Here is a 72,089-nt window from a genome sequence, read left to right as displayed (position 1 = left end):
TCATGTACTCACACAACCACAGAAAGTCAGTAATCCTGAGAGTCCATTGGTGCTGTGCACTCAGGTGACCTTTGGCTCTTTGAAATGGCTAATTTGATAAAAATGCAAATTCTGTGTAATCAGTTCAATTCAGATTTATTGTTATGTGTACAAAGTACACTGAAACTCCACAAACACACAGCACGCTGTCACTGGGTGTAAATCTCACTCTGCATGCCTTGTAAGAAATAACAACACAAGGTCGGAGGTGAAAAGGACCCCCTGGCACAAGCACCCCGGACCACGTGTTCTGCAGCTGAGGACTTCCGTTTGGCAAAGCCACATATAAAACCACCGGGAATGGCATCACAATGGAGAACATGGCAGAGAGCTGATGACGCAAGCTCTGGAGGAAGAGTAACATGTTGGAAGGTTGTATGCTTATGGCAGACCCAGCAATTTATGAAAATGAAACATAAAACAGACAGCTTGATTTGTCAGGTGATTTGAGTCTGTAGCTGCCATTAATCCACTGCATATGTAAGTTCAACCATAGACACTTGGAATAAGCGACCAAGTAGTGTGGTAGACAGTAAGATTTTGGGGACTTTCAAAACTCAACTTGATTTTATTTGGAATAAACAAGTGGATAGGACTGGCGAGCTTTGATGGGCCGAATTGCTTGTTCTTGTCTAGAGTGTTCTAATGTTCTAATTCAATTCAATTTAATTCTGTTTATTTTTGCACAGTGCTGTTCACTGAGCTCTGGCACAGACTGCTGAAGTGCCTTAATGGATCAGAGTGAATTGTGGTGATGTTATAGAAAGAAGAATATTAGCCGACATGTTTTGTTCATACACGGATTATGCTAACTTACATTCTCTGCACTGCACTGCATTTACACTTTATGCAAATGAAGGACACAGCAGCAGTGATTGACAGCACTACTAACCAATAAGGTGGACAGACGACTGAAGATGAGGCACTGTCCTTGACAGACAAAAAGAGATAGGATGACGTTGTGAAATGGAAAGAGAAAGTGCAGCAACCCTCAAGGATGACATAAAGCTCAATGGATAGCAAGTGCTGTTTTTTGCTGCTGGCTACCAGCACTCTTAGCTGGGCTCTCATCTGCTCTGTCGACCCCCAGTCCCAGTCCCAGTGCTGAAAATCAGTGAAAAAATCAACAAAGTCCAAGGAAGAAACACCAGTCTTAGATAGTGGCGCTCCTGGCTATTCACATTAATACATCACATAACGGCACTTATAGAAATCCTCTTCAATAATTGTTTTGTGTATACATTCACATCTGTGGTTTGGGAGGTTCACATCTCTCTATTATAATAAAAAATTCCTGCGACGAGATGTGACTTTTTCAGAGAGACACTTTCACGTCTTGCGAGACGACACTTTGTGCCAAGAGATTTAACCTGACCCGGGGACGGAAATAAAAGACAAAGAGTAGATGACAAAGTAGAACGTCATAAAGAATTCAAAAACGTTGGTGCGATACATATGCAGAGCAGGTTAGACATAATGGAAGTACGAAAATTCGAAAGTCTCAAAAAAATGAAGGTAAAGATCGCAGAAAATATTACTCGGTGAAATAATGGAACAGTGAAAAGAGATGGAATATATTGTTCGGATTTAAACTTTGAGTTGGAGACTTGTAGATCGTCTAATTCGTGTTGCCATCAGGAGAAAGTAGTGTTTCTTTCCAATGAAGAGGTGTATCCATGAAAATTAAAAGCGCTGTTGTTTGGTGAAAGTGAAATCCACATATGTGAAGTAGCTGGCCGGGGGGGTTGGTGATCAAAGCAAGCAGGGGGAGAAGCCCCCCAGTACAACTGATGAAAAACACAAAAAAAACAACACTGCACTTGAATGAAGAGCAAACACAAATGAAAATCATAAACATCTAACGGTGATAACAATCTATACTGAACTTTCACATTATTCCTACTGATTACCCTTTTCAATTCAAACGTATGCACTTTCTTATACAATTGTGTTTTGCAAAGACTGTCGACAAAAGCCAAGTCACTAGGAAAAGCAGAAAAAAGTGGGAATCTAATGCAGGAATGTTTTCCCCCATGAACACTTGTGTAAAGAGTGTTCAAGAGTAAGCAGCTCTGGTGACCTTATAATATTATGATTATCTAACTGATAACAAGGCGACTTCCTTGGATCAAACAAGAAAGAAAGAATATACAGGTAATTAAGCTGTAAACTGCCTTCTGGAACCCCCCCTTCCAACATGGGATTTCTTCCAGGCGCTCATAAGCCCACACAAACTGACAGAATGCCTCCGTGATGTCCCACTCCGGTCTGCTCTCTGCCTCCCCATTACAGATGGTGGCATCCTTCCCTTTAAAATTAAACATTAACTTTCCTGCCTGTTTAAAAAAATGTTAAAATATAAAAGCATCATTATCCTAAGTGCTATGCATCACTCTCCTTTGCAATAGTGTAGTGGTGATGCGGTGTAGAAAAGGTGGGCACAGACAGAGAGATCAGCTGACGCTGACAGTGTGCGGCTGACTAAAGGAGCTCTGATGTTAGCTCAGACTGACCGCTGGCAGCTCACCACAGTGCCTCCTGGTGCTCAATGCTCCACACATTTGGCCTTATCATCTACAGTAATACGTTAAGGGAGTTAGAGGACTCCATGATACGCCACTGCAGCAGGCAGAGAGACGCTGATGTGACATCCTGCTTCTGGAATCTGTGCTGAAAAGTCGGTAGGGACTCACGTAACCCACCATACCCTTTGCTATCTGTTGTTATATGAAATTTTGCATACAAGTTGATAAATATTTTGGATGCCTTTATTTGTAAATTAGACAAAGTAATGTAATATTAGTGTTTCATTATTGATAAGAACAGCAATGGTTTGATAGTTTAAGAACCCCTTTTAGGAATGAGTCTCTTTGTAATTTTACGACAGGGTTAGTGGAAGTGCCTAAAACCAGTTTGGCTAACATTTCTCTGCTAAAGTCTCTCAGTCAACCCCCTCAGGAAAGCCAGACCACCCAACTGCCAAGCTTTACCTTAACACATTGTTTGGAGGGTGGCAGGTGTGAAGGTATTCTGTCCCCCCATTGATTTGAAGTATGGCTGTTTGGAACTGCCTTGGCTCAGAAACCTTTAAGTACCACGACACCCTATTGGCTGGAGGGGTTGGACAGAAGATCTATAAATTTTCTTGCTTAACCTCACTCTCTATCTCTTACCACACTGATGAAGGAGCATCTCACATACCATGAACTGAGAAGGACAACACAATGAAGAGCACAGCTTGGCAGCCATATTGAGACAGGCATGTGGCCTGTTCTGAAGAAAGCGGACCACAAATGAGGACTTAACTGGAGACATTTAAAGTAACTAACAAGTCTGTGTGCCGCCTGAAACTACACATCAACATTTATCAGGTTGTATGGTTGCCGACATTCAAATGTATTTTGCATATTGTTATTATTTATGAATATTATCAATAATACATTATTTAAATTGTAACTTAACTCCTGCATGTCTTTTACTACACCTAATTGCCTGAGACTATAAATATAGAAGGGAAAGTGGGGAGAAGGGAATCCTGGACAATGGAGTTTCTATTCGCAACCCTGCTGGATACCGTGGGGCCCACCAGAGGGCGCTGCAGGGAGGCTCAAGGACTTGCATGTGCACTATAACCCTGAAGTACGTCTTAGTCACAACGACAGAGGAAATGATGTGCTTCCGGTATGAAGAAGGAGAGTTTAATCCGACCCGGAAGTGCTAAGAAGTCACATGGAGAGGGGTTCAGGAGTACTTCCGGGTCATGGACTATAAAAGACTATGAGAAACCCCAGACGAGTGAGCTGAGCTGGAAGGAAGGGTAGCAATGCATCTGGGAGTGGAGGATTGTGTATTGATTATTGATAGTGTTGGTTATTGTATGAGTAGTGTGGAGTGGAGGGTGCTTGGTGCACATTATTATTATAATAAAAACAATAATATTGGACTTTTACCTGGTGTTTGGCGTGGTACCTGAGGGTTCAAGGGAGCGATAGCACCTCCTACTGTTACAGCTACATATTAATAATACAAAAGGGGAAAGGAGAGGAATATAATACTCTATCAAGACAAACACTATCCAAACCTAATCTTTTTCTAAAAATGTGTCTGATGGTAAAGATTAATGGAATTAACGGAAGTCTATATTCCAATATATGAGAAAATAATAATGCAACCCAGCTCATCCAAAGTCTGTTGAAGTGAACACCTTTGAACACTTGTGTTACAGTCCATCAAGGATTTCTGCATCATGTAAAGCATGAAGGACACCAATGACCTACTTCTACAATACTTTGATTTTAAACACAAGGTCGGTAAAACACAAGTCCTGTTGGATGTTGGACTTTTCGGAGGGTGCCTTGGACGAGTCCATTCTCCCTGAAGGTTGCATCTGCAGGAGATGCCAGCTGATCCAGCACCTCAGGTTACTGAATTGGAGGAGGAAAAGTGGGTGGACCTGCATTGTAGGCCCAGGTGTCCTTTATGCGGATGGTGTGCATCCCTCAGATGGCGCAGGACCAGACAAGTCAACACACTGTGGTTGCTGAAAGTCGAATGTAGGTGTAAGGCAAAGAGTGCACACTCTTTGGGGGCAGAGAGTGAAGAAGATGAGCCTTTTCAGTTTAAGCAGAGGGAGATGAAGAGGAGACCTGACTGAAGTGTTTGAAATTATGAAGGCAATTAGTCCAGTGGATCGAGACTGACACTTCAAAATGAGTTCATCAAGAACACAGCAACACGATAGGAGACATGCTAAGGGTAAAATTTACACAAACATTAGCAATTAGTGTGGTGGACAGGAGGACTTTAGGGACGTTCAAAACTCGACTTGATGTTACTTTGGAGGAATCAGGTGGACAGGGCTGGTGAGCTCAGCTGGGCTCAATGGCCTGTTCTCATCGCAATTCTTCTAATGTTCTAATGTTCAATAATTTGTATGTTTAGTTGAAGTACAAAACTCAACACAACAATACTGTCAAGTTTGGGATACCTTATGTCTTCTTCTATACTGGAATGGGCTTGTAGTGAAATATGAAATAAAAAATTAAATCACACAATGAATGGATATAACGCTTAGCAAAATAAAATAAGGCTAAAAGAAAACTGAAGAACTGAACTGCATTTGGGTGAGAGGAGGAATGGTGTCAGCGTAGTTATTGTATCCTCGCCTTGTCTTGTAAACACTTTCATTTCACAAAGCAGCAAACATAACAATGAAAAATCAAAGGCCGTAACACTTTTAAAGAACAGGAGCAGGTAAGACAGTCCTAGACAGAGCTGAGACATGCCTGCCTGTAGCGCCCCACACTGGTGGACAGTCCAACTGGGGAGTGGGATGAGCTTTTACATTTTTTTGGTTTCAGATTCAGAATGTGGGGCTTTTGATGTGGATAATAAACTTTGAATTCAAACATTCAAGAGTCGTAACAGTGAATTTCTGGATGGAGAAATTACAAATAGCAAATGATTTGGTGTACAGTCAGAAGTGTGAAAAATCTGTAAATTTTGATTGATATTTTCCTTATATTTTGCTCAAGACAAAACAATAGATGAACTTAAATACCGGACATTTGCATGGACAGTTAACATCAAAGGCAATCTGCTTTCCTGAATCACAGGACCACCTGTTGGATCTGAGCGGAAATTCAGGAGACCCTCAAGCTGTATTGATGGTTTTATCACCTGTGAAGGGAATAAGGGCACCAGGACTACATTGGTGCACAGCTTGGGAGAGAAAGACTTGCTGTGGTCCAAGCTGTCCCTGAATACTTCACAACTTGTGACCAGAAGGAGATGCCATGGGACTGGAAATTACAGCTTGAGACGGGAGATTGTTAAAACATTAGACACTTCATTGCTTGAAAAAAACGGACGTAACTCAAACACGATGAGAGAGTCTGAGAGAATTCATCCGTCATATTGACAGCCAGCCAGTCAGGTGTATGTAGCAGTCAAGCAAAGCCAAGTCAAGGTGGGGAGCATGAAGTGGTACAGCGTGTTGACGCACCCACTACCTGACGAAACAACTTGGGATCTCGCTTTGCACTCACATCTTGCAAAACCCACCAGTGGAATTTTATAATAAACTAGGGGGCTCCGCTTGCCCACACCCGGGTTTGTTTAACCAGATATACAATTTAAAGAGATTATTATTTTCATGGGAATTGTTACATATGCATTATTTTCACTTTTACTTTAAAACTTTAGTTAACACAATATTTGGAATTAACTTTTCTTCAAGATCGCATTGAATTTTGATTCCGTGTTTGGACTTACATCGTGACAACGCAACGTATAACTAACTGCCTGCGAGTGAATATCGTTTCTTTCTCTCTAATAAATAAAACGACTTTCTCGAATGTTTGTCCCCGCACTTTCTTCATCTAGAACGTATAAAATTATTGTCCTGATAAAATTTATAAGAGCTGAGAGTGCAGGAAGTGTGTCTGACAAAAGCATTCACACAACTGAGGTTAGAGGACGGCGGTCTTGTTTGAAAATAAGGTGTGACTTGAAAGAATCTCACGTTAAAAGTCTCCGTCCAACGGGACTTCATACCGCGCCAACGTTTATGGAATCTTTTCATTCTTGTTGGCAACACGAATTAGACAATCTACAAGTCTCAGACTTAAAGTTTAAATCCAAACAATATATTCAATCTCTTTTCGCTGTTCCGTTATTTCACCGAGTAAGAATTTCTGTTTCTTAGCGCTAATGTGATCTTTACTATCCTTTTTTTGAGACTTTTGAATTTTCGTACTTCCATTATCTCTAACCTGTTCTGCATGTGTACCGCAGCCAACGTTTTTGAATTCTTGAATGTCTTTCTCTGTTCCCTACAGACCTTTCCCTGGAAATCCTGCAAGATTCCGGCGCCTCAGAAGACATCACTTCCGGTGCCAGACCCTTTGCTGACGTCACTTCTGAACCAGAAGACATCACTTCTGGTGCTGACCCTTTTGCTGACATCACATTCGGTCCAGAAGACATCAATTCTGATTCCAGGCCTTTTGCTGATGTCACTTCCTGTATGGGCCCTTAAAGCCTCCATTTTTGTCTATGAGAATGAGTTCTGTTTTGGACGCTGTTCTATACACATCATGCTCTTTAAAACTCAAACTTTTGCAGCTGGGATAACAATATACGGGTGGCTGCCCCAATCCTTTATGATGTCTTGGTCTTATTATTATCACAGTGCCATAGTGGCCAACATTTTTTAATTCTTTGCGACGTTCTGCTTTGTCATCTACTCTTTGTCCTTTATTTACGGCCATGGGTGTCAACTCATCTCATGGGACGTATAAGTGTCTCTCTGAGAAAATCACGTCTCGTCTCCATCCAAGATTTTCTTTATTTTGTTTTTTATAATAGAGAGCTATGTCTCGTCTGAAGAGCGACAGAAGAGAAGAGAATGACGTCAGGAGAGCCTCAAGTGGCCATTTCCATCTGATCCTTAGAAGGCTGGCATCTTTCAACATCTGCAATAAGATGCTGCAGATGTTCTATCAGACGGTTGTGGCGAGCGCCCTCTTCTACGTGGTGGTGTGCTGGGGAGGCAGCATAAAGAAGAAGGACGCCTCACGCCTGGACAAACTGGTGAGGAAGGCAGGCTCTATTGTAGGCACGGAGCTGGACAGTTTGACAGCTGTGGCAGAGCGACGGGCGCTGAGCAGACTTCTGTCAATCATGGAGAATCCACTGCATCCACTGAACAGGATCATCTCCAGACAGAGGAGCAACTTCAGAGACAGACTGCTGTCACCGTCCTGCTCCACTGTCAGACTGAGGAGATCGTTCATCACCCACACTATGAGACTCTTCAACTCCACCCGGAGGGGTAAACATTAACATTATTCAAAGTTATTGTCTGTCTGTATACCTGCATTGTTATCACTCTTTAATTTAATATTGTTTTTATCAGTATGCTGCTGCTGGAGTATGGGAATTTCCCCTTGGGATTAATAAAGTATCTATCTATCTATCTATCTATCTATCTATCTATCTATCTATCTATCTATCTATCTATCTATCTATCTATCTATCTATCTATCTATCTATCTATCTATCTATCTGATCGTCAGCAAAGAATCTCATGAACAACTTTGAGTGCTAAATCAACGCCACCCCTGGACATTCATCCTTGACACCTTTGACATTTTTTCTAAAGACTATATGAATATCCAGACTTTGCTATTCACATTTTCATTTATGCTTCTCTTTACTGGTATTATTATTTGTGTAATTAATGCCACACTGCTTTAAACTTTCTATACTTTGCCTTCATACTTAGAGGGATTGAGGTAATAAGGTCATTTTTTTAAGAGCACCTCACACAGTCAGAAGTGCCATATGATCCAAACTGCCAGGATTATCGAGCTGTGGACAAAGAGCTCAGTCCAGTGTGTTAAAATAAAACATTCACTGGTTGATAGATGGCAGCTAGCCAGGGATGTTGAGTCTTTGTATGTCTGACTGTTTTCTTGGAGACCAATGGTAACATTTAAGGTCTGAGGGTCATCACCATGCCCATGATAAGTGAGTACCAGGGAAAGCGCACTTTGTGTGTGTTATTCATACGGCACTCGTGTGGGTTAAAGTGTTGGGAATGACGTGCTGTGTATACGTCTTACATACGGGACTTGTGTGGCGAGTGTCTGTGTGTGTCTGTGTGTTAATCTTAAAGTGTGACAAGAGACCAACCTGGTAATGAACTTGACGAGTACAATGACCCTTAAAGAAAAGAGGTAAAGGGTACAGAGAGGGAAATACCACAATAACACAACGCTCCCAGTGCAAAGTAACAGGTGAGAACAGTAAAATATGACTTGACTTTCTAGGGGGGCACAGACGGCAGATCAAACAGAAAGGCAGAAACAAAAGCAGGGCAGTCTGCAGACACAGCGAGCACAGGGGGATGTCACCTAAGAAAAAAATCAAAGTCCACCTGTGAAGACCGCTGTGGGCAGACAAGACAACAGGAAACGAATTCTAACCTCAAGAAAATGAGTCAGCGATAAGATTTATTGCCTTCAGTTGACTTTTGCTGTCACAAGCAGGTCTCAGAAAACTGGAAAACTTATTTCCTGAAGTCAAACCTTTGGACGTTTTCAGTCAGTTTTCAGGCCTTTGCTTACACATTTGGACTCCGACCGCATTCACTGACACTTTAATGTGTAATGACAGGGCAGGTGTTTGTCAGAATGTATAAAAGATGGTTCACTTTAGAACGCATCTCCAGGTGGCAGATCAATCTACAGTATACCACGACTGTGAAGGAATCATCTTGAGGAGGAAATGACGGAACGTATCCTTAAAAGCGGAGACGGTGAGAGTCACAACCTCAGCTAGATGTCCTCGCTCTTCTCCCAGGGGGCTCAGTGACCTCCGACCAGCTCAGCACTGCTTTCCCACGTGCAGAATGTGTGTAAAGATTAACCTGCTGCGTAGCTAGGGGGGAGCAAGGGGGGACATCTGTCCCTGGGCGCAGCATCCAGGGGGCGCCGAATCGATGTTCCCCATTGCACTTTTGGCAAACAGGAGGGGGTGTGAAATCTTCAGTTGTCCCCAGGCGCTGAAAACCCTAGCTACGCCTCTGGGAGCGACTCTTCAGAGTGACTCCTTTCTGGTTTTGTTCACTTTGGTCTTTTTTCCCAACCCCTTGTATGGCGCTGCTCATGACATTCAAGCTGACCTGACTGAGCTACGAAGCCACCACTGCTGTCACTCTGACATCGGCTCCTGTTCTAATTTCTGTGCCTCTCTTCCAGACATGGTAACACATTTTCCACCTTCATGTGGCTCGTGTCTTTGGTAAATGTGTGTTTATTCTGAGGAGTTGCTATCATGGATTAAACTCAACAATTCAAAGCACATATCATGCGTCAGTGATGAACGTCTCCACGCTACACGTCGAGATCTGAAAGCAGATATCGATGTGCTGCCTTCATGAAGGCTTCTGCCAAAAGGAACAGATGGATACGTAATAAGATTACCGCAATACTGAACCCAATCCAGTACAACTATATCTAATATGTCAATTATTTGGTCCATTTTGGTGTTTTATTCCCACTCACTTTGACTTCCTAAAGGCTTATTTTTGCCCTTCAATAAAACTAAATTTGACACCCTGGACTAAACGATCCACAAGCTAAAATTAAAATAAAAAGCCAGAAGGGAAAGTGCTGCCCACAGCCAGCGTGTGACAGAGCAGAGGACGATGACAAGCTGGACAGCCAGAGCCCCCCCATCCCCCCAGACCCCTGGTCACTCACCTGCTGTGACGTCTCTCACTCCGAGGCTGAGCCGCTCTGCTCTCTCCTTATGTAGCCCATGAGAGATATGGGTGGGACGAGGTGCGCCATGCCATGTGTGCCAGGGGAGCCGACTGAGGGTGAAAGTGAAAGTGAAAGGCACCACCGCCGTCTTCCTGGTAAGAAGAGCTGATTTGCGCTTTTCTGGGAAGGTCCTGCTTTCCCAGATCCCCTGAGGTGTTTCATTCACTTCTACTGTCTATAAAGTTTTCTCCCCCCACAGAGGTTTTCATTTTTTCTTGTTATACAACATTGGATCTCATTTGGCGTTTATGACCGAGATCCGCAGAAGACAAACCTCCGTGATGTCAAAGTGAAAGCAGATCTCTGTAAAGTGGGCTAAACTCTTTAAAAATTTAAAACACAAAAGAACTGATGGCCCAAGTGGTCACCTCCTTCAAGAGGACACCCAGGGCTTACATAAAACCTCCGACTGCGACTCGGACCCCTCGGTTTGTGATTTGACTCAAAGCAAACGTCACTCGAGATGTGAGGCTCGTCGTCATCATCACGGCCATCGTGAGGCACCAGGACACTTTCAGCACTTTAGCCTGCTCTTGTGTGGCTTACAAATGCTGAGTGACATCAAACATAAGACTAAATGTATAAAAACTAAAAAAGAAGCTACACTTTAATCAAATTTGTACAAGAAAAAACAGTTTATTAAAATCAGCACGTGTGAGGTCAGAAGTGTAAACACCTTATTATATTACAATTTATATTTAGTTGAAGTCGGAGTCAGTGACCCCACAGCCCTGATCATCACTGGTGTCAGACGTCTCATCCTTAGCTCAATACGGGTCACCTGTCTGGGGTCTGTGTCATCTGCTGAGTCCGTCTGGTGGCCTGACCTACACAATGAAGACACCAAGTAAATCCATAAAATATGGCAAGAAAATATCTGAGGCCCAGAATATCCAGCTGAATCAGTCATGAAAAAATGGAAAGAGTAGAGTGGGCCGTCTATAAAAAAATGAGCATGAAGACAAGTGACGGGGACCATGAGGGGGACTCTGAAGGAGTGACAAACTACAGGAGTGACGGGGCAGACAACGAGTGTAAGGGAGAGTGGCAAAGAGACGTCTGGGCAGAGGATCACATGGGAGATTGTGAAGTCAGCTGGAAGGAGGGTCTCAACACCATCCTGCACAGCACGTCGTCACAAACACGCCGTCCCCACAGCAAGGGCAGTATCAGGCCGAGGGGACCGTTTCCCTGCAGCAGGTCCTGGAAGGCTTGTGAGGGGAAAATGGCAGCAGCAAAATATGGGGAAATCCTGAAGGGAAAACCTGATGCACCTTGAGAGGAGACAACAAGGCCAAGCAGAAAGCCAAAGCTACAGAGCAGAACCTTCATGACCACCGCGTGAATGTCCTGGAGTCCGGATGTGAGTCCAATGGAGAGTTTGTGGTGGGACTTGACAAAGGCTGTTCACTCCATGACACCTGACAGAGCTCAAGCAGTTTGATAAAGAAGGACAAAGATGGCAGAGCTGAGAGAGAGGGACCTGTGCATATAATAATAATAATAATAATACATTTTATTTATATAGCGCCTTTCCTATAGCATTGTACAAACCAGATAAATAAATAAAGAAGATTAAGACATTAAGACTCAAGGCTGTCATGGCTGCCATTTACTAAACAGGGGGTCACTGCTATACTAACAGATTTACTTTTATGTCATTTTTTCCTGCTGCCAGATGCTCTCTTTCCTTACCTGCCTGGATTTCCTTTAGTGCCTGCTGAACGGCTCAACAACATGGGGACCACCAGCCCTAACTAACTGAACCCAAACACTGACTTTTGTATCTAATGATCTTTGGTAACCACAATGGTCTTCAGCTCTGGCCAAAGCCAGTTTAAGACCCCCACAACCCTCAGGATGTTGAAGATGAAAAGGTCCCCCTCATCGTACCTCACTGCATCAGCAGGCACACGACACACTCGCACACTCGAACATCTCGGGCACAGGGACTGAAGTGGAAAAGCACTTTCTATCATGTCATCATCACCTTTTTTTCTTCTTCTCTCTGTGCTTTACAACGACTGCAACAAACGACTCGATGAGCGCAACTCCACGTCAGAGGGAAGTCGCCTTTCTGTCGTCATGAACGAGGAGTTCCAAAGCACATACGTCCCTAACATCTTCATCTTCTGCATGCTTGTTTGCATTGTGTTTATTTTAATGTTTCTTCATACAGCACTTTGGCGCAACATCTGTTGTTTTAAATGTGCTTTTAGAAATAAATAATCTAACCTAACCTAAAATTTGCAAAAGCACTTCCAATAATGTTCACTAGGGGACAGAATCCCTGGCTAGACACAAACACGGCCTCAAATAATCTTTATAACAAAATGCTGCACAACAAAAGAATGATCCAAGGAGGACAGCAGGCCAAATGAGGTTAATTCCCAAAAACCCTAAGGCAATCCCAAAACCAGAAAGCACGTCAAACAACAGAGCAAGAGGGGTCACAAGTCCCAGTCACTAACAAGGCACAGAAAACGCACAAGAACTCACCAGAACTCCCAGTGCACATTCAGTTCTTAGTTCTTATTTATCCAATATGTACAGAAATGTGCTGACAGGACTCCATCATTATACACAGAAGTTCAATATGGTGTCCCACAGGGCTCAGTACTGGGACCTTTACTGTTGTCACTTTACAGGCATCCACTGGGATCTATCATTAGATGTTAATTTTCACTCGTATGCAGATGACACCCAGTTCTACTTTTCTTTGCGATCAAATGAAGTTTCTCCGATATTGTCTTTAATTAGTTGTGTTAGTGAATTAAAGGAGTGGATGGATGAGAACTACTTGTCTTTAAATACAGATAAAACAGAGATGTTAATTGTTGGAGGGAATGACGCTGATCACAACAATATTTTGTCATCATTTAACTCAGTTCGAATCCCAGTCAATTTTACTGAATCAGCCCGCAATCTAGGAGTTATCTTTGACTCTAGCATGTCATTTAAAGCGCATATTACAAAGTTGTCCAAAACATGTTTCTTCCATCTTAAAAATGTTAGGAAATGAAGGCGCTTTCTAAATAAACAGGATTCTGAGATATTAATTCATGCATTTATCTCGAGTAGGACTGACTACTGCAATGCGGTGTTCACTGGATGTTCAAACTGTTCTTTATACAGCCTCCAGTTAATCCAAAATGCGGCTGCAAGAATTATTACAAGAACAAGAAAATATGAACACATAACTCCAGTTCTTAAATCCTTACACTGGCTCCCGGTTAAGTTTAGGGCAGATTTCAAAATCCTCCTTTTAACATATAAAGCATTAAATGCCTTACTTGTCTGAATTTATCATGACTTACAAACCTGAGCGCACATTAAGATCTCAAGATGCCGGTCTGCTTATAATTCCAAGAATTAATAAAATAACAGTGGGAGGTCGAGCTTTTAGTTACAGGGCCCCTAAACTGTGGAGTGGTCTGCCTGCTACTATAAGAGATGCCCCTTTGGTCTCAGCTTTCAAATCCCAGCTGAAGACTCACTACTTCAGTTTAGCACACCCTGACTAGAGCTGCTGATTAACTGTACAGACTGCATCTCTGTTGTTAGTCATTAGCACTAAAACATAAGTCACATGACAGTTATAATTTGTTACTAACCCTCACCTATTCTGTTTCTCTTCTCGGTACTCAAATGTGGCACTTGGTGCCACGGCCCACCTGCCAAGTTGTTTTGCCTGCGTAAGGTAAAGTCATCCCTGATGGAGGATCACAGGAATCGTGGTGTAGAGGGGTCCTTTCATCGGATTGGCTGGCTCAGCGCTGTTTCAGAAGTGGAATGGCCAATAGGGGGGGGGCAGCTTGAAGGTTGAGGTCTCCAGGACTCTGAACAAATCCAAATCCAAACTGGGATAAGCTTTTAAGTGTGGAGACAGTCGAGGAGCAGTGGAACAGGTTTAAAAATGTTTTACATGTAATGCAGGACAGATACATCCATAAATTTGGAATTAATAGGAAACGAAAAAAAATTCCACGGTGGATTAATAAAGATTTAAAAAAAGAAGTTGCAAAGGAAAAAACTGCTTTATAAGGCATATAAGACTAATGACTGCAAAGTGAATTGTAGAGCGTATGAGAACATGAGGGCAACCATTAAGAAGGATATCAGGAAGGCTAACAGACAGTTGGAGAGGAATAGAGCAGATAAGGTGAAACACGACCCTAAGAGATTCTTTCAGTATTTAAGCAGTAAAAGAACAGTCAAGGAGGAGGTCAAGTGCATCAGGAATAGTAAAGGGGAATTAAAAGATACAAACAGTGAAATAGCGGATGCCTTAAACTTACATTTTTCTGAGGTGTTTACAAGTCAGCAAGTGGATAACCTCCCAGAGGTAACAGGGACTACTAAGGAGGTACTGAGGGATTTGGAGATTGTAGAGGGAGAAGTACTGCTCAGATTGAATAAGCTGAAATCGAACAAATCACCAGGACCAGATAATATTTATCCTCATGTTCTTAAGGAGGCTAGTGAGTACAGATATAAACCCTTGACGCATATTTTTAGGAAGTCACTGCGCACTGGAGAGATTCTGAAGGACTGGAAAATGGCAAATATCATCCCATTATATAAAAAGGGTGGCAGGGCAGATCCAAGCAACTATAGGCCAGTAAGCTTAACATGCATCACAGGAAAATTAATGGAAGGAATTATTAAGGATAAGATCGAGCAACACCTGGCAAGGACAGGAGTTATTAGGAACAGTCAGCATGGGTTCAGAAGAGGGAGGTCGTGTTTTACTAACAGGCTGGAATTCTATGAGGAGGCAACAAAAGGATACGATCAAAGTGGAGCTTATGATATTATTCATCTGGACTTTCAGATAAGGTGCCACATGAGAGGTTGGGCATCAAATTAAAAGAGGTGGGAGTTCAGGGTGATGTTTGTAGATGGGTGCAGAATTGGCTCAGACACAGGAAGCAGAGGGTGATGGTGCGAGGAACCTCATCAGAACTGGCCGATGTTAAGAGTGGTGACCAGCAGGGGTCAGTGCTAGGGCCGCTGCTATTTTCAATATATATAAATGATTTAGATAGGAATATAAGTAACAAGCTGGTTAAGTTTGCAGATGATACCAAGATAGGTGGATTAGCAGATAATTTGGAATCCGTAATATCATTACAGAAGGACCTGGATAGCATACAGGCTTGGGCAGATTTGTGGCAGATAAAATTTAATGTCAGTAAATGTAAAGAATTACACATTGGAAGTAAAAATGTTAGGTTTGAATACACAATGGGAGGTCAGAAAATCAAGAGTCCACCTTATGAGAAGGATTTACGAGTCATAGTGGACTCTAAGCTATCGACTTCCCAACAGTGTTTAGAAGCCATTAAGAAGGCTCACAGAATGTTAGGATATATAGCGCCTTGATGTGTGGAGTACAAGTCCAAGGAGGTTCTGCTCAACCTTTATAATGCAGTAGTGAGGCCTCATCTTGAGTACTGTGTGCAGTTTGGGTTTCCAGGCTACAAAAAGGACATAGCAGTGCTAGAAAAGGTCCAGAGAAGAGCAACTAGGCTGATTCAGGGCTACAGGGGTTGAATTATGAGGAAAGATTAAAAGAGCTGAGCCTTCACAGTTTAAGCAAAAGAAGATTAAGAGGAGACCTGACTGAAGTGTTTAAAATTATGTAGGGAATTAGTGCAGTGGATCGAGACGGTTATTTTAAAATTAGTTCATCAAGAACACAGGGACACAGTTGGAAACTTGTTAAGGGTAAATTTCGCACAAACATTAGGAAGTTTTTCTTTACACAAAGAACGATAGAAACTTGGAATAAGCTACCAAGTAGTGTGATAGACAATAAGACGTTAGGGACTTTCAAAACTCGACTTGATGTCCTCTTGGAAGAAATAAGTGGATAGGACTGGCGAGCTTTGTTGGGCTGAATGGCCTGTTCTCGTCTAGAGTGTTCTAATGTTCTAATGTTCTAAAATCATATTATGGGATGTCATCTACTGTTAAATTCTACTCTGTACTTCTAAAAATTTTATTTTTATACTGTATTGAGGATTTGTTCTGTTCTGTGTGTTGTATTGTATTGACCCCTTCCTTTTTGAGACCAACTGCATGCCCACCTTACCTGGAAAGGGGTCTCTCTTTGAAGTGTCTTTCCTGAGGTTTCTTCCATTTTTCCCTACTGGGTTTTTTCGTCTTCTTAGAGAGTCAAGGCTGGGGGGCTGTCAAGACGCAGGGCCTGTTAAAGCCCATTGTGACACTTCTTGTGTGATTTTGGGCTACACAAAAAATAAATTGTATTGTATTGTATTCACCAGGAGCCTCGGGATTTATAAGGTGGAGGGAACCTCCTGGCAGTGATTGCACCAAAACACCTGAAACACGGCCAAGGAAGCACATGTACATAGACAAAACCAAAATGAACAAGAGAGAGATTAAACATGAATTTGAACTCCAGCCTGACATGACATTTTCATAAAAGGCCTACGCCAGTTTGTTTCATATTGTAATAAAATCCCAGTGATTGTGTTTAACGTTCTTGAGAGATCACTGTGACGTCGCCTGCTTTCTTATGTGCGTTACAGGAAGCTCACAGTGTCCCCCTTTATCTTTAATGCCATCACTTTCTCCACACTGAGAACGGAGCTTTTCAGAAGGGCTGAGTGTTCAAGTGTCCCACTCGTTTCAAGGCTGCGGGTTTTGCTTGTGTCTTTCCACACACGGGGGGCTACGCACTTCATGCTTCTCAGACACAGCACAGGAAAATAACTCCAATGTAAATATCCGTCCATGTGTCCATTCTCTACCTCTTGGCCAGTCTGGTCGCGGTGACACCTATGTAAGCCAAGACGACCAGATGTCCCACTCCCTTCTTCAACTCCTCCAGGAAGGTACCAAACCATGCTCGGAGATGTATTCTCTCCGGCATGTCCCAGGTCTGCCCTGAAATCTCCCCCCAGTGAAGAATTCCTGAAGCATCGCCACAGGGATTTGCCCTACTCAGATATACAAACCCACCCAACCGTCTCCTTACAATGTCTACTCTGAGCCCCTTCTGAATGTCTCTGCTCCTCACCCTGTCTCTAAAGTTGAGCACAGTCACCCTGTGAAGATGCCCATTTCTGCCTCTTGTACCCATGATCTTGTTCTTTCAGTCACCACCCAAAGCTTGTGATCAAAGGTGACAGGAGTAACAAAGATGAAATGGTAAACTGAGGGCTTTGCTTTTTGGCTCAGAACTCTCTCTTCACCATGACTGACCAGTACAACGTCTGCAGCTCCAGTCTGCTAGTTGATATCTTGCTGCCTTTCTCCACTCAATTATGAACAAGATCCCAATATACGTTAACTCCTCCATTTGAAGTACCACCTCATGAAGTTGAGAGCCGTGAGTTCAGACTTCGAGGTCCTGATCCCCGTCCTCAGCAGGACGCTGTCCCAGTGTGCACCTGTGGTCACCACCATGATGAATCCAGCAGAACCAAAAGCAGAGATGGGATCTTGAGCTCACAGAACTGGACCCCAATCCAACCTTTGGGTGTGACAAGAAATAAAAATGATGTGCAGGATTGATGACAAAGGGCGGCTCTGGTGGAGTGACACACACATCATGAACAGGTTTGACTTACTGCCAGCAGTGGGGACCAAGCTGGCACTCCATTTGTACATGCACCAGCAGGTCCAACACCCAAATTCTAAAAGTACCCCCATTGGGTGGGACATGGTCAAATGCCTTTCCAAGTCCACTAAACACATGTGGACTGGTTGGTCACAACTCCCATGAGCCCCCAGTAATACTTGTGAGAGTAATGCGGTGCTTCTGTGATGGTTTGGCTCCCTGGCACAGGAATATTCTCATGTGTTTTGTTATTTTGTTGTTTAGTGTTTTATAATTTGATTTAAATATATTTTTATTTTATGTAATGCAATTTTCTATCTTTGTGTTTTGTGTGTAGTTTTATTTATTTGTTGTTTTTTTTGTTGCATTGATTTATTTAGTTATGTGCCCTGTCCCCTTTATGTGGAGTTCCATGAAGTAGGACCACCGTGATGTTACCACTGGAGTCCTTCAAATCCATAGGAAAACCAGAACCAATGGAAAAAGCCAACCATCACTATGATTTTAAAAAAATCCCATCAAAGGATGTTCTTTTTATGAAAATTACGAAGACTCAAAGATGAACGTCGTTTTTGACTGATGTGTCCTACAGATCTCTCATTATAAGATGTATTATTGTGTGGTCCCGTTCAGCTTCTGCCCATTAAACAGAGAGACCACCACACACTGCTGGGATGGCAGACTGGACAGTTTGACCCTTAAATCCGTACTCATTCCTGTTTTTGTTCATTTTTGTTCAGTTTCTTCATGTGCCTACAGTGCATGGCTGCAGTTGTTTTTGATAATGGAATCAGGAAATAAAGCGAAGTCAAGGAAAGCAAACTAAAGTCATAACCATGAACTGAGTAAACTAAGCCCAAAAAAAATCGTACTGAAAAATGGCAGCCAAAAAATCGAAAGCCAGAATAATGCAAAAGGGTCGGCCAAAACGAGAGACGTGAATCAAAGTCGCAGACCGAAAAGAAACCAAAGATTTTCAGATGAACAAACAAACAGAGTGCTGGGGCTTTAGAGTCGAACCCACAGCCGCACAAGCAGGAGGTCCAAGGGGCTGACCGGTGATGTCACGCCGTCTGTCACCCCTGAGGTCAACCCCTGACAACCAAACAGCAGCCATCAAAACTAAAGTCCCAAAGTGGGGACACCGAACGGCAAGTGGGTTCAGTTGAGTAGCAGCTTTTGATTGGTGGATGAACACAACCGGACAGTATGGCTGTGGTAAACAAGCGAGGTGGATTAATGAGCGCAGGTGACGTGTTTTAGCCATCACAGGTGACTTTATGTGCCTTTCTTATGCAGACGACCACATTACATCACATTCTACTTCTACTAACAGGGGACCTTTTTTGTGAAGCGCTGCATTTTCAAGGGTGGCTTCAGCTGTGTTTTTTTCCCACGCACGTGTTTTATGTACAGGGGGTCCTCAGGTTACAACGTTTCGAGTTTACAACGCTCACTCCCATAAAAACGTAACGCGAGTGTTTCGGCTTACACCATTGGCGTCGTACTTACAGACTACGTGGGCGAGCTAGTTTGTGGAAGAATGCGCATTAACACAGCGTATGAGTGAGGGAGTTGGCGAACTCGTTTGGTTTGGAGGACGTGTTCTGTTTGTGTGGCTTTGTTTGGCGACTTTGTGGCTCTTATCATGGCTCCTAAACAAAAGTCAGAGTCTTCAGATGGTAGTGCTTCGAAGAAGAGGAAAGCCATCACGATGGAAGTGAAATCAGACATCGTAAAGAGATCAGAAGGAATAAAGGTAAGGAGTTTTTTTTACACTCATTTTTTGTCATTTTTTCTGTTACTACAGTACAGTGTACAGTACAGTATATTTAGGTCCTCTTCCTTTTTCTGTGGCTTAGTTGTGTTTTTATGTTCTAGATTATGATTTTGCAAATGGTAAGTGACTTAGGCTAGGGTGTGGTTCAACTTACACCACAATTAGGGTTACATCACTGTTGTTGGAACGGAATTGTGCCGTAACCCAAGGACCCCCCTGTATAAGGTCCGCAGACGTGTGTGGGGCACAAATATGATATTATCAACATGTTTTCACATTATTCTGTCGACATCGTGTCTGTCTGTCTGCATTAAACGAGACGAGTCCAACAGCAGACCACCGCAGCTCTGAGAATCAGTGGCTCCACTGGACAGCCAATTGGATTGCAGGTTTTGGTCAGGCGGCTTACTCAACTTGCGTCAGATAACTCCTCCCCATATCCTCTTGTAACCAAGTGACGTATCTACTGACGTATAATATAACGCGACAGCCGCCTCGATAGAGTGGCGCTCTGGAGGTACGCAGCTTGGCTTCTACTCCAATCACTTTTATGAGTTACTGTGTGTGTTGCACTTTTGCTCCGACTTTTTCGGCGGTGATTGCCGCACGTACTTCTCTCAAAGTGCCTATGGCGGCGAGTCGCACCGCGCGGAGTTCAAGGGACTGAGCGACTTTTGTGCCAATGAAAGAAACTCTGAGAACAAGTTGCAGAGAGACATTAAACGTGACTGAAAAATAAAACGTCCTGGTGATTTAGTCACACGAACCGCCAGTGTTAAATTAACAAGTAGGCGGTGTATACTGTACTGTGTTTTAATATCTGCACCTTACTGATAAAGAAACATCGGCCTGTTTTACAATTCACAAACAATAAAGTGCCATTGAGCCCGTCTGATGCACACGCAGCGCTTCGTATTTGCAGCCACTTCACGGTGACTGCCTCCATCATTCTAACCTCACTAGACACGGCCTTGGAAATAAAGCTACTGTGATATTTTTAAACACTTTCTTTCTTTCTTTCTTTTTGAAATTAAATCGCCACAAATTGGTAGCAACAAATATTCCAGTGAGGGTTTTTCTGATTTCTACAAGAATGCATTTCATTTTTGGTCAATTTCAAGATTTTTTCGAAATTACCAGTATTTTGTTTCTAATTATTTCTAAGCATATTGTAAAACACTCTTAACAGCTTAGAGCCGACTGCAGCCAGGCTCTTCATCTGAAGACTGCCAACAAAATCAATCACAAGAAACATTTCCTGATCCTCGATGTGTGAAAAGGCGTCGATGTGAAGCCCAAAAGAAAAAAAAAAACACTTTCGGTTTTCAAAGTGTGACACCCACTTACAGTGTGGGCGCAGAAAAATAAATAACGTGTATAGTTTGCTAGGGTTTGTATTCTCCTTTCCTTCCAAAATACAAAAAAAAGTCATAAAGCTTTTCGCCACTAGAGGGCAAGCTTGCGCTGTCAGTGGTGTCACGCTGCTGTGCCGTCTCCGTCTGTTTAAACGAGCAGGCGAGCGCCACGAGTGTCTTCCAGTTGTTTATTTTCCGTATTTAGTTCAGACTAATGTAAAGACTAATGTGAAACCTGTACTTAATGACAGGGCAGACATTGCGATGTGGAGAGCAACTTACAGTAACGACTTTTTTAACTGAAAAGAAGGTGATTGTTATCATTACGGTTATAACGGTGCTGCTGGGCGTTCAAGTCAAAGTTCGATGTAACAGACGACAATGGTGAGAGTCCTGGCAAACCCGCGGTAAAAAAAAAATCTCTGGACTTGTGATCACTTTTTTCTTTAATAGATTGGTTAAAAGGATAACAATATTTCGTTAATCTGTTTTATTTTTAGTGTTATTAAATATACCGCGAGTAGTTGCAGCGCACAAACAGGTGATTATTGCATAGCTGGCCGACTGTACACGTATACTGATTTTTCTTTCGTTATAATATGTTTTGGACATTAGTCTTCTGAATAATGTATGTCGTTCTATATATACGGTGGTCCAGATCTAATTATGCACTTTTCATTATGCTATAACTTATTAAGTTTATTACATAGAAAATCACCCGAAAAATCCCGGACCATCGAGAAGTGTGCGAACTGATGACATGAAGAATCGTCTTCACGCCAAACTGGAATCGTCCCCACATAAATCAATATTATCCAGGCGATCTGGATCTGCATGATCTGGACCACCCTGTATGTATATATATATATATATATATATATATAATATTCATGGCATTTGTAGTCTGAGACTTGACGACCTGAATTGTGTGGGTGGTTACCTAACAGGTAACACTTGTGGTTGGTCTGCCATTCGGCAAACATCCGCCACGGTGCCCTCTTTCAGTTGCGAGAAGCAGATCATGGCATGCTGCATAGTTTACTGTCAAATAGTGCAAAGAGTACGCGACACGTGTTTCATCCTCATTTGGGCTCATCAGGCGTACACACTCACTGCACCCCTCTCGGGGATCGAACCTCGGACGTCAGCGTCAGAGACGAAGCAGATGTGTCGCGTACTCTTTGCATTATTTGACAGTAAACTATGCAGCATATATATTGTGACGATCTGAGAAAGAAATTGCCACTGAGGCAGTGTGTTGTAAAATAATGTTTTAAATAAAAGGGTCTGCACGGAGCGGGCAGAGGAGACACAAGTGCCCCTGGGGTGCTGCATGGGGAGGAGGTTCTGTTTTTGTCAGTGAGTTTGACTCGGACCAGAGCGGCTGGTTTTTTGTTCAATGACTGTTTGTTCGTTGTTTCTGGCCAGTTAAGTCAGAAGAAAAGAAATAAAACAATTGTTTGTTTGTTTGTTTGTTTGTTTGTTTGTTTGTTTGTTTTTTTGACAGTTACCACCACTTGCTTGTGAGGTTTATTTGCCCGCCTGGAAAGCAGTAGCGTAGCGTGGGTGTCACCCGCCCGGGGCGGAGGAAAATTCCGCCGCCCCCTTATTTAGGTATGGTTCAAATTTTTACAAGATATTATTATTATTTATTGTGAAATTTTGCCGCCCCCTAAAAGTGCCGCCCCCACTACGCTACACCACTGCTGGGAAGGGATATTACAATATATAAACTCAAAATTCAGTATTCTGCCAAGAAGTACCCGCTGTCAATGATATTCTAATGTATTGAGATGCACCTGTACATTAAAGGACCATCAACAACAAATCAAATCCAATTAATAATATATTTGACAATTATTCTAAAAGTAAAGTTGAATAAATCAGACTCAACAGCTGCATGAATAAAAGGTAAAGCGCCACTTCAGGTTAGCAGAAAGAGCCCAACAGTTGCTAGAAATCGACATTTTGTACCTAAATACTTGCATGAAATATTTGGTTCACCTAAATGAAAGCAAACTCAAGTTATCACGTTTACACACACAGTCACACAGACAGACAGACAGAATTCCAAAAATGTTATTTTCAGACTCAGGGAGGTTGAGTTTTTGGACCTTTACAACACTTCCCCGTTACTTTGTATATGAGAAAGTAAAAAGTGACGAGCTGAGATTTAATAAGCTGGTGATGTTCTCTCGCTCCATGGATGATGTCGAGGTTGATAAGAAGCCGACTGTCGACCTCCGTCTGACTGCACAGGACGGCAGAGGAGCAGAGGTGTGACCAGAACATTACGTGTGGGTGGGCATTTGGCTTGTCTGGGGGGGCAAAAATATCCATCCATCCATCCATCCCCATTTTTGTAGGGGGGGTCAAATAATAATAACAACATAGTTTTATATAACATATAAAAGCACAAATTGTGGCATAAATCATAACCTATTGTTCAATAAAATTAACAAAGGCAATGGAACTTGTATTATTATTTTTTGTGATCAAATATAGAAGTACATCTACAAGGTAAATATCAATAAAGTCAAATGTATACAACATGTGAGAGCCACTCAGGTGTTCTTCATGGATGGAGTTCTGGACAAATCTGATCACTGCAGACAAATTCTCAATGTTACTGCGATCCCTGGTACCATCACTTTTACTGCAAAGTCCAGGAGAGTCCGCTTTTTCATATTTGGTCCTGATATCTTTTGCCACCATTTTGGCAAGAGTCTTTCATTTTGAATTACATTGGATGTGTGTTTTGCGTTGTCTGAAATGTATTTTACAATTTCTGCAAGTTTGGCATCTTTTTTGATTGTGTAATCAAAGAACTTAAGGAAAAGTCCGTCCTCGCCACCTTCGTGATTGTGACCACGCAGAGCCAATTCATTGACTGCAAGGAACTCAACGGCCTCCCCAGTGCTTTTCACATCATATCTATTCTTTTCTGTCTGGGTTGGACCCAGTAGTTGAACTCTGCTTTCACCCGTCTCTGCCCGGCGCCGATACTCTTGCCATGCAGACATGGCTCTGACGTGCAGGACACTAGACGCGTGTTTGTGGAAGCGGCCACCGTCTTTTTCTACAGCTCTTTTTCCAATTAGTGTAACTGTGTTTGGTGATTATGTCCTGGCGGTCCGAACTGCAAACACTAAATTTGCGGCAGGCAAAGCAAAAGCTGCCATCACAGACAACAGAATATTCAAGCCATGGTCGAGACTGATACCAGCTTGCACTAAAACATCTGAGTGTCTTTCCGAATGCGCGCTTCGGATAATTAATTAAAATGGGCTGGGATGGGCTATCCATATTTAAGTCAGGCAGACCGGACTGAATATTTTGTTGAAGGCAGAGGTTTGGATACCCGACACGGGCGCAGAGCTGGAAGATTGTGTAGGCTTATCTACATCATTATTCCCGACGTGGGTGCACTGTGCTCCGTGTTGGTAGCAGCGGTGCTGGGCTCAACCGTGGAGCCAGCAGCTGGCAGAGGGACAGAGGCTGAAGATGTCTGCTTTTTAATAAGCCACCTATGCATAGCCTTTGGGGTTACCAACCAGAAAATAAAAGAAGAATGGAACGTATACGCTGTTTTAATTAAAGAATGCGGTCAACAGGTTCAAAACATGCTGAAAAATGTACGGTGAAGTGAACTGTGAGCAGCATGGTGCCCGTCTAGTGGAGGAGACCCTGACGGATACGCCGCAAATTCAAACGGGCCGATTGGAAAGCAACTCAGTTTTGAAAATCAAATGTTATTCTTCTCCAGAGTTTTCATTGGACAGACAGAGCATTTCGCAGGGGGGGCACAGCTTGTCTCTAGGGGGGGCAGTGCCCACCCCAGCCCCCCCGTGGTCACACCTCCGCAGAGGAGTCTAAACCAAAATAACAAGCAGGGAGTTGGAACTGAGAACTCGAAAGAACAAAACAGAAACAACTTCATACCTGAGGCTTGACACGTAAGAAACATCACGGTGACGTGGAAATGGCAAACATTCAAAACCCGATAAACGCGTACGCAACTGGAGATGAAATTGTAAATCTTAAATTGCAGTGAAAAGGCAGAGCCAGAACTCAATACGCAGACATTTTTCAAAGCAACAACAGAATAAGAGTTTTGATGTTTGAGGTGGTGGCACGGTGGCGCAGTGGGTAGCGCGGAGACCTGTGTCCACATGGGTTTCCTCCCACAGTCCGAAGACATGCAGGTCAGGTGCACTGGCGATTCTAAATTGTGCTTGGTGTGTGTGTGCCCTGCGGTGGGTTGGCTCCCTGCCCAGGGTTTGCTTCCTGCCTTGCGCCCTGTGTTGGCTGGGATTGGCTCCAGCAGACCTCCGTGACCCTGTGGTTAGGGTATAGCGGGTTGGGTAATGGATGGATGTTTGAGGTGAATCTAAACGACGACACCCAGGATGTGCCCAATGTGCCCTTCAGCACTTCTGCTTGACTGGCCCAGCACTGGCGTGAGAGCCGTCCACAAAAACTCCTTCAAATGGCGCTGCGGGAGACTGTCACTGATCTCCAATGTTGTTAAAAACGTATCAAGCTCACAGATAGATGTGGTGACAAGTTTCTCTGACCTCTAAAACTCCTAAATCATAATGAAGAACAATTAAAAGAAATAAAAAACAGAAACAAAAGGCGACACTTGTGGCACACTGATGATGAGAAAGCTGCTGGGTGTGAAATGCGATTAAACAGAATTATTAGACTCTAAATATGTGCAAAGGTCACGAAGGATACTGGAGCCGATGTGGACAGGAGAATGTCTCTTTTTATCTGGTCGACCATTAATGACCTGGGCACAGGTGCCCGCTCTAGGCTTGGCATCAAAGAGTGAGAGAAGTGGCTTCATCTGATGGGATAACAAATTATGCTGGCTTCACATAAACCAAAATGGTAGGAGGAGGAGGCTGGGAGCCTTCACTAATACAGCGCATTGCTGCACCCACCACACGACGAGCCACCTCAGGATCCCGAATTAGGACCCGAGCACAAACCTGAGTAATTAATTCAAAGATTAGTCCAACACTTTCTCAGACGATGAGCCCAAATTGACTTGGGCCTTCTGGCCTTTCTCAGGGACGCCGTCACACAACACATCAGCCTGAATGTTTTCTGACGTCAAAGTCGCGCCTGTTATGTCAGCTGCCATGGAGTCTGTCCTCGTTTCCACTTGGTGACGACTGATCTGCAGAGTGTGGCGATTGATGTTTTGTGGCCTTGTCCCTTCAGAGAAGCCCTATTGTGTACTGTCGTCAGGGTCACTGTGGTATAGCGGGTCCATGGCTTCAAAAAAAAAAGGGCCATGTTTCTAATCTGTACAGTCGTGTCGTTCTCCATGGGTGCGATTGAACGATCGCGGGGAGTTAATGAGGTAGTTGGAGTGAGTGGCACCTGCACGTGTGGGTGCGATCGTTCTCGATTGCTTCATTGGCTTCCTACGGCGTGTGATGAAGGCGCTGCGCCCACGGAGGCAGGAGCGGGGAGATGTGTATATACGGGTCGACGGCAGAAAAGGGAGGATGAATGGATAGAGGAGAAGAAAAGGAAAGAGGTTAAGGAAAGTGGAAGAAAGTGAAAGGCAGGCTCAGCAGGAAGATCTGGCCACCTGAAAGGAGGAGACACCACGAGCCGGGGCCCCGCGGAGGAGCGTTAGGTTGTGGCGCTCAAGGGGGTAGTCCACCACACTGAAAGTTCTGTTGGAGTGGGATGAGCAAAGCAGGTGTCTTCCCAAGGGATCTGAGGAGCGACTGTGTGAGCGCGAAAGATGAAGGGAGGAGAGCCGTCCTCGGACGGTCTGGCAGTGATGTCTGTAAGGAAGCCAAGACGGAGTTTGTGGCTGTTGGGGTCTCCGGCCGGTTACAAGAGTTCTGGGTGAGCCGGGGAGAACTTGAGAAGGAGGTGTGCTAGGATTTTAAAGGATTTATTTATTGATTGGTTTTTATCCCCACTGAACACTTGCTTTTATGGATTATTTATTGACACTGCGGAGCACTGACTGTTTCTGTTTGGACACCACTGTTTGCTTTAATAAAAACACTTTGGATTATCCCCTGGCTTCATTAGAGAATTGTCCTCATCTGTCAGCTCATCTCGGTGACATCATCGACGGTGTTGGGTTCAGGGGAGCGTGGAGCAGACCTGCAGTGTCACAGTCACGTCCTGCGTTTCTAGGGGCGTGGTCTCTGGGGTCGTGACCTTGACTCAGTCAGCAGCCAGCCTATCGCTGTGAGCCTTTCCTGATCTTCTAGCTTGGCTCTCACTTATTGTGTGTTGTTTGTCTTTGATTTTTGCCTCTTGTCTGTGTTTCAGTCACTTTGGTTTATTTTCATTTTCTTTTGTTTTGCCTTTCACTCGCATTCTCCCAGTTTTTCCTCAAGAAATCAGTTTTTTATTTTTCGGCCGAGTCAGGACACAAAGGTTTATGTAATTGTATCACAAATTTCATTTTCAGTTGGCGCTCTGAAACTCCTGCCACTTTAAAAAGCCTCCAACTCGTGTGGTGCTGAGGTGTCCCCCGTGGTCCTAAACTGGGATCCTGAGGTGGGTCGCCATGTGGTGGGTGTGGCAGGGCGCTGTATCAGTGCATGTGCCCAATCTGCTCCTCCTCTTCCTCCTCCTCCAAAACCACTCCAGTAAATTGCATCAGAATATAAGATGGCAGGAATCCAAGGGCCATCATGAAGATTTCTGGGCCGTCTCTCTGTCTGTTCTCTTAGCCGCCATCCACCATGTATTTATAAAGGTGTTATTTCTGTAGTGTGTATGATCTTGAATTTGTCGTTAATTACTGTGAACTACACGTGACCTTTGGTTCTGCCCTTGAGAAGATTGAAGCCTTTCTGTCTGTGGACACACTGAACATGCCGCCTGTGAGGTTCCCAGTCTGAACTTTCTTAACTGGCGAGAATTCGGTTTGAAGTTAAGTTTTGAATGACATGTGACAGCCATGAAGCTCCGCTGCCAGGCCTGTGAGGAGCAGTAAGGAGCAGAGCTCAGCCTCTGACGTCGTTCATGTAACACACACTAAGAACGCCCCTTAGCCCCTGAGGTGTCATTATAAAACACACGCTACCTGGGGAGACATACAGAAGGTGACTGTCACCCATCGCCACGCTTCTTTCTAAGGGTACACAAACAATTGGCAGTCGATGCCAACTCAGATACTGCAGGAACTTATAATCAATTCATAACTTCCAGTAAACGTAATCTTTAAATATTATAAATAGATCGGAGTCAGATTAAAAGATCTGCATGTCCTCACAGGTGGCGCAGTGGTAGCGCTGCTGTTTTGCAGTAAGGAGACTGTAGAAGATTGTGGGTTCGCTTCCCGGTTCCTCCCTGTGTGGATAGCGCTTTGAGTACTGAGAAAAGCGCTATATAAATGTAATGAATTATTATCCTTATTCCATCTTTGGTTAAGTGGAGCAACAAGTGGGTGAAATAAACAAGTAAAACAATAGCCGTAAATGCATAGTTCATAAATATATACATTAAAAGCCAGCTAATAAGGCCAACAAGTCAAACTGCATTAATAACTCAACACAAAGTAAAGCCTGAAGCAGCAATGGCGCCCTCTGGGCTCAACACTCTTAACGTCTGCGTATTTCCAAAATGGCCGCCATAACCGGAGGATTGTTGTAAATTCAACGTAAGAGGAAAGACGAGTCCAAACTGATCCCAAACCAATTTATTTGTTTTCTTGATAGTTGCCAGTCAGGTGTTAGATGTAATCATAGCATTGAAACTCTTTTGATCAAAAGACTTAGTAACATGCAGCAAATTGTGTGTGCAAATGGGGAATAATAAAATATATTAAAAAAAATAGTTAGGCCTAAAACGAGATAAGGCGCAGGAAAAGGGCATGGAGGTGACCAGGAGAAGGAACACCACGGGCAGGCGGTGTGGTGTGCTGCAGTGGTTAAGGCTTTGGACCTCAAATCCTGAGGCTGTGGGTTCAAATCCCACTACTGACACCACGGTGTGACCTTACCTTGAGTAAGTCACATGACCTGCCTGGGCTCCAATTGGAAAACCAACAAGAAATGGAAGCAGTTGTATCATAAATGTTGTAAGTTACCTTTGATAAAGGAGTCATCAGCCACATAGGTACTTGAATCAAGAAAACTCCCCAAGCAGACTCATTAACTGAGGGGACTCGCCTGCGTTTCGTCAAATCAAAATACTAACCAAGTCTGTAGCCAGGAACTTGAACATTTACACCAAATAGTAAATCCTAAATGCCAACCACAACCACACTGAGCTTTTCTTTGCCGACATTTACAAACTCAAATGACCAGAAAATGCAAGATGGAACTTTTATCCCATCACGATGATGACATCAGTGCCACACACACATCTGGGTGACATTGTATGTAATGGGGCTACATAATAATAGTATGTTCTATGTTTGTGCTGAGTGTGTTTCGTTTCATCATCCCGTTTACTGTCCGTTATATGTGTGTGTCAGTAAATGTTGTCCCCGTAATTGCAGAGGGGAAGGATGATGGAGAGATGGAAATCACCTGTTGGATCCACCTGTTACATCCGGGACATTGTACATTTAAAAAAGAGGAGCGAAGAGACAGAGAGAGGAGACAAATCAAGGAGCGAAGAGAAGACAATTTACAAACTATAGAAATGATCCCCATAAGTATAGCCTTAAAAAGAAAAGAAGACAATTTAACCGTCCATTTATCAACTCATCACTGCCGATCATTGCTTTAGTCCACTACTTGCTTTTTCAACATCTGATTCTACATCACGACAAGCAGAGCTGAGTAACCCCGGGTTTCGGATTCATCCCAGCCATTGCCAGGACTTTTCACGGTGAGGTCATTTTGTGGTCGTGAAAGAGCGCAATACACGACAGTCGGTGTCAGTACCGCCAGACTTTATGAACGTTGAACTCATTTATCACCACATTTCAATTGCTGTGTTTGGATTTGTGTTACGTGTTTTGGTTTATTGTTTAGGGCCAAAGGGAGGGTCAATGGAAATATCTGTATATTTCTGTTCTTTTATAGTAATTAGGCACTGGTGTCTTTGGGGTAGTGGTGTTTTGTGCGCACATATCTATATTATTAAATATTTGTCTGTCTTTTCATTTTACAATGTATCCGTGTTTGATTTTACATATCTGTTACTGTTATCTGGTTATTTCGTCGTGTTGGGAAAAGTAAGACAACTTGTAAGGAGTACAGCTTGTTATTAGAGCAAGAAACCTCAGGTGATCCAAGGAATAGTCCTGGTAGTGTAGTGGCCGGTCTGGGTAAGGGGTCAGTCGTTACATGTATAGTAACATTGTGGCCACCGCTACTCAGAATGGTGACGCACAGGAACAATAGGATCAGGTAAAGACACAAAATATTCATAACTATCTGAGAACAAAGTCCTGACTAAGAACAATACTAGAAATGGGTTCTGCAACTCAAAAAAGTACATATTAGGATATAAGATTACAAAAGAGTTCAGGAAAACTTGCAAAAAACAATAATGAACTGGGATGGTAAAGATGCCCCTTCTATCCAGTAGCACTGCCAAGTGTCCTCAGGTGTTTCAGTCTTTCAACATCACACACTCCTGCCCGGCTGACCCACCGTGTTAAATGCAATCCCAGCAGCAGCCTCACATGAATTGGCTCTCTTGATCCTTACCAGTGGCTTTCTCTACGGCTTCTCTTACAGCATTACGGCCCTCCGCTTTGTAGCCCCTCTTATCCCCAGTCGAGGTATCACCCTGCCCAGCCCCGACAGCCCACATAGATCAGCTCACAGAAAGTCCGTCGAGCACTAATCTGCCACTTCTCCATGAGCTCCTGGTATTTCTTTCTTCTGTGTGTTCTTCCCAGGGCACTGTATTATAAGTTTAAGTCTGATCAACTGTTTGGTGGCCTCTGAAAAGACAATCACATGTGGCTAGAGTGCTTTGTGTGATGAGGTCTGGAAACATTAAGTTCTTGTCCAGATCTGCTCTCATCTGCCAGTCAGAGGTTGTATAAGGAAACCAGCCCTGGACTTTGGCTGAGCGTGGAGTTGGTCTCCTGCTTTGATGAAGGAGGTGATATGGTGTGTGCTGGCGCTGACAAAGTGGTTGGTCAGGACTGGGTCCTTCGTCAAGTGCCTTATGGCAGCTGCTAAGGAGATGTTCTAATGGCCCACTCCCAAACAGTTGTCTCACTCTGTTCCCCCAGATATGGAGGTTTGTAGGATTTGGGAGGACGTTGTAGACAGCTTGGTCAATTATCTGAATACAACAGGGGGTCTGCCTGCCAGATGTTCTCCCAGGTTATCATGCACTGGAGTGCACCCTCCCACCATCCTACTGCTTGGAGATCCTCTCTCTTTACCTTGGGCTTTCTCTGCCTGGGTCTTGGGGACGAAGACTTTGCTGGCTGGCCATTGGAATCTCCTATTAATCAGATTACTAGGACAGCATTTTTTCACTTAAGGAGTACAACAAAAGTTAGACCTCTTATAACATTGAAAGATGGTGAGAAATGAGTTGACGCTTTTGTTTTTAGTCGACTAGATTACTGTAACGCACTCCTCTCAGGACCACCCAAAAAAGACATCAATCGATTACAATTAGTGCAGAATGGAGCTGCTAGAATCTTAACTAGGAAAATCTGAGCTCATCACCTCAGTCTGAGCGTCACTACACTAGTTACCTGTGTCATTTAGAATTGACTTTAAAATACTGCTGATGGTTTACAAAGCCTTCAATAATCTGCTCCATCTTATATTTCAGAATGTCTGTCACCTTACACTCCAAATCTTAACCTTAGATCTTCAAATGAGGGTCTGCTTAGAATTCCAAGAGCTAAACTTAAAAGAAGTGGTGAGGCAGGTGGCCTTCTGCTGTTATGCATCTCAGATCTGGAGTACGAGTTTACTCGCCAGGCTAATATGGTGGAGCACTTTAAAAAACTGCTACAAACTCATCATTGTAACATGGCTTTCTCAGAGCTTCATTTTATTGTAATTCTGATATTCTGTATATGCATTGAATTATCATTTTTATCAATCTCCGCAGTCCATACTAACCCCAACTTTCCTTCGGCTCTTTTTCCAGTTTTCTGTGCTGGTGACCTGCACCACCACCACCCCATCAAAGCGCCGTGCTGTTCCTTCATTGATGGACTGAAGGCCAGAGGTCCACATGACCATCATCATCAAGTTCTTCCACATGAAGCCTGACAGCCATGAGGACTGATTGAGATCATTGATGTTGGGTGGGCTGGGTGGTCTGGGTGGTCTCATGGCCTTGGAACCCCTGCAGATTTTTTTTTGTTTTTTCTCTCCTCCTGGCCATCAGACCTTCCTTTATTCTTTGTTATTTAGTATTGCCTAATCTTATTTTTATTTTTATTAACTTGTCTTCATTTTGTAGAGCACTTTGAACTTCACCATTTGTATGATAACGTACTCTAGATATAATTTTGTTGTTGTTATTGTTGTTCTGCCTTATGCCAGATTCTGCCAGCTTTAGCCAGTTATCTGCCCTCCGTTGCCCCCCAGTTCACTCTTCTGCTTCAGCTGTTGACAATGCCAGCTGAGTGTCGTCCTCTCAGACACAAGCACTGGTTTGGGTACCACAGATCCTCACCACAAACTGACACTTGATTGGCCTTCCTGGTGGCCCTTCAGACTGCTTTAGCCTTGGCACCTGTGCGTCAAACATGGCATGTAGTGGACCTCACTGATCTTTTCCAGGCTCTTTATTAATTTCACTTTACAGATTACTGTTAAGAGATATTATTTCTAATCATTTCTACCGTACATTTATTTATTTATTGCACCAGATGACCCCAAGGCTCTTAACCCTTTAAAGTGAGAGTTTTACTAACAGAACAGAAAGGACAAGCAGGAGTTCCTAAACATGGCCAATTATTATTATTGTTATTGACCCAACTGATAATCAATTCTAATGCTCAGTAATTGAACGACTACAGGGTCTGCATTTGACACCCAGGGATGTCCTATAATGACCAAAGAATGCCACTTGGGCTCTACTCTTACATTCATAATCTAAATGCTAGGGCCAACTCACTTTTCTGTGATGGAAATAAACAGAATATGAGACCCTAACAGAAGTGATTCATGGAAACAGCGTGGAGTTCATATCTTTAGGTGTCACAGTGAGCCGCTCATTCAGATTCACATTATCAAAATAGGAGTCGGCAGCTCTGAGCATCTGTTGCAGGGCGCCCAGGAGGAGGATGTCGATGGCGTCACTCAGCTCCAGCTCTCTCGAGTAGTTCTTCACTGCAATGATGCGCGCCACTGGGACACCGAGCTGCTGCTCAAGTCGCTCCATCTGTGAAGAGAAAGAGACCATGGGTGCCTGCAGAAACCCCAAAGTGACCTCATAGTAGTGCCACTCACCTTATTCTTCATGTATCTGCTCTGGTACACGTTGTGCACATCTCGCAGTACTTCATTGCAGGCCAAATCCACCTTCGTGACCAGCACCAGCTGGGGAATCTCTGCACATTAAAGGAAGACAACTTCAAACCACTTGTTCTCTACACAGGCCCTTCATTAAGAAGTCAAATCATTAGGAGTGGTGGAGCGAGTGGTCTTGTATGGTGACCGACTCTTAGCTCTCCATGACAAGTCTGACCCCATCGACGTGGCCTGGGCAGGCCTCTCATGACTTACCCAGCCCATTGACCTTTGAGCGAATGTCATTTAACATTTTCAGAACACTGGGGTTCGATTCAAGGGGACATGAGGCGTCAATCACGTAGACCACACAGTGCACTTTGTCTGCAAGGGTTGGATTAGTCCTGTAGTGGGGATCAGTCTTTGATATGGCAACCCAAGGGTTAAACTAGAAGAGAGAAAAACAGACACTCATTAGTGGGGCCGGAGAGACCCCAAACCTCCAGAAGGAGGCGTCATCCTCTGCCATCGCAACGCAAGAGGCAGACTCTTGATGGCGTTCAGAGAGTCAGGCTCCTCTGTGCCCATTAAAGTACCCGCCTAGTCAGACTTACTGTGTACTGGTGATGGACGTGCCCCTCTATGACACTCAGAATGTCTTCAACACGAATGCCTCCATCTCCATCGCTCCTCTCCAGGCCCATGGTGTCACACAGGATGAAAGGCAACTCCGGGCCACCTCGTCCATCAGAAATGGGATAAGACTTGTACTGGAAAGAGAAAGAGCACAAGACACGTCACGGAGAGCAAAACTCTTCTTTGATTCATCAGCAACTTCAAAATTTACAAACATTCTAAGCAACCTGTCCATTTGTAGAGCTAACTACAATAGTGAGAATAATGAAAATAGTAAGGTGGAAAATTTGAGTACTAAGGTGAGAGCTGCTGCTGACATAGTCGCACCTGAAAAGATAGTTAGAAAATCTTCTAGTACTGTTATACCATGGAAGACCCAAAGAGGGTCTGATTTAAAGAGAACATGCTGGAGAGCTGAGCGTAAATGAAGGAAAATGAAACTGATTATCTACTATGAAATATTGAAGGTTAAAATAACAGAATACAATAACACAGTCTGTCTTGTGTCTAAGATCCACATTACTAACCGAGAATGGTAAACCGGATGGACGCAGGGACTTCCGGCCATGGGCCGTGGACGCAAAACACGTACTGCGCAGGCGCCCCACAAATCCTACCCCTCCTCCAAGCAACCCCCCCCCCCCACCCCCCCCCCAAGCAACGGGAACCGGATGGAATGCAACGTAAAATAAGAAATGAGGTGCCGCGACCACAGAAAAAAGGAGTCAGACGCCGGCAACGCACACAGCACCGCACGAAGCCCGTTGCACACGAAACGGGACACACACAAAGAGGAGGATTCAACAAGCCCCTAGCACACAAAAAAAAGAAGCTGTGAGCGCCACACAAAGCCCATTGGACACGAAACGGGACAGACTACGGACATAGCACACGAAACGTTCACAAAAAACGACGATTCAGACCCACGACCACACTAACATAAATAAGAAATGACACACAAAGCCCCATTTCTGAAGGAACCGTCCGTATTAAACATACGTCATCTCAACACGTTCACACTATGCAGCATAGGTGGATCTCATTACAATGAGGCACTATTAACCGTTCAACCGCAGAAAAGGCTCCATATTAACAGTGAGTGCGATCCTCCTTATTACTTATCCATATTTCTCACGCTGAAGAACAAACAACTCATGAATTCACGATCACGGGTACAAAACGATACGGCTCGAATAACGGGACCAAACACACGAACCCGCATGAAAAAACAAAATACACGTCGGCGCCTAAAACGGCACAAGCAAAAGATACACGTCACGGACATCAACGCCAGACACCTGCTAAACGCTTGCGCCACTTAGCTGACAACGCGTTCAATAATGAGTCCACTATTCAGGAAAATTCATTGGGATTAATGAATGTCATTTGCAATCATTGTCATTCACTTAACTTCCCTGAAGAAACAACTGGCAATACAAGTAATGAATTTACACGTTGTTGTCAAAAGGGTCAGATTAGACTGCCTCCTTTACATTCATATCCTGAATATCTACAGAAGCTTCTAACTAACGAAGTACCTGAAAGTAAAAACTTTATGAACTGCATTAGATCCTACAATAGTTCATTTGCTTTTGCATCTACTGGAGTACATATCAGGCCACCAAAAGGCAATGGCCCATACTGTGAGACACAAAGCCCCATTACTGAACGAACCGTCCGTATTAAACATACGTCATCTGAACACATTCAAATTATGCAGCATAGCTCGATCTCATTACACTCATGCACTATTAACCGTTCAACCACAGAAAAGGCTCCATATTAACAGTGAGTGCGATCCTCCTTATTACTTATCCATATTTCTAACGCTGAAGAACAAACAAGTCATAAATTCACGATCATGGGTACAAAACGATACGGCTCGAGTGACGGGACCAAACACACGAACCCGCATAAAAAAAAACAATACACGTCGGCGCCTACAATGCGCTTCTGAAACCCCGGAAGAAAAAATGTCTCGGCTCCAAAAACGCAAAGCTCAACTAACACAGTTACAGACACGAGCGCAGATGGACAGACACAATGAACGAAGGCGCATGCAGCGCGCGTCTCAAAGTGCTGCATCGAAACAGGCAAGGGTTCAAAACGAAACACCTCGAGTCTCAGATATACAAAAACAGCAGCGAAGGGACAAAATAAATAAACGCAGACGTCTACAACACGCGTCTGAAATGCCGGAAAAGAAGCAGGCAAAACCTCAAAAAGAGAAAGCTCCACTAACCGACATACAAAAACGGGCAAGGCTCAATACAAACAATGAACGCCGTAAACTGCAACGGGCTTCTCACACAGCACAGGCAAATCGATTACAGCTCCAGAATAGCACGTCCCAAATCCTGCACATACAACGACGCGCCTCTCAAACGGCACAGACAACAGATACACGTCAAGGACATCAACGACAGACACCTGCTACACGATTGCGCCAGTTAGCTGACAACGCGTTCAATAATGAGTCCACTATTCATGAAAATTCATTGGGATTAATGAATGTCATTTGCAATCATTGTCATTCACTTAACTTCCCTGAAAAAACAACTGACAATACAAGTAATGAATTTACACGTTGTTGTCAAAAAGGTCAGATTAGACTGACTCCTTTACATTCATATCCAGAATGTCTACAGAAGCTTCTAACTAATGAAGTACCTGAAAGTAAAAACTTTATGAACTGCATTAGATCCTACAATAGTTCATTTACTTTTGCATCTAATGGCATCCAGTCACTTACTCAACACCATTGATAAACTTCTACAAACGTTGATGAATAATAATATTCCCTTTGGAGGAAAGGTACTTTTATTAGGAGGAGAATATACACAGTACTTAGCTATTGTTCCACATGCCATGCGCTCGGCTATTCTTCACTCCACCTTAAAACACGCAGACAATTGGCATTGCTTTCAAAAGAGTTACAGAGATATTTGGAACAGCAATCTCATTACACCAAATACCCCTTTTAATACAATGAACTATATTATGTCCAAAAAATATTAATGTTGATCACATTAATAACCACGTCATTTCATTACTTCCTGAAGACTCTGCTGACGACAATGACCATCTTAATTTCCCCTTACAATATTTGAACACTATTAACTCAGCCGGATTACCACAACACAATCTTAGCCTTAAAAACGGAACAATAATCATGCTATTAAGAAACCTTAACACTAAACAGGGTTTATGCAATGGCACACGTTTAGTCGTCAACACCATGCCACACAATATTATTCAAGTGACAGTTCTTACAGGATCACATGCTAACAATACTGTTCTCATTCCTAGAATTGACCTTACGAGTTCTGACCTGGAATTACCTTTTACACTGAAACGCAGACAGTTCCCCATTTAACCTGGATTTGACATGACCATCAACAAATCACAAGAACAAACCATGGACAAGGTTGGCATCTACCTCTCTGACCCCGTTTTTGGACATGGACAACTTTATGTTGCCTTCTCATGAGTTCGACGTTCATCTGACGTTAAAGTTAAAGTTATAAGTGCTCCATGCCAAGGAAAACTCATTCAAGGACAAGACACCATCTTTACTACTAATGTTGTGTACAAAGAAATTTTCCAATAAACCATTACACTGTGCCAAACACTTTATTGTTTGCTTTCTATATGCATCATCCACACGTTCACACTATTCTATATCTCATTCATACATCTCACTCTTTGTCATTTCCCAACACCAGGGGATGGCGAGCGAAGCGAGCAGGGGGCGGAGCCCCCTAGTTATAAATAACAATGCTAGTAATCCCAGAGTCTTATTCTCTACGACTGATCGTCTGCTAAACCAGGTAACTCAAAGGAATGCCTCCAAAAAACTTCCAGTGAAACTTGTGAGGCTATCGCTGTATTTTTCAATCAAAAAATTAATGATATTAGAAACAATATAGTACATCTCCCCATTACTGATCCTCTTAAGCCCCAGTACTCCATATAAACAAATTAAATTCTTTCACCAGTATAGATTTGCCTGATTTATATAATATAATTTCTCAAATGAAACCCTCCACCTGTGTTCTTGACCCAATACCAACAAATTTTTTCAAAGAAGTATCGGGCGTGCTAATTGATAATGTTCTTGGCATAGTAAACTCATCATTAGATACGGGGGTCTTCCCAGACTGTCTTAAGACTGCTGTAGTTAAACCCCTACTTAGGAAAAATAATCTCGACCCCTCTGCTTTTGAAAAATTTAGACCTATATCTAACCTGCCTTTCTTAAGTAAAATTCTAGAGAAGGCAGTCATTATGCAGCTAAATGAGCACCTCAATAATCATACTATTCTTGATAAGTTTCAGTCGAGTTTCAGAACAAATCACAGCACAGAAACTGCACTCGTTAAAGTAGTAAATGACTTGCGGGTAAATGCAGACAGAGGCCATTTATCTGTTCTCATCCTCTTAGATCTGAGTGCTACATTTGACACCATTGATCACAATATTCTTAGAAATCGCCTTAGTCAATGGGTGGGCCTCTCTGGCAGTGTCTTAAATTGGTTTGAATCCTACCTGGCAGGTAGAAAATTCTTTGTTAGTTGTGGTAATTATAACTCAAAGACACATGATATTCTATATGGTGTTCCACAAGGCTCTATCCTGGGTCCACTGCTCTACATGCTTCTGTTAGGTCAGATTATCTCAGGGCACAACGTGAGCTACCACAGCTATGCTGATGACACACAGCTGTATTTATCAATAGCGCCTGATGACCCCGACTCTCTTGATTCACTGACACAATGTCTTACTTGTGTTTCTAAATGGATGAGTAGTAGTTTTCTTAAACTAAATAAAGAGAAAACAGAAATTTTAGTGATTGGCAAAAATGGAAATAATGAGGTTATTAGAAATTAGGAGTATTAGGATTAAAAGTCAAGACGGAGATAAAGAATTCAGGGAACTATTGACTGTGACCTGAATTTTAAATCACATATTAATCAGATTACTAGGTCAGCATTTTTTCACTTAAGAAATATAACAAAAGTTAGACCTCTTATAACACTGAAAGATGCTGAGAAATGAGTTCACGCTTTTGTTTGCAGTTGACTAGATTACTGTAACGGTCTCCTCTCAGGACCACCCAAAAAAGACATCAATCAATTGCAATTAGTGCAGAATGGAGCTGTTAGAATCCTAACAAGGAAAAGAAAATTAGAGCACATCACACCAGTCTGAGCGTCACTGCACTGGTTACCTGTGTCATTTGTGAATGCTGCTGCTGGAGTATGTGAATGTCCCCTTGGGGATTAATAAATTATCTATCTATCTATCTATCTATCTATCTATCTATCTATCTATCTATCTATCTATCTATCTATCTATCTATCTATCTATCTATCTATCTATCTATCTATCTATCTATCTATCATTTAGAATTGACTTTAAAATACTGCTTATGGTTTTCAAAGCCTTAAATAATTTCGCTCCATCTTATATTTCAGAATGTCTTTCACCTTACACTCCAAATTGTAACCTCAGATCTTCAAATGAGTGTCTGCTTAGAATTCCAAGAGCAAAACTTAAAAGAAGTGGTGAGGCGGGTGGCCTTCTGCTGTTATGCACCTCAAATCTGGAATAGCCTGCCAATAGGAATTCACCAGGCTAATATAGTGGAACACTTTAAAAAACTGCTAAAAACACATTACTTTAACATGGCTCTCTCTCATAACTTCATCTTAGATAAATCCTGATGCTCTGCATGTTCAATTAATTATCATTATTATTCATGGTGGCTCCACAATCCATACTAACCCCTACTTTCTCTTCTGTTCTTTTTCCGGTTTTCTGTGCTGCTGATCTGCGCCACCACCACCTAATCAAAGCACCGTGATGTCCCTACATTGATGGATTAAAGGTCAGAAGTCCACATGACCATCATCATCAAGTATAATGAGGACTGATTGTGAGGTCTTTTATTTGAGGTAGAATGCCTAGAGGGGGTTGGGTGGTCTCGTGGCCTGGACCCCCTGCAGATTTTTTTTTTTTCCCAGCCGTCTGGAGTTTTTTTTGTTTTTTCTGTCCTCCCTGGCCATCGGACCTTACTTTAATTCTATGTTAATTAGTGTTCCCTAATATTTAATTTTCCCCTTGGGATTAATAAAGTATCTATCTATCTATCTATCTATCTATCTATCTATCTATCTATCTATCTATCTATCTATCTATCTATCTATCTATCTATCTATCTATCTATCTATCTAATTATTTATTTTGTCTTTTTTCTCTTTCTTCGATATGTAAAGCACTTTGAGCTACATTGTTTGTATGAAAATGTGCTCTAGAAATAAATGTTGTTGTTAGAAACCAACCTCTATGGACAGAGCGGCGGCGCCAGGTCCAGCGGGATGTCAGGTTTGGCCACACGCCGTTCCCTGCCAGTGGTGTTTTTGTTGCTAAGCAACGCTGCACTCAGCTTAGGGAGTTAAGCCGCTCATGTTCCGATTCTCATGTACACCCCTTGTGTTTCATTCTCAACGTGATCTTGTGTTTCCTGAACTCCTTCTGCTTCGCATTTTCATGACCTTACATCTCCTGTTCTCAATGATGAGTTGCTTCATTTCTTGTTCTGTTCTTCTCTGATTAGACCACCACACTCATCTCTCATTTGTCTGTCAGCCGAATTCTCATCCACATCCATCTCCTCCTACTGTAGAAGCCACCACTGCTTGACTCCCCTAAATGACCAATGAGTCAGTAGAGCTTCACTTCATGACACAGCAGTGCGGAGTGACTGTGCCACCATGGCAGCCTACCAGTCTGTGTTACACTCTGATTAGACCCTAACGACTGGGAGATGGCAGTAAAGTCTGCCGACGACTCACACGGTTGAGGCTCTTTGGTCACTTCAGCTCCCTGTCTGTACGGCACTCTCTTCTCATGTTATGGAGATTATGTTCAGAAATGAACGGTGTCACAAGGACAGAACAATGTGATGTTCTTTATCTTGAGGAGAGGACAGTCTGGACCCCCTTTTCACAAACTCTCTCGATGTCCACAAAGTCGTACTTCACCCACATCTCGGCTTTTCTGATCGCACTTCCATGATGCCACTGCCTGCATGCAGAACGTTGCTGAATCGGTCCACACCAACTCTCAAAGGGAGATGTTTCAGCCCTGAAGGACTGTTAGTCCCTGTTTAAATCAGCTGCCAGCTATGGCCATCAGATAAACTTTGAGGATCAGACGTCATCAGTCATGGGCTACGTTAACAAGTGCATAGCTGATGTGACCATCTCAAAGACCACCAGAACATGTGCAAATCAGAAGCCATGGGTGACATTGGAGATACATGCACTGTTAAGAACCCTGTAGTGCTGGCTTTAGATCAGGTGATAAGGTGGTCCTCAGGACAGCAAGGCAAATCTGTCTTGGGGAATCAAAGCAGCTAAGCAAGAGCATGGCAAGAAAATCAACGGCCGCTTTCAGGACACCAGGGACACATGGCACATGTGACATGAAATCCAAGCCATCACAGACTCTAAGACCACACTGCCTGTCTACAGTGCTGATGGCTTCTCTTCCAGAGGTTCTAAATAATTTCTGCATGACCTGAACAACACACCTGCGAGGAAATCCATCCCTCCTCAGGAGGGACAGCTACTGTGCTTGCCCACTTTGGATGTGTAGAAGAACTTTGTTGAATGTAAACCCACGCAAAGCTGCTGGACCAGACAGCAAACCTGGCCAAGTGCTCATGGAATGTGCGGACAAGCTGATGGATATCAGTCGTGCCCAAGAGCTTCCAAACCAGAAGTCCTCTGTCTTTTGCCTCAATGACTATCACACCAGTCATCATGAAGTGCTTTGAGGGGCTAGTCTTGAGCCACTTGACTTCCGAATCACATGAGCCTCACTGGTTTGCCTCACCTGAAGCGATCCACTAAAGATGTCATATCATCTACGCTTCATCTGGCCCTGACACATCTGGAGCAAAGAAACACTTAAGCTGGGATGCTTTCATTGTCTTCAGCTCATAGGGAAGTTGAGTCTGCTAGGCTGCAACAAAGAGACCCCAGACAGTCCACCCCGGAAACACACACTGAGTACTTGTGTGGGTGTGCACTCAGCCCACCAATATATTCACTCTGCTCACTCCTGACCATATGGTTGCATATAATTCCAACACCACGTCATTAAGTTTGCAGTTGACAAAATGGTGGTCTGTCTTGTTGGCAATGGGGATGATTCAACTTACAAAATAGAGATACGACAATTGGCAGGCCAGTGCAAGTACAACAATCTGTGTCTTAATGTGGTCTTGCGGACAAGACATGATAGTTGACTTCAGGAAGGCCCATGCTGTCCACACACAACTGCACATCAAGGGCCCTGTGGTGGATTTGGTCGAGAGCAACAAATTCCCTGGTGTTCACCTGGCAGCTGACCCTACCTGGTCAATGAAGACCACCTCCATAGCCAAGAAGGCGCACCAGCATCTCCACCTCTGCCTGAACAAGTCACACCTATAGTCCCTCCATTCTCACCACATTGTAACAGGGGCATCACTGAGAGCGTTCTGACCAACTCCATCACTGTCTGGTTTGGGAATGTAAGGTCCTGCAGCAGATGGTGCACACAGCAGAAAAGATTGTGGGGGCCTCTCTACCCTCTATTAGAAAAATCTTCATTAATGGAGATCAGTGTAGAAAACTGTAAGGTTTTACACATACAGCAGGTAAAAAGAAGGTGAATGTTAATACAAGATAGCCGATGCTAGGCCTACAAGATGTGACCTCTAATAAAGATCTGGGGCTCTATGTTGATAAAACACTCTCCTCATCATGTCACTGTGCAGGAGTAATTAAAAAGGAACGCAAACTGAAAGACTTGCTTTGTAAAATTGTAGAATACAAGTCAAGCAGCATTATTCTCCAATTATAGGTGGCACTAGTGAGACCCTGTTGGCAGGCCTGTGGGCAGCTTTGGTCACCAGACTACAAAACTCACAGGGCAGCACCGGGACATGTAAAAGGAAAAGCAACCACCTGGGACTCCTGTGACAACCTGAGGAATTACTGCTCTTCAGCCTCGAGCACGGAGGGCCGTGGGGGGATCTAATCGAGGTCTTCAAAATATACAAAGGCTTCTACAAAATGGATGGTGGAAGTGCATATCAGTAGCACTTCTTTACACAAAGTATTGTGGGAAATGGGAAACAGCCATGAAATCATTGAAGTGAAGTGGAGAGCTGGACAACTTTTATAAAGTATCAGGACGAGCCAAGGAGAAAACGCAGTCATTAGCGAGCCAACGACTCAATGTCCTCCTCTCTTCTGATGTTCTGAATGGTAAGAAAGTCTTGTAAGTGAGGATTTTCTGCCATGTTCTTACCTTTTTGCTCAAGCTGTAGCCTTCATATCCACTCTCAGCCTGGTGGATCGGGTAGCCTCTGAACACGGCGTTGATGGAGTTGAAGAAGGTGGACTTGCCGGCGCTGATCTGACCAATGAGCAGAATCCTGGGCTTTGGGACGTCTTCTCTCAGGGGCTGGTAGGCTCGGATGTTCTCCTTTAGATGTTCCCTGTTTCTGTTGAGTGAAAAAATGTGCTGAGTAAGAGTCGGGGCAGCCAGACACACACAGAAGTGGTCAGATAAGAAGACATGGGCTCAGGTTAACGGACACGTAGGACACAAAGACCATGGACACCCCTTGCACCTGTTTAGTGTTACCGCTTTATAGAAATACAGAATATCAACCATGAGGCATTACAGTACTTGGTCTGCCACAGAAAGAACTGAGGTGGATATTTAGTGGGTAAGAATCAGGAGAGGACGTCCAAATTGAGGAAGTCTGAACTTGTCTGTTGTCAGGCCTAATCAAACTACCAGCAATCAAAGTCGAAGAAACAGTCAAAACCAGAAAACTGCTAAATAAAATGCGCTTCTACCCAGAACTCGGATAACCAAGACGTCTTTAAGTTGACCTTTATACCCTCTAATCAGTGACATCACAGGTCGCACCCCTCCACTTGTCCCGCGTAGCAACGTGACTGACAACAGTACACAAACAGAGTCCAAAATGGCGTCACGGAAAGAGAGTGTAATATTTTAACATCTTCTACAAAAAAACCTACAAAGCAACTTCAAAAATAATTAAATGTACCAAAATGTACAAAAAAAACAAACAAAGAAGCAATGAAAACCGTGTGATGAAATTCAAATCAGAACATCACTAAAGTGCACTCCAGACTCTGGGCATTTACAGTAGCAGACGTCTGGTACCAAGGACTCTAACATCTCTCAGCATTTCCTCTAATTGAAGGATTTTCATCTCAAGGTGGATGTTAGCAAACCACAACTCAAGGCAGCCCCCCACCCCCCCAAGCCTGGTTTCGACTTTAACTTGTGATTTCCCAGCTGACTCTCCACTTATTACTGTAAGTAGGTGGGTCACCGATGACCAATTGCTCCGCCACACAGTTCATATTTTTACATTGATATTCACATTTGTTTCCTTAGTTGACACTTTTATCCAAAGCATCTTCCAAAAAGAGGTTCACATAATCAAATAAACTTCAGTGTTGGGAACAAATGTGACAGGATAAGGTGACAAAAGTGAGCAACACAAGTGAAGAGCTCAGAACAGAACACATGCTCGTTACACGTCCTTCATCAACTAGACAGAAGTTTACCAAACAAGAGGGTCTTCAAAGGCTTCTTAAACACTTCGAGGGTGGTGGGTGGCTCTTTGTACCAGTTAGGTGCAACACATGGAGCATCTGGACTGAAATTTGATGCCATGCAGAGGAGACATCACCGGACGCCATTCACTAGTAGAAGAAGCAAGTGGTCAAGAAAGAGCAGAGTTTACCTCACGAGGGTCCCCAAATACGTGGGTGCTGACCCACCTGATACTCTGTACTCAAGCATCGAGGATTTGAACTTAATATGTCCTGCTACAGGAAGCTGATTTAGTGATCTGAAAAGAGGAGTGACTTTGTGGTCAGCAACTTGGTGAACCCCAAACACAAATGGAGGAGAAATCTGATGGTGAAGAAGAAATGGGATAAGGGAATTAAAGCTACGAAATGCTTTTCCATTGTGTACTTCTGTGTGTGTTCTGCTACTTGTGGGTCGTCACGCAGATAATGACCTCCATAAAGAAGAGCAGGACTGGCAGCTATGACCCTGAATTTAGGGACAGGCAGCAACTCTTCTGTTCTTGCGCCTCGATACGTTCACACAGTTGGAGTCCGTTGTGCTTCTCGAAGCCCTGGGTGATGACACAGAAATCTCCTCTTAGGTCTTGGGGAGCGACTGATCCTTCATCCTGATGGCCTGTTTGTAGCTTTCACTCGTTCCTGTTTACCAAACTGCTCATTGCAAACACACAGACAAGGAAGTCACATGACTCTCTATGTGGGCCTCCTTCAGTTTCTGTGTTCTTCTTCTTAAATATAAAGTTTAGAACCTCACAAGCTAATTCACGTCACCAAGTTGTTATTCGGATGCACCTGCCAGCTGACATTACTTGCTCGATGGCCATCACCTCCATAACCATGAAGGTGCAGCAGCATCTCCACTTTGTCCCTCCATTCTCGTCATATTCTACAGGGGCACCACTGAGGGCGTTCTGACTGTAATGTCCTACAATGGATTGTGCACACAGAAGAAAAGACCCTTGGGACCTCCCCTAAGACAGCCCCTCACCCCTGGTTCAGAACATCTGGATTCTATCAGACACATATAGGAGTGAAGGACGCCCTGATCTCCATGCTCCACAGAGTCTACTCTCACTTGGACAAGGCCAGCACCACAGTCAGACTCACGTTCTTTGACACTCCCAGTACTTTTATCACCATTCTGTCTCATCAAATAGGGAAAATGTTCAAGGCTTTGCATCTTGACGCCCCCACAATCCCCTGGATCATGGACTACCTGACCAACAAACAGCGGTTTGTGAGGCTGAGGGGCTGACTGTGTGTGTTAAACATGGCGGTGTGTCACACTGGAGCACTGCCCTCGCTGAACTGTCCTGTCTCACTTCCTGTTCACCCACCACACGGTAGACTTCCAGTACAACACCAGTGCCTGCCACCTCCAGAAATCATCATATGACTCCTCTATCATAGGCTACATTTATAATGGAGACCAGTCGGAGTACTGGGAGGTTGTGGAGGACTTTGTCTTGTGGTGCAGAAAGAACAACCTGCAACTCAACATCAGCAAGACAGAAGTGCTGCTGGTGGACCAGTCCTGTGAGACCAGTCACCATTCAGGGAGAGGGTGTGGAGGTGGTGCAGAGCTACAAGGACCAGTGGACTGGACTGGTGTGACAACACAGAAGTGCTGGAAAAGAAGGGCACCAGCAGACTGGACTGGCTAAGGAGACTCAGAGGTCTTCTGATGTGTGCAGCAGGCTGTTGGGAACGTCCTACTTGAACAAACTCATCAGGAAAGCCTCCTCCATCACAAGAGGAGCCCTGGATACACCAGAATACACGATTATGTTTTATTTTTTCTCGATTTAGACTCTAATGAAGTGCTTTTTACCCGTCTTGCACTTGTCCTGTGCTTATGTGTATGTTGCACCGTGGTGGTCCTGTGATGCTGTATGCTGCAATATGATGCATGGATGGTGCAGTTCTCCTCCTCAGCTCAGTCCCTAGTCACGCCCCACTCAAATAAGCCACGCCTCTTCCATTTCGGACAGTATAAATTCAAGGGCCACCAGGAGATGGTGACTCGGTTGGAGAAACTACATCATGACTTGACTTGACTTCACTTCACTTCATATGTGTTGACGTGACAAAAATATGAAACCCCAAAAGTCATGACATATGATGTCAGGGTGCCCTGTTAATGCTGGGAACGTTTTGGTTTTCCATCGGTTTATGTCTCATGTCACTGGCTAACAGGTCAGGAATATCTCAGCCAGGAGTCACCCCATCATGCCAGCTGTGCTTGAAGCCACTGACTGACCAGCGAGGCGCTACATTCAGATTCTGTATGGTCATATGGTGTGGGTGTACACACATTAAACAGAAAAAGGTTTTGCAACATAAAAAGTCAATTTGCCGTCGTGTCCGGCTCTCCTCACGTAATCAGATCACTTTACTGCACTCGTTTTGCAATAAGGGGACCCTGTGATAATGAGGCTGCTTTTGTTAATCGTAAGCAGTGAATTCCCATTAATGTATCTGTGAAGCCAAAATGAGGCAGACTAACGTCATGGCCTGGTGGTCTGCATCAACCCGTCATTCGTTAATTTTGAGGCAAAGCAGCTTTGGCAGACGTGACTGGCTTGTTGGTGAGACAACTCTCTGATATCTCAGTGGTTCATTTGGCCTGTGCTGTTCATTGGAAAAGCAATCATGTGACTACATGTGCCAGGTGATAGTGGGTACCCCCAGAATGAAGAGGACAGGCGCTATAATGCCTCACGTTTTCTTGGTGCACTCAAGTGTACAGCACAGCATAGGACTCCTCATAGGCAGGTGCCAATGTCTCGATGCGCCAAATGGGATGGGTGCTGCAATACCAGCCAAAGGGGACCTGCGGCATCGTGATTGTATATTGTCATTCATGGGTGTCTGTGGATCACCTTCCAGGCTCTGATAAGGTATACGAATAACCACCAGGACAAGAGGGGGCGCCAACACTAACCAGATCATTTCAGTTCTCCTCCTCAGCTCAGTCCACAGTCACGCCCCACCTCTTCTGGTTGGGACAGTATGAATCCAACAGGCTACCGGAACATGTTTGCGGAACTACATCCCATGTGAATGAGCTCCCAGACGTAGACCCCATCAACAGAGATGAATATTTTGAGAAGCCGTTGAAGCTAAGGTGGCAGTTGTTACACTTGTTTTCTGTTGTGCCACCATGTGCCCACTTTTGTTGCTTTTTGGACACCTGCAGTGAACGTGATGGCCTGGTGGGCCCCCCAGATTTTCTTTGGTTCTCCAATTCCTTAATTACGTTCCACAATCATGTGAGATTCATTAGCATAGTCCATATACGGCCATTTCTGGGTGGCAAAACGTTCAGGGCACGTTCACCTATACAGATAAACAAGATGATTCTGATTGAAATGGTGAATTGTGCAGACGGTGCCTATGCCAGGTTTCATAATTCAGATTTTTGGTGTACACATAATTTCACACTTGAACCCATGAAAGGTTTTATAAATGAGCCCTCAAGCCTCAGAGGAGACACAAGAAGCCAACCATCTGCCGAGGCACAGAGAGGCCCGGCTGACTTCAGAGGTGCCACCTGGAGTTGCTGTTGTCCTTCTGTCCTCCACCTGCTGCACTTTGTGGCTCTTGTGTGCATTTGGGGTGGCAGGCCTGCAAGTAAATGGACTCAGAGTTTGAGTACAGGGGCCTGGAAATGAGCAACAAGGCTGGACATGGCGGGCGAGTGCCAGGTGAGCACAGAGAGACAGAGAACAGCCGCTCGTTCATTACGGGACACTGAAAGGAAGGAAATAACGAATGCCTTACTCTTGACTCCAGTCAATCAGCCTCCAAGGCTGCTCCAGGAGTGGTGCAGAGGCTTTGTTACCTGAAAAACATGACAAAGAAACACAAAATGAACAAAGGAGACATCAAACAGGAACCCTGACTGTGACAGGACAATAAGCAGCATGTGACATTTTTAAAAAACCTTCTGCACTGCTTCGTGGTAAAGTGAAAGACAGGCTTATGAGGTGGACCTACAAATTCCCAGAATCGTCCAATAGCACGAGAGCAGGGAGTCATTACGGAATACGCCGCTTGGCATCAGAAGCCTACGGTCTTGTTAATCCGTCCGCCGAGCGGCGCAGTGCTGACCTGATCGAGCGCGCACTGCTGACATTTATTTTACAATCCTGTGTGCGACTTCTGTGATTTTTCTTCTCCAAGCTGATAAAAGAGCACGTCAGGTCAGATCGAATATCAAGACAGCGGTGATTGCATTTTTCGACGTCAATGGACTTCTAAATAAAGAGTTTGTGTCCCATAAACAGACTGCTAATTAGCAACATGACACAAATTGACTGAGGTGTCTGCGGGAAAACATCAGAAATAAAAATGTCAGGTGGGGCGGCGCATGCAAAACAACATTTCACACCCTGATGGCGCACGCTGAATGGTCGGTCAGAGAGTTTTTAACCAAAACAATGAGGCTGTTGCTTTGCACCCCTCGAATTCAGCAGATCTCGCCTAATGTGACTTCTTATTGATCTTGAAATTAAAATTGAGACTGAAGGGAAGAAATCCAAAAAAGAAAATTGCAGCAGACTCTGGACTCAGTAACAAAACTTGGAAATGTGAGGAGGAATGGAAGAAGCACTGGGACAAGCAAATGGCATCTAAAGGTGGGATTTTGATAGTGTGGCAGACCGCCAGGGCCCTTATCTGGCCAGGACACCCCAATAACAGAAGGGCCGGGTGAGAGAGCATATGTGGGGCACTACCTCCCTCAGGATGCTAGAGGGCAGCTCTCCTGGGCGGCTGTGGCACCATGCAGGGCATGCTGGGACTTGGAGTTTGGCACAGCCCTGATGGATACCATGGGGGCCGCCAGGGGGAGCTGCAGAGCCCTACTTTGGGCATCCCCCACCCCTGGGGCGAATCCAGGACTGATTAATGTGCCACCTGGGACACTTCCAGGGCTACCATACAAGGAGCCGCCTCATGCCACTCGAGGAGCCAGAGTTGAGAGGAGGAAGACGAAGGTCGACTGTGGAGGAGTGCAGGCGGGAAATGGAAGACGACAACCATCTGCCGAGGCACAGAGAGGCCCGGCTGACTTCAGAGGTGCCACCTGGAGTTGCTGTTGTCCTCCTGTCCTCCACCTGCTGCACTTTGTGGCTCTTGTGTGCAACAGAAGGGAGTATTGTGTGCTTTATGTACTAAACTGAGGTGGGGAAAAGTGCTGCCCCCAGAAATAAACGTGTGTTGTCCTGGACTTGTGCCTCTGTGCCTGTCTGTGTCTGGGTCTGGGGGGCTGTACGCCCCTCCATATTCCACAACGGTGACAGAATTGCTTATACGTTGTACAAGAAAGGGTTTTGTTTAAACAATTCCAGGAATTTTTTGGGGGAACCCCACAGTACATAGAATTGATTGGACCGTTATGGGACAGATGACCTGCTTCATACGACTGCAGAAGAGGACGCAGTTGAACATGGCAGCCTGCACAAGCCTTTGAGGATAAACCGTTAAGACCCCAAAGAAACATTTGAATGCGTTTTGGAATTTCAAAATCTCCTGCAAAATCCCTTTCAGTGACAGTTTTGTGAAACTCGTCACTCGTCACTATAAAGCAGGATAATCTGACAAAGGCTGGGATGGACCCCTGACCCCCTGACACCCTCAGCCCATGGGAATTACACCAAACGAAGGCGACTTGCCTACCTGTCCCCTGGTCAGCCTGGCCAGTGTCTCCTTTCCAATATTGATCTGTAAGTTCAAAGGCCAAAGGTTATTATCTGTGCAAGGATGACCCTCTAAGTGACAAACAAAGCTGGAGGACAGACTCAAACCTGGCGGGTGACACAAAGTCTCTCATCACAAAAGTCCAAAAGCTGGAGCCACCAGAAGAAAAGGCAGAGAGAGAGCAAAAAGTGAAAGGAGGGCCGTCGGCGTGAAGCTCCCCACGCGTTCAGGACGTACTTACATGCGGCTTTAGCCATGTTGAGGGGATTGAGCTTTGATAACATTGTGAGCTGTAAAAGAAAATAAAGAAGATATGAAAGAGTCACCTGGGGTCTCATGTACAGTATAAATGGTGTGTACACACAAAAATGTCGCTTACGCCTGTTTCCACACTCACATACACTTGGTGTAAAGCCACATACATTCTCATGCCAGGACCACAACCCCCCCCCCCCCCCCCCCCCCCCCCTCCAAATTGTGTGTGCAAGTTCTCCTCTCGGTTTTGCAAACTGGTGGTAACCAGCGTCAAAGCAGTGTTATTGGTCCTGTGTGGTTTCCCTTTATTTTTTAGATGCACATCCCTGACGCGGCTTATAAATACACTGAAATTAACCACATATTGTTTATTAGTTTAAGGTATATGATTGTAATCAACCTGTAATTATATACTGGGCCAAGGAATGGACAAGCTATTCCAAATACCATTGCTGTTTTAGTATTGTTACTCTCACTGCACCACTCGCTGTATTTTAACCCACTGAAGCTGATTGTGGACTCACAGCAACTAATCAGAAAGCTCTACGGCAGATTGTGTCAAGAGCGGAGAAAAATATCGGGATACAACATCAAGCACACGCTGCCTCAGCCATACTGTCTATTTGAACTGCTGTCATATGACAAAAGCTTCAGAGCCTTTCCTGTATAGACCTCGCGGTTCAGAAACAGTTTCATCCCAAGAACTCTAAACGTACTCCATCAGTCCATCAACTGCTCCTTGTAGAACTGTTAGTAGTTATACAGTGCATCCGGAAAGTATTCCCAGCGCTTCATCCCTTTTTCCACATTTTGTTATGTTACAGCCTTATTCCAAAATGGATTAAATTCATTTTTTTCCTCAGAATTCTACACACAACACCCCATAATGACAACGTGAAAAACGTTTACTTGAGGTTTTTGCAAATTTATTAAAAGTAAAAAAACTGAGAAATCCCATGTCCATAAGTATTCACAGCCTTTGCTCAATACTTTGTCGATGCCCCTTTGGCAGCAATTCCAGCCTCAAGTCTTTTTGAATATGATGCCACAAGCTTGGCACACCTATCCTTGGCCAGTTTTGCCCATTCCTCTTTGCAGCACCTCTCAAGCTCCATCAGGTTGGATGGGAAGCGCCGGTGCACAGCCATTTTAAGATCTCTCCAGAGATGTTCAATCAGATTCAAGTCTGGGCTCTGGCTGGGCCACTCAAGGACATTCACAGAGTTGTCCTGAAGCCACTCCTTTGATATCTTGGCTGTGTGCTTAGGGTCGTTGTCCTGCTGAAAGATGAACCGTCGCCCCAGTCTGAGGTCAAGAGCGCTTTGGAGCAGGTTTTCATCCAGGATGTCTCTGCACATTGCTGCAGTCATCTTTCCCTTTATCCTGACTAGTCTCCCAGTTCCCCACAGCATGTTGCTGCCACCACCATGTAGGGATGGTGCCAGGTTTCCTCCAACGTGACGCCTGTCATTCACACCAAAGAGTTCAATCTTTGTCTCATCAGACCAGAGAATTTTCTTTCTCATGGTCTGAGAGTCCTTCAGGTGCCTTTTGGCAAACTCCAGGCGGGCTGCCATGTGCCTTTTACTAAGGAGTGGCTTCCGTCTGGCCACTCTACCATACAGGCCTGATTGGTGGATTGCTGCAGAGATGGTTGTCCTTCTGGAAGGTTCTCCTCTCTCCACAGAGGACCTCTGGAGCTCTGACAGAGTGACCATCAGGTTCTTGGTCACCTCCCTGATTAAGGCCCTTCTCCCCCGATCGCTCAGTTTAAATGGCCAGCCAGCTCTATGAAGAGTCCTGGTGGTTTCGAACTTCTTCCAGTTACGGATGATGGAGGCCACTGTGCTCATTGGGACCTTCAAAGCAGCAGAAATTGTTCTGTAACCTTCCCCAGATTTGTGCCTTGAGACAATCCTGTCTCGGAGGTCTACAGACAATGCCTTTGACTTCACACTGTAACATAACAAAATGTGGAAAAAGTGATGCACTGTGAATACTTTCCGGATGCACTGTAAGTACAACCACCTCACTGTAAACTTGCCATACAGTTATAATATTACACAGCCTGCAGAGGCGGCCTTTGGGGGTGGCGACTAGGGCAATCACCCCCGGCCCCGCGCCTGAGGGGGGCCCCGCGATAGGAGATTCTTTTGTCACCGTCAGCTCATCATACAAATATGCGGGGCCTCTGCAAGACATTCAAATCCGTTATAGACTGAAATACGGTACGTGATGGATTTCTTCTAATTCCTGTGACCGTTGCGAGTGCGGAAAGAAGCTTTTCAAACTTGAAAATTATCAAAAATTATCTACGATCAACAATGTTGCAAAACAGACTGTGCAGTTTAGCTATTTTGTCAATCGAAAAGGAACTTGCCTCAACATTGGACTACGAGGATCTTATCAACGATTTTGCTCAGCGAAAAGCCAGAAAAGTGGACTTCCGTCTGTGACTGTCAAAGCAGCTGTTTGGTAAGTGTTCGCTTTATTACAAGTGTTCTGGTTCTCCGTAATTAAATAAATTTGCCGACTCCAGCGGGTTCGGCAGAAACGACTGTTATCTAGTTTGTTAATTTTGCGTGCAAAAAGTTTCTGAATCATTAATTAAGTTGGTTAAAGGCCACTAAACCAATATAAGGACAATTACAATACGTAATGTAATCAAACGGCCAATGGTACCTACATAAAGCACCATGTTTTTTAACAATAATAAGGCGTACAGCATTAGAGGCGGACAAGCCCGTGAGCGTGGTGGTACGGTACATAGCCTACACTTATGGCTCTCTGCCCCGCATATGACACTCGCCCAAGGCCCCGCGTACTCCTAAGGCCGTCTCTGCAACCTGAGCCACTTATGCTTTCATATTATATACTTTCACTGTTTTTTATCCTACAATTATTATTATTATTATTATTATTATTGTTGTTGTTGTTGTTGTTGTTGTTGTTGTTATTTAACCATTTTATAGGAAAACAAGTTTATGAGGATTTGCATGTTAAATCTCACTGTACTATACAATAACAATAATGGAATTCAATTCAATTCAACAGAAGAGAGCGCCTCGTGTTTACTGATGATGACGACTGGCTTCTAAGTCAGTTTAGATTTCCAGATGCTATCTTCGTGGAGCTCTTGATATCATTTTTAAGATGAAATGCATTGAAGTATGCATATTACATTATACAGATAAGTTTTAAACTAAATTTAAATAATGTATATCTTAATACATAATTTTCCAGCCTCCTCACTCACTCACGTCCAAAGCTGAATGCGCAGTCGCCTTATGCGCAGCTGCCCAAAAAACCTTACGAGACCGACATTGCGGCAGGCGGCAGATTTATGGCCACTAAAATTCAAAGAGAAAGGCGACTTCGATTAAAGCTCTAGAGGCCTGAAAGTTCGATTTCGATTACAGCTCGAGGCCTAATTACACATTCTGATTCAATTACGCATTCATTCAATACACCTATATCAGGTTTGTGGTGCTTATACTTATTACTATTCCACTCGTGCCTGTTTCATCTTACGTTGTCGAAACGGGCTCTTTGTCTAGTTGTTAATAATTAAACATGTGAGGACATGGTGTCGCAGCACTAGCTAGTTCAAGGATTGTTCCTGCCTCACGCTGTATTCTTGCTGTGGCTTGTGCGACTGGGAGGATAGATGGACAGAATAATTAAACACGTACTACGAAGATATTTCAATGGTTTACAGATGGCTTCATGTCTATTACAGAGGCGATTGTGTGGCGATTGGGTATTTGCAGAAAGAAAAGAAAGGACAAGAATTAGGGGTTTGTACGTTTGAAAGAGACAGTACTGCTGTAATAAATTTCATTGAAGGTTGCACACGGTGCAGCAAGCATCTTGCGTGAGGCAGGAGCAATCTCAGCACCACCGTGTTCCCATGTTTAATAACATGCTTTAACTCCTATCATCATAAAAATGATATCACATATACTTCTCAGTGTTTTAATTATTCAGAGAGCTGTAATATCATGAATGTCATGGATTCTGTGTCCTATTCAAGGAAGAGAAAGCCCATTTAAGAAGCACGCAGTGATTCACACACATAGAGCACGTAGAAGAACACACAGAATATGAAGCGTGCTAACGTGCTACTTTAGTTACGATAGGATTTTAGAAACTAGTATATTAAACGATTTTAAGATGACGTTTATGATGTTCTACTTTAATGATAAAATAAACTATGTGATTAAAGTGGACATTTCAAAGCTTTTTTCCACTGTGTCCCTGTTTTTTTCTTTTCACTGTACCCTAAAACGCTACCATAGACGGTGGGCTACGACTCGCCAGTTTGACTTTTGTCCATACTCTATGTTTTAGTGTGAATTCTACGCAATGCGTTATGCATGAGGCCCTTGGTGTTTACTCGAGGGGCCTGAACCGCCTTGTGATGGCACCTCATGCCTACTTACTGCTCAGCTGTTGTGTGATTTTAGCAAGGGGCTGCATATTCCACAGGGATCCACTAGGGGCAGCCTGCTGGGAGAAAGGGTTCTATTCAATAAGGGCGCGCACAAAAAGACGACCTCAATTGGGCGCGGCAAATAAAGGCAAACGCAACAAAATTATTACAGAAATATTATTAGATAAAGGCAATGATTGAACGTATAAAAAGGCGAAAGCAAGAATATTAAAACATCCAATTAATTGAGGTCGCCCTTTTGAAGCTCGCCTTTTTGTGCGCGCCCTTATTGACGGATACCAGGAGAAAGTCCTTCCAGATTAGTCGACCTTTGATGACCTGGCAGTGGAGACTTCAGGAGTTTGAAATTATGGGGACAGCATGATGGGCTTTTGTTTCAAACCTCACAATTAACTGTTAAAGGGAGTGAAATGTCAGTTAAGGCCCAGTCACATTAGACGACTTTTCCTGTGATTTTCTGTCATCTGGGAAGATCAGACCACCAGATGGCGCTCTGCAGAGTTTGCCCCGTCCTTATTTTGGAGACACTCCGGCCGATTGGCCGTTTTCTTCTTGTTTTAAACCAACCCCCCCTCCCCGTGGGCCTGTTTGTTCTTCCTGTCCACACCGTTATTAAAAGGGGCAACCCGGCTGGCACTGCAACATTTCTTTTTTCAACTTATGTGTTTCCTTAGTTAACGATAGCCTGTTGTATATTATTATTAATTATTATTATTCTCTATTAACCAGAAATGAAAATTATAGATACTTTGCTTTAAAAAGTGAAGGGAACACTTAAATCACACATTGGAGCTCAACGAACAAAACATTCAAGTGTTAAGGTTTGACTGAGTAATCCTGTGGAATTCTACACAGAGACACTTGGAATAAGCGACCAAGCAGCGTGGTGGACAGGAGGACTTCAGGGACTTTTAAAACTCGACTTGATGTTATTTTGGAAGACTAAAGTGGACAGGACTGGCAGGCTTGTTTGGCTGAATGACTTGTCCTCATCCGGATTGTTCAAATGTTCATTGAGAAGAAAATGACGAGAGCCAAAAATCAATAACCCATGGAGGGCTCATACAACATCACACTGAAAATCAAAGTCTAAAATTGAAATCCCAGGCTGCGCCAACTTGTGTGAATTTCATCACAGCAACTCCAGGGCACCAGTGAGCTCCTGGACAGTCTGTGGCGCAACTTGGTGGCATGAGATGCCCCAATACACAATGTTCCAGAGGTTCTCGGTTGGATTCAGGAAATGTGCCACTCAGTCAATGGCATCAATGCCTCCGTCATCCAGGAACTGCCGCACACTCTGAGGCCGGGTATCGTCCTGTACCAGGAGGGACCCACTGCACCAGCGTAAGGTCCAACAATGGCTCTAAGGCTACCATCAAGGTGGCATTGCATAGCATAAGGAGGTCTGGGTGTCTGTTCAAGGATATGCCTCCCCAGACCATCACTGACCCACCACCAAACTGGTCATGCTGGAGGACGTTGTAGGCTGCATAACGTTCACCTTAGCATCTCCAGGCTCTTTCTCATGTGTCACATGTGCTCAGTGTGACCCTGCTGTCATCTGTGAAGAGAATGGGGCGCCAGTGGCGGAGCTGCCAGTTGTGTTGTTCTCTGGTGAATGCCAGTCGAGATGCACAGTGATGAGCTGTGAGGACATTGTGCCACCCTCATGGAGTGCACACCACTCACCAGCTGGAGGTCATTGTGTAGGCTCTGGCGGTGGGCGCTCCTCCTGGTCCTCCTCATACAAAGGAGCAGATGGCGGTCGAAAAGAGCAAATCGCTCCCAAAAGTGCAGTCAATGGAAGAGACACAGCAGGTTCACTCGTCCTGACGGCGTATGAATCGCTAGACCAGTTTGCCGGTAATGTCGTAATCCGCACAAGACAGCCGTTGTTAAAAGGACACATTCACTTTTCAGCCACATTTTGCGCTGCACTAATTATAAAGCCTGAAATTCCGGTTCACGTCACCTGACTGACTGAGTCGCCTCACAAGTCCACTAAACGCCCGGAGAGAACTCACTCAGGTGCACCATGATGGAGGCTTCAGCTCGGGTTTGTAAGAGCGCTTGGAGAGCCCGCTGTTCTCCTTGTCAGAACTCACCGTCAGTTCTTCTTGGCTTGCGAGTGACCCCAGTAGCATAGCAGACAGAGTCCTCGATGGTCACCCCAGTTTGTGGACTACTTGCCAATTGTACACAACACAATGGCGGAGTAACAGCACTGAGCTTCTTTTATTTCTTTTTTTATTGTTTTTCCTTTACCAATTACTCCATCCATCCATTATCCAACCCGCTATATCCTAACTACAGGGTCACGGGGGTCTGCTGGAGCCAATCCCAGCCAACACAAGGCAGGAAACAAACCCCGGGCCCACCGCAGGGCACACACTAGGGACAATTTAGGACCACCAATGCACCTCACCTGCATGTCTTTGGACTGTGGGAGGAAACCCACACAGACACGGAGAGAACCTGCAAACTCCACACAGGGAGGACCAGGGGAAGTGAACCCAGATGGGTCTCCTAACTGTGAGGCAGCAGCGCTACCACTGCGCCACCGTGCTGCCCACCAATTACTCCTCCCTTAAATAATCAATAAACTTTATTAAAACTTTCAGACATGAACTCCTGCTTACAGTACTATTAAGAAGCGTATTCAGGTTAATGTTTTGATTTCATTTTAAAATGTATGCCTTGAAAACACATTTTCTAGTGCGCTTGACACAGAATTGTCGCTGATTTACATAAAGAGACTTAGAAATCCAATAGTGCGTGTGCCTCGACTCCATCGCGTCCAGTGCTCTTCTTTAAACGCCCAGAGAGTCGCCGCCACTTTGTAAAGGCAGACTTTAAACGGATTTGTTTTCTAAATCGCGTGTCTAATCTGTTTTGTTATCTTATTTTAAATATTTGAACTGTTTTGCTCTGCTTTGGACCGCGCCCTCGGGTTATGAAAGGCGCGACTGAAATAAAATCACACATAACCACCCGTATGGGGTTTGCTGTAAAACATAACGGATGTTTAAAAATCAACCGGTGTGGGCTTGAAATCCAAGGTGGGCCATTGGCCTGTCAAGAGCCTTCACGATCTTGTGAAGATAGAGCTGCCGTGACCTGTCAGGCCGCCTTTGGGCTTCTTACGAGACCTTTGATGACATTTTCCTTCTCGGTCGTCTTTCAGGTCGCTCTGTAATGTCACCTGTTGGACCGGACCGACACCCCCGCTGCTGTTCTCGACTTTCCTGTGAACTTCACGCAGACCTACTCGACCGCGTCTCAGGGCTCCATACGGTAATCAGAGACCCTCGAGCAACACCGGGACCCCCACCGCACACACCGCTACAGCCCGTGCTGTAAGTAATGGGATGTGACCAAAAAAAAATGAGATTCTCAAGAATCGGCGCGGCAAAGACCACAGGAGCCCCGGGTGGGCCGCACTAGTGACACCGGAGAGTCCCCCCGAGCAGCCACATCGGGCTTCAGGTTACACTGATCGATTATAAGGGGCCGAAGAGGCCATAAAAACAGATACAGTTAACGCATAAAACGATAATATACGGACACGGACCAATATAGTATTGTACATCCGCGCAAACCATGCGTGAAAACCGTAAATGTTCATAACCCAATAGATTTCGCATGTAAAACGACGGATTATGTTTAAAAGTATATGACATATGGTCTGATTGACCCCTCATAGTCGATGGAGCCCTGGTCATCCGCGTCCCGGCCGGTTACTCACCGCTGCTCGAAGTGCGCGTCGTCTCAACGAAAGTGCGAGTACAGCGCTCGGCCGTCCGGCTGGGATGATGGACTCCGCTCCGCTCTGCTCTGTCCAACTCTTCACTTTCGTTTTCCTGGATGTGAGCTCACAGCGGCGCGAGTCGCCAGAATCAGGCCGGTCCTGAAAAATCTCCAAGCAGGACCCGAGGGGAGCCCAGAATCAATAAACGGGGCAAATGACGGGCGGTACTGAGGAATCTTTAAGGGCCATCGGCTGGCGAACACTTTATGACATTTTACACGCTTGAAATAAACCACCGGAATTGTATGTATAGTCAAAACGTTATTACAAAGGCTGTAAAAGGAAAAACAAATTCACAAAACACACATACGGTGAGACACAAAATTAAAATGCTAAACGGCATAAAATGTGAACAAAACAAATTAAAGAAAAAAAAATCGATTCTCCACGACAGAGCAGATCTTCAGAGAGAAGCCATGGAGGAGCCGTTTTAGTTCCTAAAAGAACAAAACACAGCATGAAAGAACCGCTCATTTACTTCACAAAATAAACATGAATATGAAAGGCACTATATAAGTGATAGATAGATAGATAGATAGATAGATAGATAGATAGATAGATAGATAGATAGATAGATAGATAGATAGATGTGAAAGGTACTATATAATAGATAGATAGATAGATAGATAGATAGATAGATAGATAGATAGATAGATAGATAGATAGATAGATAGATAGATAGATGTGAAAGGTACTATATAATAGATAGATAGATAGATAGATAGATAGATAGATAGATAGATAGATAGATAGATAGATAGATAGATAGATAGATAGATAGATAGATAGAAAGGCACTATATAATAGATAGATAGATAGATAGATAGATAGATAGATAGATAGATAGATAGATAGATAGATAGATAGATAGATAGATAGATAGATAGATAGATAGAGTGAAAGGCACTATATGATAGATAGATAGATAGATAGATAGATAGATAGATAGATAGATAGATAGATAGATAGATAGATAGATAGATAGATAGATGTGAAAGGCACTATATAATGCATAGATAGATGATAATCTTCACATGCCGTGTGCCCCTAACCCTGGACAATCATGTTGGATGGATGATAACAAACTCGTGAGATGCCAATGGCTTTGTGATTTTTAAAGGACTTGTACTCCACACGGTCACTGGCCCATTTCTGATGTCCCCATGCCGTCAGTGCCGTGCACAGCAGCCCACTAGACGTTAAAGGTTTCTGCGTTTTTGACATTTCAGGACCCTTTTCAAAGCCCTAAGCACCAACTTCACATATAAAGAAGCCTTCCCAGAATGCAATGGTTCTTTGTCAAGCACTAATTCCGCAAGGACCCACACAGCCCCATGGAGAGCCCGTGTTGAAGGAGCAGCATTTTAAGAGCATATTAACAATAAAATGACCAACTGAGAAGCCTTTTAAGATCCTCTTTAAAACCATTGATGCCCACCTCAGGTGACTAGCAGAAGGGAGGTCCGCTTCATCTAAAAGAATCAACACTTAAAAACCGAAGCAAACAGTGGTCATGAGGCAGAGCCGACCATAAGTGTCAATGAACGCTGCGGCTGCTTAGGACCCCCGCGGCCGCCAGAGGGCGCCCAGGCCGTTGGTCGTTCCGTTCGGTTTGCTTGTGCGCGTGCGCGCTGCAGTCCGCGAGTTGTTTTTGCGATGTCGCTGAAAGGAGTGTCCGTGTCAGGAGCAGAGGAGAGCAAGACGCAGTAATCCTCAGAGAGCGCCGTGTCGGGATTTTCTTTCCATCTTTAAAGTAAAGCTACTGATAAACGAAAGTGAAATGAAAAGTGAGGCTTTGAGCCGCTGTGGATGTGGAAATCCCGGCTGTAAACTGACACCTCCTGTAGATGGCATTAGCATGTCCACCTGCCATTGTTACTTGACAAGTTCTTGGAGCCCTTAGCCAGTTAGCGACTTCCCTCATTTATATAAATGTTTGTTATGCTGTAGTTCTTTCTTAATCTTATCCTGTAATTAAGTAGTCATACTGCTGCTTTATGTCCAGGACAGCCATGACGACAACGGTGACAAAGAGCAGGACCGGCTTGACAGAAGAAGAGCTGCACGAACAGACACAATGGCTGTGTTAAGTGTGTCAGTTAACCTCCCCAGTCGTGTCATGGCCAGAATTCCCACTTAGTATACTCTGATAACACAGTTGTGATGTTGAAACTGCAGCCATTTTAATTCATCTTCCTACACTCTTAAAAATCAAAGTGCCAAAGGAGCTCTTCAGCCTGATGGGTCTCATAAAGAAGGTTCCAAAAAGAACTTTATTCATTTAGATCTTATAACAGGAGATGGCACTGGACTGACATTCTGGCTGGGATAGAGAGTGTGGAGCTGGAAATGCCCCAGACTGTACAGGCCCCCTAATTTGCTGGGTGGCAGAGCTTCTGGGCTGGGACACCCATGCAGACACCCAGATGGTATGTTGGGAATTGTAGTCCTGTTGGGTAACTCTGCCAGGTGCCACGGGTTTCATCAGGGGGATCTGTAGGGTAGAACTGTCCTCATTCTGAGGAGCTTCCGCCTGACCCAGAAGTTCTTCCACAGTGCAGTACTGTAGTATGAGAAGTGCTCCCTGGTCTGGCACAGAAAAGGAGGCCACCTCATCTGCAGACAGATTTGAAGTTGAGTGGAGGTGGACGTCGCTTGTTGGGAGGTGTGGAAGGAGTGTAAAGAACAATCAACATCACTTCTGTTTGCAAAGAAACCTGTAAAAGGTGTTTGTGAACATTAAATAATTGTTATTTGAACCTGTGACTGTGTCGGTGAGGTTGGGACCACTAGGGGGCGACACTTCACTGACGCAGTCACAAGTTCCCAGCCAGAACCTCAGTCCAGTGCCATCTCCTAAGGACTTCCATAGCCGTGAACTGATGATGATGACGATGATGATGATGATGATGACAGATTTATAGACGACCAGTGGATTTCAGATTTGAAAGGACGTTTGCTGCACGTTCAGGTCTTCATCTGTCAGCGTCCTGCTAGGTAACTTGTGATACATTCAACATTTCTTATTTTCCACATATTAAGAAGCTATTGAAAGCCAAAAGAATTATTTTGATATGCAAGTAACCTGCCCGGAATGACATGGCTGTTTGTTGAGCAAAGGAGCCTCACAGCCTCGTCAAGTGCCAGTGAAGAACAAATGGAGTTTAAGAGTCACTGGTGGAGTAGTTTTACAAACCTGTCAAGGCATCCTGTCTTGTATTTGACTGTGCGGAGTAGGGGGTTTGGGGTGCTGCTACGCCCCCTGGAGGTCACAGAGTGTAGGACATCAGGTTTGAAAGACACGTTGTGCTCAAATGTTAAGCAGGAAGACAGAAGCTCATCAGCGCCGTCCTTGTAGTTTTCCCAGCTTTGTATTCCTGTGAATATTGCGGCACACGCCTTTGTCTGTCCGCCTGTCTGTCTCTCTCTCTGTCTGTCTAAGTCCTTTGACTGTTTGCTTCCCTGTGACCTGGTCAAGGCAATGGACGGATGAACCTGACCTTTCGTATTTCTGTAAAAGCCACTTAAACAACAAGTTCTGGATAATAAAAGGGCAACTTTGTAACCTAGTGATTATACAGTTCATCCAGAAAGTATTCACAGCGCATCACTTTCTCCACATTTTGTTATGTTACAGCCTTATTCCAAAATGGATTAAATTAATTTTTTTCCTCAGAATTCTGCACACAACACCCCATAATGACAACGTGAAAAAAGTTTACTTGAGATTTTTGCAAATTTATTAAAAATAAACAAACTGAGAAATCCCATGTCCATAAGTATTCCCAGCTTTTGCTCAATACTTTGTCGATGCCCCTTTGGCAGCAATTCCAGCCTCAAGTCTTTTTGAATATGATGCCACAAGCTTGGCACACCTATCCTTGGCCAGTTTGGCCCATTCCTCTTTGCAGCACCTCTCAAGCTCCATCAGGTTGGATGGGAAGCGCCGGTGCACAGCCATTTTAAGATCTCTCCAGAGATGTTCAATCGGATTCAAGTCTGGGCTCTGGCTGGGCCACTCAAGGACATTCACAGAGTTGTCCTGAAGCCACTCCTTTGATATCTTGGCTGTGTGCTTAGGGTCGTTGTCCTGCTGAAAGATGAAACGTCGCCCCAGTCTGAGGTCAGGAGTGCTCTGGAGCAGGTTTTCATCCAGGATGTCTCTGTACATTGCTGCAGTCATCTTTCCTTTATCCTGACTAGTCTCCCAGTTCCCACAGCATGATGCTGCCACCACCATGCTTCACTGTAGGGATGGTATTGGCCTGGTGATGAGCAGTGCCTGGTTTCCTCCAAACGTGACGCCTGGCATTCACACCAAAGAGTTCAGTCTTTGTCTCATCAGACCAGAGAATTTTCTTTCTCATGGTCTGAGAGTCCTTCAGGTGCCTTTTGGCAAACTCCAGGCGGGCTGCCATGTGCCTTTTACTAAGGAGTGGCTTCCGTCTGGCCACTCTACCATACAGGCCTGATTGGTGGATTGCTGCAGAGATGGTTGTCCTTCTGGAAGGTTCTCCTCTCTCCACAGAGGACCTCTGGAGCTCTGACAGAGTGACCATCGGGTTCTTGGTCACCTCCCTGACTAAGGCCCTTCTCCCCTGATCGCTCAGTTTAGATGGCCGGCCAGCTCTAGGAAGAGTCCTGGTGGTTTCGAGCTTCTTCCACTTACAGATGATGGAGGCCACTGTGCTCATTGGGACCTTCAAAGCAGCAGAAATTTTTCTGTAACCTTCCCCAGATTTGTGCCTCGAGACAATCCTGTCTTGGAGGTCTACAGACAATTCCTTTGACTTCATGCTTGGTTTGTGCTCTGACATGAACTGTCAACTGTGGGACCTTCTATAGACAGGTGTGTGCCTTTCCAAATCACATCCAGTCAACTGAATTTACCACAGGTGGACTCCAATGAAGCTGCAGAAACATCTCAAGGATGATCAGGGGAAACAGGAGGCACCTGAGCTCAATTTGGAGCTTCATGGCAAAGGCTGTGAATACTTATGGACATGTGCTTTCTCAATTTTTTTATTTTTAATAAATTTGCAAAAACCTCAAGTAAACTTTTTTTCATGTTGTCATTATGGGGTGTTGTGTGTAGAATTCTGAGGAAAAAAATGAATTTAATCCATTTTGGAATAAGGCTGTAACATAACAAAATGTGGAAAAAGTGATGAAGCGCTGGGAATACTTTCTGGATGAACTGTAAATGTCTGGTTATTTTGGGGGAATAAAAAATTCTAGCTAAAAACAATTCCGTCATTTTGGTTTGTTCCATCCATCCATCCATTATCCAACCCACTATATCCTAACTACAGGGTCACGTTCCCACGTCAACTAACGTTAAGAAGGAGGAGGGCTGCCGTATCTCAGCTCAAAATGTGATGAAAGTTAAGGCTGCAGGGTTTGTTTTGTCGCTCATGAGTTCCGTGTCTTGACATTTCATTATTGGGACAAGTGACATCCTGATGAACCTGCAGTCCTTCATGTCCTGATGTGTAGAAAGGCGCAATCATGTTTATAACACACCGCGCACGTGACGAGGGTCGATGACGTCTTTAATTTGACCCAAAGGGCCGGCAAAGCTCAGAAGCAATGAAACAAACGCATCACGAAACTGAAAACTGACCAGTGCAGCTCCAAACTGCGGGCCACTGATTTTTTTTTTCAAACAATGGACCCATTTTAGTTAGTAGAATATTTGGTCTTGTTGCTCATAGAGAATAATAATAAATCAGTAACTGGTGTGAATTTGTCTCCGGCTGCACACGAAGAAGTCGCGATCTTCGGCCCCGTGTTGCACGTTACAGAGGCAGATGAAGCCCCCTGAAGTGTCTCCGTTTCCTTGCTGACTGCAACCAAAAACCCGCTTGAAGTTTGGGAGCTCTGACAAGAATGAGCAGAGCGACATCTAGTGGTGAGCAGGAATCACAGCAGCCCTGAGCTCAGGACACCCCAACAGAGTGTAATTGCAGACCGCAGTACCTATGAGGTCAGTCATGTAATGGCCCGACATCACGAAACGCCCTCGATGTCAGTCACGCAGCAGACATCACATTCGACTAGGATTAACAGTGTGGTTAAGATTAGGGTTGTAGGAGTCAAAGGGCGTTTTGTGACTGACGTTGTAGGCGCTACCTGATCTGTGTACGTCATAGGTACTGCAGGCTGCAGCGAGACCCTTCTCTGGGACACACTCGGCCGAGGAGGTCTCGCATTGACTGCTTTGTTTCAGTATGGTAGGGGTACCAGAGGCCGACAAGTTTCCTTTGATCTTCTGCTGATCAAGGCGTATGTTTGAACTGACGTGACTCGTACTGGACAGCTGAACCTCTCCATTCAGATGTGGAATCAGATGGCTGGACTGAGATGACATTGGTGGGTGTGTAGGGTGCGGACCTGCCGCGTGTTGTGTGTGAAGGGAGCAGCAAGCGGAGCTCCAGCGCAGTCCCATTTGCTTTGTGACTCAGTACGTCTGATCCTTGTGTCTGGTGCACCGAATTTCTGTACTTCTGTAATCATGGCGGCCTGGCTGGTGCCCCACCTGTTTTCCTGGCTCTTTGTGCTCCGTCCACATTTTATCGCAGACTCTTAGTGTTTTATTTCTTGATATGTTTCCTGTTTGCCACCACGGGTGCCATTTTGACGTTTCCACAGGCAGGCCACCAATCTGCTGTTGTCATGAGCCTCCTCGTAGTTTCAAGGCTGCATATTCTCCTGCTTTCATCACTCCAATTGTGTTTCATAAGTGATTATGTCCTGCCATGACACACAGCGGGCTTCATCTCAGGGGGCTGTGGCTTTGCTTGTTGTAGTCTTTGGCTTCTTGATGCTCAGGAGTGAAGGGGCCGTCTGTAGGTGGTAAAGACAGACTGAGGGGTCTTCTCTTTATCTCTACCTGTTGTCAATGTTCAGGTGACCCACCCCCCCCCCCCCCCCCCCCCATTTCTGTTGTGCAGTGTGGACACGGAGGAGTGGATTGCAGCAACTGAGGACTTGCCGTCCCAAAGCTTAATCAGCCGTGGAGGGCCGGTTTTAGAATCGAGGACCTCTAGTGGCGGACTCCTTTAATTACCAGTGCTTTGACAGTCTCCGTTATCTTGTCAGCGTTTCGTTGGCCCCCCCATTCCTGAAGCCTCTAGTTGAGCCTCATGGTATGTTCTTCTAATTTCTGCACCCAAATTCCACTCCCTGCTGGTTTCATAATTCACAGCGTCTGTTTGCTCGAGTGTGTGAAGAGTGAGGTGTGGTGGCAACTCTCTTGGAAAAGGCGCTGGAAAGTGAACTGCGTTACCAGGATAGGGTGGGCAAATTCCCATTGTGGTTCCTGCCCGTGAGATGGGGTAGCTGTGCTCTCAGCCTCGAGTATCCTGCTGATTCCAAAGTCTTGATGGACGAATACCCACAAAATCGCGGATCCCAGTCCTCTGGCACTCACGTCTGAGGTTCACACTTGCTGCCACACTCGTTTCCTTGCTCATCTGTGAATTGGGGGTCTCAACCAGTAATGGGAAGTGCTGCTCTTCCTCCTGGAGGAGGAGGAGGATGTCCCTGAGAACTCTAAGAACTGCTGACTGTGCCTCTCTGTCTTCACAGAGTCTCCCAGTGTGCCTTGGCCATCAGGGCTGTCATGTTGAATGTCGCTAATTGAGCACAACTCGGCCCTGGATGAAAAAAACGCTTGTTCAATGGGATAAATGGTGACACTGGATGGTAAAAGAAGAGCCCTTTATGATACCTCAGACTCAGGTCACGCTGTGCTGCATTGCTTCTTTATTTTGCATGTGTTCTGTGTTTTCATCGTTTTTAATCATCCCGTGTCCAGTGAGCAGGCGTTGGTGGTGTGCTGCTCTGCTCTGCTAACAGCAGTTCTTGTGCTGCCGCCTAATCGGAGGTATCAGACGTACTGGGCCAGTAACAAGCCAACAAACTCCATTTTAGTCTGCAAGACTGGCAGTTCTTGGATTTTATTTACCACACGGGGGCTGGCTGGCTGGCTGACCTCATTACGGACGTTCACTGGAGCCGCTTAGCCTTCAACACGCTACTCACACAGCTGGCCGCAAGTAAAACATTTCTGCCACTTCATGTTTGTCTTAGTGACTGAATTTGACTTTTGTTGAAACTCAACTTTACAGAACACCGTGCTGCTCTGAACTGAAGCAGCTTATCAGGAGTAGTGACGCTGATCGTGACAAGATTGTGTCATCATTGTACTTAGCTGGAATCACCATTCATTTAATAATAATAATAATAATAATTCTTTACATTTACATAGCGCTCTTCTCACTACTCAAAGCGCTCAGCAATTGCAGATTAACTGAATGAGCCTGTAATCTCAGTGTTATCTTTGACTCTAGCTGGACATTTAAAGCGCACATCGCAAAGTTGTCCATGTCAGGTTTCTTAAAAATGTTGGGAAATTAAGGCACTTTTTAAATAAGCAGGTTGCTGAGAAATTAATTCCTGCATTTATTTCTAGTAGGATTGACGACTGCAATGTGGTGTTCACTGGATGTTCAAACTGTTCTTCACTCAGCCGCCAGTTAATCCAAAATGCTGCTGCAAGAATTATTACAAGAACTAGAAAATACGAACACATAACTCCAGTTCTTAAATCCTTACACTGGCTCCTGGTTAAGTTTAGGGCAGATTTCTAAATCCTCCTTTTAACATATAAAGCATTAAATGGCCGAGGTCCGGCTTACTTGTCTGAACTTATCATGACTTACAAACCTGAGCGCACATTAACATCTCAAGATGCTGGTCTGCTTATGATTCCAAGGATTAATAAAACAACAGTGGGAGGTCGAACTTTTAGTTACAGGGCCCCTAAACTGTGGAGTGGTCTGCCTGCTACTATAAGAGATGCCCCTTCAGTCTCAGCTTTCAAATCCCTCACAACTTCAGTTTAGCACACCCTGACTAGAGCTGCTGATTAACAGTACAGACTGCATCTCTGTTATTAGTCATTAGCACTAAAACATAAGTCACATGATCATTCTAATTTGTTACTCACCCAAACCTGTTCAGTTTCTCTTCTCAGTACTCAAATGTGCCACTTAGTGCCACGGCCCACCTGCCAAGTTGTTTTGCCTGCCTAAGGTAAAGTCATCCCTGATGGAGGATCGCAGGAATCATCGGGTAGAGGGGTCCTTTCATCGGATTGGCTGGCCCAGCACTTTATGAGCTGTGGAATGGCCAATAGGGGGAGGTAGCTTGATGGATGAGGGCTCCAGGAGTCTGAACAAATCCAAATCATATTATGGGATGTCATCTCCTGTTAAATTCTGCTCCGTACTTGTCATATTTCTATTGTATTGAGGATGACTTGTCTTCTGTTCTGTGTATTGTGTTGTATTGAGCCCCTTTTTCTTTTTGACACCCACTGCACGCCCACCCTACCTATAAAGGGGTCTCTCTCTGAACTGCCTTTCCTGAGGTTTCCTCCATTTTTTTCTCCCTACAAGGGTTTTCTTGTCCTCTTAGAGAGTCAAGGCTGGGGGGCTGTCAAGAGGCCGGGTCTGTTAAAGCCTATTGTGTGATTTTGGGCTTTACAAAAATTAATTGTGTTGTATTCTATTGTATTATATTGTGTACCTTTGAATATTATGTCCAGCTTCACACAGCTCAGAGAATTCCTGGACCTACACAAGTCCCTCTGCACTCTGACCTCTCCGGCCAGTGTGGTTGGCAGAGGTTTGGGGTGCTTTGGACGTTTAGAAGCCCACCAGTGTCACGTGCCTCCACCAACCCCTTCTTGTAGCACCGGCCTCATTTAAGCAGACCTTTCCACTGAGCAGTGGTCTCCATCCCCTTCACCACCACCACAATGTCGAAGTGGCACTTTTCAAGGTTGAGGGAGAACCCTGCTTAATGGAGGCTCAGCTGTCACGTCCTGCTGGAGTGGCTGGCTGGGTCGCCATGTTGTGCTGAGATAAACGACATGAGAGCGGGCATTTGGTTTGTGGAGTGGGCACTTTATATGTTAGGGGCATTAACTTCTGGACTCTTCTGGGGTGATGTCAGCCATTCGTGAGCCCACCTCCCTACCTGCTGGAAATGGTCACGGGGTCCTGCTTGTGTGATCAACGTTCTCCATACGTGTACTGCGGCACGTCCAGCTGTGCATGAAACTCCAACTATTTTTGTGTTTCTCTGTTTTTGTAGGCCAGTGTGCATTTCACACACTTTGCTTCCATGAGCTGAAGAACGTCTTCCAGATGCTTCTGGAGATCATGGTGACATGCCTGGCAGGTTAGGGAAAGGGGGCTTAGCTTGTCCGCTCTGTGAGTGTCAGTGGTGGGCTGTAGTTGTTAGGTGTGCCACAAGGGGGGACCAGAAACTCTTCAGCTGTGCTGGACATCCTTACTGGTGACTGTCCTGTCCTTGTGTGGCCCCCTCAACTGCCTGCCAGCCTTAGTTTGTTTCTTGCAGAGGGTGGGGGACTCTTCACATCCTCAACGTCTAAAGTGGGCCTTTGAATCCGATAAAGGACCGCCAGGTGAGTATACTGCCAGGCGTGGGCATTGACCCCGTCAACATGTCTTGTCACTCGGCTCAGTTTGCCTTCACTTTGTCCACAGCCCTCGTGACACATTTCTGGTCACCATGGCCCGGACATAAGTGCCAGCAGATGCCACCTTCAGTGACAGCTACTTGAGAACTGCGTTGTTGCATTTGATTCTCTCACAGGTGCTCACCCACCAAGGTCTACTTCAAAGAACACTCAGGCCACTGGAGCTGGGCAGTGCAGTTGCCTCAGAAGAAGGGGTCTTGGCCCCCCTTGCAGGACTTCATGCCAGGGCAGGTGGGCTGAGAGGCGGCTGAGTGCCTTCTGACATCTTTTGTCTGTTCACTTCGCAAATGTCAGATCAATGCATCCGATAAGACATCCACAGCCAAAACCTTCAGCTTCTGGGGGTCTGCCTCTCTCATTTACGACGTTGCCAAACGGCCCACTTCTGCGTTTGGACCCTCTGATGATGTCATCTCCGGGCTTTCCTTCCTTTCATAACCCAACTCCTAAACTGCATGTTGTGCTCATAAGAGTTACTTCTGAACGTTCTGAGATCACTTCAGTTATGTCTTATTATCCGGTGCCCCCTGACTCGCCGGTATAAGAAAGACCCTTATATTGCAGTTTGGACGCATGCATTTACTGTCTCGTGCGCATCCACAGCGGTGGAAAGAACATTAAAAGAGGAGACTACGAGACTTGCACAACTCCAAGTCTGACCTTTTCAATTGTTATCGATGGCAATGGCATCCAAGTTCCATTGGCTTCCTGCGACAAATGTGCCGCCATACAGCGGGCGCGAGTGCGGCACGTCAGGTTTAAAGTGCCACGCGTATGCAGTAGTGTAAGGTCAAACTAAAGTGGCATTCGTGCCAAGCCTGTCAAAAGTAACAACTATCGTTACAAGCGAAGCGCGGATTTTGTTTGCAGGAATGTTGAGCTTTGCGACACAATGTCTGATGTCAGTGGTCGACACGGCTGCCAAAACTGGAAAGTCAGAAGTTTAAAGAGAGTCTGCTAATCTCGCGACACGCTGTTAGAAAAAGCCCGAAGACATCACATGCTAGAGATCGTCAGTAATTAGGGCTGATGTATGGAAAGAAAACGTCTTTCATATCTGCTACCATCCGTTATAATAATGAGAGCTCCAATCTTGTGTCCAGGGTGCTGTTTGCAACCCCATTTAAAGCAGGTTCGATTAAAACGGGTGAATGCATTCGCGCTTTACTGTCTGAAAAACTTAAAATTTGAGTTTTCAGAATTGCCGGTCACTGACACGAAACAGGCTTCTCAATCACGCGTGACTTTTTCCCTTAATAGAAGCAAAGTGTTTCTGCGGGCTGGAGTGGGACAAATGACGTCTTTTGGGAGCAGGTGGGCGCGGATTTAAAAAATCCGTCCCGCGCAGATCTCCACCTAAAATAAAAATGGTTTTTACGCGCGCACTTTACTGTATAACGGGGTGGGGCGGGGCGAGGGGCAGGGCTTAGTGTCTCCATGGAGACAGGTACCCGGCGTAGGCACTTGGCATCCCTAAATGTGGAATCTGCGCCGCCGCTCGAGCTCTCCCGGCCCGGTGCGCTGGTGCCTCGGCGGTGACCGCTCTTTGTGTGCTCGCTGTGTTTCTCTTCACACGTTTGCCTTTTTTTTTTCTGCCTTGTCTCATGCCCACCCGCATGCCATGCGCAGAGGCAGAGCTAACCACACGTGTCTTCAGATGCTCCTAGCTGTTCACTTTCTCTTTTTACCGTCCATGGCTCTCATTTTCAGTGCGTCTGAGAATTTGAACCCAAGTCTGTCCCGACACCTCTACGCAGTCGGACTTTTTATTTGATGGTTTTTTTGTTTGTCTTCTCAGATGTTCGGTCCTGAGCGGTTCTTATCCTGTGCCTTAACACGGCTGCACTGGGAGCACTGGTTTTGAGGAAGATGCCCGACGTGTGCCCGAGTTTACGTCTAGGGAGCACCGCTGCCACCCTGGGTGCCCCTCAGAAGTGTAGCAAAGTGTAATATGTTATTTATAATTTCGCTTTGTTTTAGTTATGAACTTCCCCAAAATTAGTTGATCATTGTAAATAGTTAATAGCATGCTGACAATCTAATCTGTTGGGCGTTAATTAGCGTCACACCTCACAACCTACGTGCGATACGACACGTTATTTGGCTCTAAGCGCGGTGGACGATGTGGGGGTAGGTTGTGGTTTCAGTTCTCCAAGGGTTTTCCTGATTTTTATGTCATTTATTTTATATAAATAATTTGTAATTGGCTTTCTTTATTATTTGATAGGCATAGGGGAGAAGCTGCTTATGTGACGCCCTGCCCCCTTTTTTCCTTTTGGAAAGTTTCTTGGAGAGGAAAATAAAAGTAGGGCGGCACGGTGGCGCAGTGGGTAGCGCTGCTGCCTCACAGTTAGGTGACCCGGGTTCGCTTCCTTGGTCCTCCCTGCGTGGAGTTTGCATGTTCTCCCCGTGTCTGCGTGGGTTTCCTCCCACAGTCCAAAGACATGCAGGTTAGGTGCATTGGCGATTCTAAATTGTG

General features: G+C 44.6%; 1 protein-coding gene across 1 annotated transcript; it reads right to left on the bottom strand.

Annotated features, from left to right (window-relative positions):
• Positions 1-32,800: 32,800 nt before the first annotated feature.
• On the bottom strand, positions 32,801-59,174 carry LOC114658696 (interferon-induced protein 44-like). The gene is made up of 9 exons (XM_028810730.2): positions 58,975-59,174; positions 50,760-50,808; positions 50,498-50,542; positions 48,599-48,659; positions 43,485-43,680; positions 34,097-34,252; positions 33,759-33,930; positions 33,483-33,583; positions 32,801-33,414 (listed from the first exon to the last, which is right to left on the bottom strand). Exons 2-9 carry the CDS (start codon positions 50,800-50,802, stop codon positions 33,196-33,198), a joined length of 993 nt encoding a protein of 330 aa, XP_028666563.2. The 5' UTR covers positions 50,803-50,808; positions 58,975-59,174; the 3' UTR covers positions 32,801-33,195.
• Between the last annotated feature and the right edge of the window lie 12,915 nt (positions 59,175-72,089).

Source organism: Erpetoichthys calabaricus, chromosome 10, assembly GCF_900747795.2.
Source record: "Erpetoichthys calabaricus chromosome 10, fErpCal1.3, whole genome shotgun sequence".
Classification (NCBI taxonomy): Eukaryota; Metazoa; Chordata; class Cladistia; order Polypteriformes; family Polypteridae; genus Erpetoichthys; species Erpetoichthys calabaricus.
Note: the sequence above shows the minus strand (reverse complement) of the source record. Positions and strands in the feature narration are given on the sequence as shown.

Bases quoted from the DNA above. Each gene is read 5' to 3' on its own strand.
- LOC114658696 (XM_028810730.2), bottom strand. From the start codon at position 50,802: ATGTTATCAAAGCTCAATCCCCTCAACATGGCTAAAGCCGCAT. The intron at 50,543-50,759 runs GTAAGTACGTCC...TTGAACTTACAG, and splicing joins CAACATGGCTAAAGCCGCAT to ATCAATATTGGAAAGGAGAC. The intron at 33,931-34,096 runs GTAAGTCTGACT...TCTCTCTTCTAG, and splicing joins ACGTCCATCACCAGTACACA to TTTAACCCTTGGGTTGCCAT.